The sequence below is a fragment of the Dendropsophus ebraccatus genome, chromosome 14 (assembly GCF_027789765.1).
Source record: "Dendropsophus ebraccatus isolate aDenEbr1 chromosome 14, aDenEbr1.pat, whole genome shotgun sequence".
Classification (NCBI taxonomy): domain Eukaryota; kingdom Metazoa; phylum Chordata; class Amphibia; order Anura; family Hylidae; genus Dendropsophus; species Dendropsophus ebraccatus.
The window spans coordinates 35,862,643-35,923,590 of NC_091467.1; the positions used below are offsets into that span (position 1 = coordinate 35,862,643).

General features: G+C 44.1%; 1 protein-coding gene across 1 annotated transcript; it reads left to right on the plus strand.

The window, feature by feature from the left end:
* Positions 1–32,146: 32,146 nt before the first annotated feature.
* On the plus strand, positions 32,147–60,447 carry APCDD1L (APC down-regulated 1 like). Its single transcript, XM_069952249.1, has 4 exons — positions 32,147–32,369; positions 55,967–56,141; positions 56,299–56,830; positions 58,266–60,447. Exons 1-4 carry the CDS (start codon positions 32,333–32,335, stop codon positions 59,025–59,027), a joined length of 1,506 nt encoding a protein of 501 aa, XP_069808350.1. The 5' UTR covers positions 32,147–32,332; the 3' UTR covers positions 59,028–60,447.
* Positions 60,448–60,948: the final 501 nt, after the last annotated feature.

Here is a 60,948-nt window from a genome sequence, read left to right on the forward strand (position 1 = left end):
CCATATACTTGTGAAAATCTGAAGCTATTACACTATGTGAGCATGCTGCTAGGGTGTGGGCATGCTGCTCTTTGGTACTGCATTGTGGTTTCTTTACCACCCTTAGACCCTGGAGTCCAGAATGATAGTTATCAGATGGACATATGACCATTTTATTATCTCTATCAGGTATCTTACAGGCCATGCAATGCTTACTTGGAAAAGTATGCAAATTAGAAGAAAAACAGCCACCTATCTAGTGCCATTTATGGGACTCCGAAAGAGGAGATTCTCAGTTTAGAGTAGAGCACAGTGGTGGTTGGCTGGACAAACGGCCTTTGCAGTGGGTAATGTAACCTCAAAGCAGGTGTAAGGAGAGGTGTAGTGCAGGCAATGTCTTATGTTGACAAGGGTCAAAAACACGAAAACAGCTGTCTAGTGAATTTTTATTTGGAGATGATACAAATTTGAATACCACCTTCTCATCCTGTTCTCTGTACCACCTTCCCATCCAGTTCTCTGTAAGGAGCTAAGAGTGGACCTGTCAAAATGTTTTAGTTCACCGTTACCTGAACGCTCAGCGTTTGATTCTCCATGGCTGCAGTAGTTGGATACAGCCCTAGGCTATGTTTACAAAACTTATAATTTCATTAAACATCGGCCGTAGTTGCAACCACGGCCATTATTTATTGAAATTGAAGATTACATTGATTGTAATGGAATCCCGGCCAGAGTGTATACACTAACTGACACTAACAGTTCAGACAATGTAAAGAGTGGCTCTGGACGGACTTTACATTGTCAGTTATGGTGATTTGAAATGCAGGCACACCAGAACGTGCCCGCATTCCAAATCTAAAGAAATTAGGTTCATCCAGCCAGTACTGCAGTATCGGCCGGGATGAACTGCACTGACACCGGCCGTTCTGTGACACGCCCGGGTCACAGAACGGACAGTGTTTTACATAGTGTGAACCCGGCCTTAGGCTGCATTCAGCTTCTGCAGCCACCGGAAATCAAACACTAAGCGTTTGGGTTTGGATCCAAACAATTTGAAAAGTCCGCTCAACACTTGAGCCGAGCACTGACTTACAGCGAAGCATCCTCCAATAGGTGGAACTAAAGGGCTGGTTCTAGTCTTTTTGAAGGGCAGCTACTTTCAATACTTGAATCCCTGAGTCATGTTTCTCATTCACAAGCCCTGTACTTAGCATAATGCTGTCCATCAGTTTCACCCAGCATGTTCCTTCAAACTTCTGACAATCCTAAATATCTCAATAAAACCTGAGATTCGACATTGCATCACGCCGTATGAACAAAAGCTGAGTGACAGAGAGAAATGAGCGAGCGGCTGTTCTGCATTTAGAGAGTCAGCTGAAGGTTCGCTATAGGTCACATTCTTTTCACCACCATCTTGGGTCAGCTAATATGTTCCTGCTGTACGTATCATTGTGCTTTAAAAACTGAAAACTGATTGTAGTGATGTCAAGGGGGAGAAATTCAGTCAGCGCAGTTAGGCACCTCAAGGAGGATGGATGTGTCTCCTTTTTATTCCAAGACTGTTAGGTTAACTAGTCCTATGAATGATGGTTTATGAATGACTGTACGTTGGAAGGATTGCACCTGAAAAGCCCAGAACTCCAGACAGTTAGTATAATAAATATTGCCGCCCACCGGTGCACCCCATGATACTGATATCTCCTGTAACCTTCTCATGTCCTATACTTGATACTACTGATAACATACACCAGATGCCTTCTAGTAATTCCCTGAACCCCTATGCTGACTGCCAGTATTTCACGCGAGGTTGAGAATATGAAGGAGCAGGATTTGGATGCCATTCTCCCTAACGTACAACCTGCTGGTGATCACATTACTGGCTTCATTGTGGTGCTAAATGAACCCAAATGTGACGGGAGCATGCAGAAGATAAACTTTGTGAGGGAGACAATTATACAGGGTCAGGGATCCATTTATTACATTCGGGAAGCAAGTGAGAGAGAATCACAGCTGTTTATATGGCAAGCGTTCAGATGGCCTGCACAATCATTCAGTCATGACTTTCCCTTTGTAGGACCTGCAGACATGTGTCATAGCTGTGCTCATATTATCCCCATGTCTACAGGAATCATATATGGTATTCAAAGCTAAATAAAAAAGCTTATAATTCACATGGGACTATGATATAATAGCCCCATAAATTTCTATAACTGTAAATGGTTCCTGATGCAGACAACCACCACTGATCTCATTGCTCATGACGGTGTATGTTACTGTCGGGACATGATTGTTATGACCCGGCGGAAGGACATCCAAGCCAAAGTCCTACACGGCTTCCTATATTTTCTCTCCTGGGGTAACATGTTCACATTTCAGTCCCTCAAGCAGACAGATGTCTAAATTATTTTTGGGTGGAATTGGAAATATTTTAAAAAGTATGGGAACTGGAATCAAGTTTAAAGGGGTACTCGGACAGTAGGTAAAAATAAAAATTCAGAAGCATACATCATTGCTTACCTGTCTGCCCCAGTTCTGAAATGACCACAATTTTATTTGCGTTGGCGTCTTAGTTCAGTACTGGTTGAGCAGTTGCTCAGGACTACAATTCCCACGGTGCATTGCTTTCCCTCAGCTCTCCATCACAGCCCTCCTGCCCTGCTCACTCCCCTCCCCCAACACACTTGCCGTTCCCTACTCTCATTAGATTGCAGACTGTCAGTTAGGTTGCAGCACCTGCTGCAATAATTCCATCTGCTCTTTCTGTGGCATCATTCATTACAAGGCAGCCTGCTGTAATCACACCCAATTCTCCCCTAAATGTCCCAATAAATATATATGTATACATTTTAGAGATGGTGATGTTGGCTGGAGGGGCTGTTCAGAGATGGTAATATTACTCAGGGGAAGGAGATAAGACAGAGAGACAAAGTCCAACCAAGCCTCCTAGGACAGCAGAGGATAATGCATAATTTCATGAGTCTCCCTGTGCATCTGTTTAGCTGTATTTACAGGCTTTACTATGTTTATTTGATAGGGAGTAAGGCTAAGGGCCCGTTCACACTACAGAATTGGAGAGTGGAGGCGTGTGAGGCCTCCCATTCAATGAGATAGCAGGCGGGATTTGGCACAGAATTCTCGGGTTCCGAGCGGAATTTCGGCATCAATTACTTAGTGTGAATGGGCCCTAAGGCTACACATGTGGTGAGACAGAAAATTGTACCTAAGCATGAAACCAGGGCTGTGGAGTCGGTAAGCTGCAGCTCTGACTCTGACTCTTGGATTTTATTAGGACCGACTCCGACTCCCAACTCCTGCTCCTTCATAAATGGCCAGTCATATACCAGGGAAGTTATTTATCACACTGGCTCAGCAGCTTATCCCTAATGATCCTGAGGTGATTTCTGAGGGAATGAGGAAAGATATAAAGCAGCTTCTCCTGTGTGTGCAGTGGATGCAGCCAGTCTCCAGCCTCCATGTCCTGAACTACTCACAACTAGACTAGAAGAAGCAGGTGGTCTTATACTGCTGACAGTCTTCTATGTTTCTAACTAAATATTCACCATACACACAGAAACACTGCTAACAATGTCAGCCATAGTGATATAGAGGGGGTCACACATAGTGATATAGAGAAGTCACACATAGTGATATAGAGGGGTCACTGTGGGTGTGGGGGCACGCTATAGCGCGCGCACACACACACAGCCTGCTGCAGTCATAGCATACCCACACACACAGCTGCAGCCATAGCATACACACACACACAGCTGCAGCCATAGCACACACACACACACACACACATAGCCTGCTGCAGCCATAGCACACACACGCACACACAGCTGCAGCCATAGCGCACACACACACACAGCATGCTGCAGCCATAGCATACACACACAGCTGCAGCCATTGTGCGCACACACACACACACACACACACACAGCTGCAGCCATAGAACACTGAAGAAAAACACCACATTGAGGACAGAGGTTAATGCTACAGTACTTATGTCTTCTCCTCCTCTATATTACACAGGATATCTTCATATTACATGCTGCTCATATACAGTGATCCAGCATCCAGGAAGAGAACAGCATAGATCTCCCCTTACACAATGGACTCTTCCAGCTCAGAAACAAACTGCCAAATAGTGACCGACAACTTTTCCTCGACCACCCTTATCTAATAGGGCTAGTGTCCTATAAGAATGTTGCTCATAATATATATTGATGAGCAAAGCTTATAAAATTCATATCAAAACTCAATTTTAAATTGTTGTAAGATTTTTTTTTAAAGCTGGAGTCGGAGTGGGTACATTTTTTCCGACTCCAACTCCGACTCCAGACAAAACTAGTTCCGACTCCACTACTCCAACTCCGACTCCAACCAAAACTAGTTCCGACTCCACTACTCCAACTCCGACTCCACAGCCCTGCATGAAACCGAAATATTTGTGTGACTTGCTGTTATATAAGTTTATATTTGGCTGTTAGTTGTAGGCATATGTAACTTAAATTTAGGTCAGTGGTAGCAGTTCAGTCGGAACCTGTGATAGACTTTTTGCAACTGTCCTAAATTGCATGCCGCAATACAACACCATTCACTAACGTTTTTATTTTATTCACTAACCAAATTCGCCATGTAGCCCTAGGCTTAGTTATTATGGGTCCTTGAATGCCTTTTATGCAAACATATAATCCCTAATAACTGCATTCTACGCATAGTGGTCACAAGTTACACAAGTTAAAAGCGAATAAAAAGATGATCTTAAGCTGGCCATACACGTCCTACCTATACACAGGGATGTTTGGTTTGGCCAAGAGCTCCTGTGTTCTCTATGAGGAGGGGTAAGCTGCAGCCAAAGCACTCTCCTTGCAACTTCTCCAGAAATAAGGGTGTTGGGCATTGATTTTTCATCACCATCCAACCCCTATCTCCACCAACATCATCCGTCGATGGATGGTCGGGAAAGCCCTATACGCCTTAGATTTACGGATTAATCCGCTGCGAGTGGCGGGTTTAGCTGCCTAAAGTCTAACGTGAATAGGAACCTTTAAAGACTAAAAATCTTCACATTCCTCCAGTCACTCCCACTTCATTTTACTATTGGTCACCAGGATATGTTGCCTCTTGACTTTTTTTTTGCATATTTTTGCACATTAATGAGGGAAAGAAGACTAAGGCCTGTCTACAAAACCATGGCCAGTTCTCGGAATGTTATCTGTGAACTGTTTGCAACCATAGACGATGAATCCAATAAGTCTATGCAGCCTGGACTTCAAATATGGTCCGTATAAGTGCAGGTCCTATATATTTTTTTTTACAGTCTTAAAATCCCCGGTCATGAGTATTGGCCCAGAGATTATAAAGCATCCTATTCTGTTCATAATTGTTGACGGTATGTGGACTGCAAACAACAGATGTGTCCAATGGGCTACATATCTCTTTCAATTTACTGAGGCTAATATGGCTCCATGTCCATGACCATATTACGGATGCAAGTCCTGACCTGACGGTGTATCTAATACCTGAACTGAAAGCATCATAGATCCCTATGATGCTTTCATTTTGTATCATAAGTCCGCACTTAGTCCAGAACTAATTCAGATGCAGAAATGCAGTCATATTATAGTCAAAAGGACAATCTATGCTCTGAGGCAACTTTGATGTCAGCCACCCCCACCCAGCCAAAGTACCCCATACTCAAGTTCAGCCCAACCTGTTGGCTAACCTTTCCTACCTGATTGCCAGAACAATTGGTACTATCTTGCCCTAGAGGCAAATCTGCTTGGGAATTCATCTGCTTCCCGTACACACCTCACAAGGGCGTGCGATGTCACTACAACCTGTTGTTGCCAGAATGTATTTAGTTAAATAAATCAACTTAAGTGGAACAAGGTTGAAGGAAAGCAAATCAGTTCTGAATTTATGTTTCTGACATGTTGGGATATGTAAGCTTGGGTTACTTAGGAAGCATCCACAACATACATGTAACCTGGGCATCACAGCAAAGACCTGCACATTGCAGCGTCCTCAGTATAAGCGTTAGCTGGCAGAATGTCATCATTTACTGGATCTGCTCCAACCCAGCCAGGTTAATTTATTGGGGGATAATACAGGTCATAATTTCCCAACAATTATGTTGCCAGGTCCCGGCACAAGCTCTGAACATGTATGTCCCATCATTTTTCTTATATTGATTTAACACTATATTTCGACTATTGCGTGGTGCCAACACCAGCAAAGGTATAATAAAGTAAAATGCCTTCATTCATGGGTGTCAATTACAACTTATTTATTATACTTTTTCTCCGTGAACTATTCAGAACATAGCTGACCTATATCCAAGGTGCACCGGATCCTCAGCAACTGGTATTCTAGATCCAAATATTCAGGCTGGAGCAGATTATTACTAGGTTGATACAGATGTCACTTACCTCTGAATTTACATTGAAGCACTGGGGTAACTTTGAAAATAGTCTTGATTAAAAAGTCTATACCACTTTGTATACAGCTCCTATGAAAACCAATGTGTTTCCATGATTCCAGACTTCCACAGTTCCATGCTGCACTCACTGCGGATTGAGCCCTTGAAACTTGTACCTTTCTTGTCTTTCCAATTTTCGCCTGTCTTAGGTAAAGGTCACAACTTAAACAAGATCTTGGGTAACTTGCTAGTAGCAGGTTTAACTTGAAACTGTCTAGGTCTAAGGTTTGGAGTGAGTTCTAGCCAATAGAAGTAGACAGAGATAGATGAGATTGAATTCATGCAAGGGGACAGGGCCGTCTTAACAAAACTATGGGCCCCTGGGCACAGCTGTGGACTGGGCCCCCCACCCAAGATCAAGTCCCCGCATTCCCCCTTCCCCCCTAACCTTGTGCCATGCGGCCCCATGTGGGGAAAAAGAAATAGAATACCCCCCTGCATCCCCCCATATAGAATAGCCCCCATGCATCCCCCATATAGAATAGCCCCCATGCATCCCCATATAGAATAGCCCCCCCCTGCATCCCTTCATATAGAATAGGCCCCCTGCGCATCCCCCCATATAGAATAGCCCCCCTGTGCATCCCCCCCTTATAGAATAGCCCCCCTGTGCACACACCCCTTATAACCCCTGCATCCCCCCCATATAGAATAGCCCCCCTGTGCATCCCCCATATAGAATAGCCCCCCTGTGCATCCCCCCATATAGAATAGCCCCCCTGTGCATCCCCCCATATAGAATAGCCCCCCTGTGCATCCCCCCATATAGAATAGCCCCCCCTGTGCATCCCCCCCTATAGAATAGCCCCCCTGTGCATCCCCCCCTATAAAATAGCCCCCCTGTGCATCCCCCCTATAAAATAGCCCCCCTGTGCATCCTCCCCCTATAAAATAGCCCCCCTGTGCATCCCCCCCTATAAAATAGCCCCCCTGTGCACACACCCCTTATAAAATAGCCCCCCCCCCTGTGCATCTTCCCACAAAGAATAGCTCCCCCCTGCATCCTCCCATCTAAAATAGCCCCCCTGTGCATCTCCCCCCCCCCCCCCCCCCCCGTGTGGCCACATGTGAAGGGGTTTTAAAAAAAAAATACAACTCGCCTCTCCTCGGGCCGGATCTTCAGTCTGCAGCTCCTCCCTGCTGCTGCAGCACGGCGGCTCCTCTCTTCACTCTCAGGTCCTCAGCGGCGTGTCAGGGAAGTGACGTCACCGCTGGGGACCTAATGTAGGTGCCTGCAGACGTGCCTGCTGCGGCACGTCTGCGGCTCCTGGGGGGGGAACAGGCGGCCCGGAAGAGACTGAGGGAATAGCACGGCGGCCGGCCGCGCTATTCTCTCAGTCACAACTACTGCAGAGGGTCGGCCGCGGGTCACGGCCCACTCAATGGTGAGGAAGACCGGCCGGGGGGCACATGCCCCCCGGCCTAGCCCGTCCCTGGTCTTTTCCTTTCTGCAGGGTAGGTGACTGCCACTGGGGCCCCCCATGAGTCATAGGCCCCCGGGCAGCCGCCTACCCTGCCCAATGGGAAAGACGGCCCTGCAAGGGGAGGACCACAGCTGCCAGAAGTACATACACAAACAATTCCTTTCCTTAAGTTGTCTGGCAATCATTGCAGAGCAACTCCTTACTGCTTCCATTGCATAGTAGTAGCATAAGCACACTGGACTGAACAGGCTGACTGTAGGCTGGGGAATGTGTTTTACAATACACTAATATAGAATGTAGGAAAGATGGGGTTACTGATGCACTGAGTTAGCAAATTTCTGCTCCATATCTATAGCACCTTTCTCTAGCGTGAGACCCTAAGCCTTAGAATTGTATTACAATAGGTCTCGTGCTGGAGAGAGGTGCTATGGAGATGGAGCACAGTCTCCTAATGTACAGTTATGGGAGAAGAGACCATGGCACCTCTGTTAGGTGCCTCATTCAAAATGTAAGTATTTTAGTATTTGTGCACAATGCTGCTGAATGTCATGTCTTATAAAACTAGCTGATAATGCAGCTACTGGACTATTTCAACATGCAGCAAAAAATATTTTTTTTAACTATATTCGGCATCTAAAAACTTCCCCCTTACCTCAGACTGGTCCCTCTGCCACTCCTTAATCCCAAGCCAGTCACCCTGCCACCCCTGAATGCTAACACTGCTGGCCCCCTCACCCCAGACAGTCTCTATGCCTCCTCCTTGACCCTGATTGGACACCCTTCTGCCCTTACCCCAGACTGGTAAGTATGCCTTCCCCTTGACCCTGATTGGTCACGATGCTTCCCCTTACAGTAAACTGGTCACGCTTCCTTATCCCCTTACCCCGTACTGTTGCCCTGCCCCCTATTACCCCAGACTGTTATACCCTGCCTCCCTGCCCTCACCCCTTTCCAACATAGCTACAGCTTATCTCCTCTTGCTCTATAGTGCCCTGCAGACTTGGTAGGATTAGCTTTACATTATAGTCACGTTTAAGGTCCTAATGAGTCTGTACAAACACTGCTGTATAAGTTAGTTTTAGTCTGCCCAAAATAGACATATTATAATTCTCTAATGAAGGGTTTATACTAAGCCCCGAACCACTCCTGATGCTAATGATGATGACAAAAAAGAGGAAAGTGAATAGAGATTATATTCTAGAGGCAACACTCTGTACATAGAACAGTAGGAACATAAAACACCAGGGACATTTGCAAATAACTTAATGGGTGGTAGGAGATTAAAGGGAAGCCTTGATTTACCTTTCAGGGACAATAAAGACCTGTAGATGAGATAAATTGTAGTTATACAGCCCAGGCTGTCTCTCTCCTGCACATAGCACTAACTAAGCTCTACTCCACTTCCTGTGTTCCTTCCTAGTGTATCAGTTACTAGAGAGGGACTAAACCTAACAACAGGCAGTGAATAGCAGACTGCATGGAAGTGGCCAAGACTTAGCGCTTTTTTTGCATGATGGTGGCATTCATAGCGATAAGACATAACTTCCTGGTAATGTCTGGTCCTGGTAATGTCCTGGTAATGTCACTGGTCCTTGTAATGTCTCATACACAAAGAAGTTGGAAAAAGTTCACAGCCATAGTCTCTACCAGACCAAGATTCCCTGAAAATAACCTTACTGCCTAACATTAGCTTACATGGGTGATACGGATAAAGAATGAGCCACTAATAGAGCTGGCAGGAGACACAATGGGTTATTTCCCTCAATGGCCCAATTACTCTGAAAGTGCTAAAATGAATATTGTTTCCCTGTATTGTCTCAAAAAAGTTAATTGTCCACTTGTTCCTGATATGGAGATGACATTACTACCAATTTTGATGTAAGGGGGGGGGGGGTGATAGGGGACAGAATGTGTATAGAAGTAAATTACTATCACATGGTGTTTTTAGTTTTATACTACAAACGCCACGTTCTGACGCTTTCTGCTCTTGCATGTTCAGTCTTGGGCGAAACAGATGGTTTTAATAAGTTCTTCCATATTGTTAATGAACTGTTTGGTTTATTTACATCCAAACACATAGGGGGCTCATTTACAATGCTACATAAATAAAAACCTACACTCGCCATTTCTTGTCTAACATGTGAATGACGGGAACATATTATGAGCTGTGTACTGCAGCAATGTTGTAGCATTTGGAAGAAAAATTTTAATTTGGGCCAATTTACCTCATCAAAAATGAAATACAGTTTGTTTGGTTTCCTTATTTTAATGCTTGTTTTTAAGCCCGATAAACCACTAACTTAACATGTCCCTGAACTGCTACTATAATTTCTGCTTTGATATATGACCTTTTCCCAGACTGTTCCTAAAGCTGCCAACTAAAATACTCCCCAATTGCTCATAAAACCTATCCATCTAACTGCTCCTATTATCTCCTACCAACAACTTATATGACTCTGCGTTCTTCCAACGCCGCAATATATACTTATTATATCTGTTTTCTAGAAGTTTTGGTAACTACTGACAGCTGACCCCTTACTAAAGAAGCTGCATAGCTAGGCTGTCTGCCACCTGGAGGTAACATGCCTGAGGGTCCCCATACATATTAAGGCAACGTTAACACAACGTATATATTGAAATAAGCACGGCTGTTGTTGCGATTTGCATTAATTCAAAATCTGTATTGTACTGAAATCAATGGAATCACGACCACATAGTGTACACTCTGGCCGGGATACCTAGCGGCCGCAAGAAAAACTGACATGTCAGTTTTGTGCGGCCACTATTCACTGAATAGCGGCCACACAGAACTGTCATGGGTGCACCGCTTCCCAATTTAACATAAATGAAGTTCATCCGGCCAGTACTGCAGTACCGACCGGGATGATCTTTACTGACACCGGCCATTCTGTGACACGGCAGGCTCACAGAACGGCCAGTGTCTTACGCTGTGTGAACCCGCCCTAAAGAAATAAAATTCTTCCAAACCCATAGATTCCGAGACGACTGGACAACTGTCTAATGTGTATAGGGGTCTTCTGAGACTCCCCTGACACATGATGTCAATGGAGAGAAGGATCGGGCGTGTTGGATTTCAATTTTCTTCTCTTCTCAGAGGATTAAGCCACTGAAGTAGACCTTCCCTACATTCAGAATACATGAACTTGGCTGAGCGAAACATTCAAGTCTTTGGGGGTTCAGCAGGAGAGATGGCTGTTTGGTCAAGATATATTGCATGAGTATGGGTTCCTACAGGTCAGTATCTACTGTAAAGTAAGTTATGAAGAAGAATGCATTTGTAGGCTCCCCTTCTTACATGGAAGGCACTTACACAACTGGAAACCTGAGGAAACCCACTTGGACAAGGATGGACTACAAAGAGTTAGGAGTAGATAAAGCCATTAATTCATTTGTATAGACGGATCGGGAGGGATGGCTGTTTGTTAAACCAAGTGCTATCTAAAACTCTATATTAACTTTAAAGGAAGAAATGAGGAAGAACGTGTGTTGCCCCCTTCCCAACCATGGTAGCCACTTTCACAACTAGGGCCCTGACTAAACCCCCTTGGAGAAGGATTGACTACAAAGAGAGGCTACGAAGTAGGTTAAGTCATTCCAAAATAGGCAAGTACTCCGCTTGTATCCATAAAAACTCAAACTTTATTTCAGCTCATCTTAGTAAAAATGTGACAGACCATACAGACCATTGATGCTTCACTAGGAATTCTGGGAAGAAAGCATATGCAAAGCAGCTGTCACACACCGATTTCTCAAGATAGCTTTTTCTTCAAGTCATTGTTCACGCCAACTAGGAGTCTTAGAACATGACTAGAGACTGATGTGAAGCCAGAAATTTCTCCAGAATGAAAGATTATCGATCTGCGACAGCTGTTTTGGGGTTATTGACCATTTGCAGGCAGCTACTTTACATATTCATCTTCTCAGAATTCCGGCATGATTGATGTATGAATTTTAACCCGGACTTTTACACAAATTGATTGGCAGGCAGGAATGCTCACTGGTAATAATCAGTAAAAAGGCCAGCTAACAAGAAATCGCTAGTTATGGGCTGATCGCATCTTTGTCATGAAAGTCGGGCCATGTAAAACGTCCATATGTCTTGAGGAAAATGATTGCCCTTTTGGTCCTATGATGATAGGCCTCTTGACAGCCAGCCAATACCCTGTTCTATACTACAGAGGGGCAATAACCTTGAAACAGCTGTCTGCAGATAGATCTATATATCAATATATTCTTGGTTGTAATTAGAAGAAACCTCTAGGCCCCTATCATCAACAGGAGTTCTGTCAACTTTACTTATCTACTCGAACCATAAAATCTCCCAGACTCCGGTATCTTTTCAGAAGATTCTCTTTTGGGAGTTTCTATAATGTCACCCTATCTATCCTTTTCTAAAACACCTAGATATTTGCAAATTCTCCAACATCTCCTGTAACTTCAATGTAATTCATCGAATTCCTAAAACCTCTGCACAATATAAGAAATTTACAAAACTTTCTGCAAAGATTTTTTTTCTGGTAAAGTTTTGTTCAGATTCAGAATCTGCTCTATGTCACCCGTACTTTAAAGGACTGAACAATCTTTCTGTTATGGAAATGTACACATCTTTTTTTTTTTAAATAAATTAAAGCAGGAGAATATGGTTGGCCCACCATTGAACTGTACTTCTTTGCAGGTATACTAGTAGGGAAACTGCATTGTAGGGTAGGTGGTAAAGTCTTCCACCAGGGAATATCCTGTATGGTATCTGACCTAATGGTATGTGGGGTGCACTTAATGATGAGATGCAAGTGTAAGGCTGGGTTAACACTGCGTTTTTGCAATCCATTCATTGCATATTTAATTGGTTACTTTTAACGGATAGAAAAACGTAGTCAACACTACTTTTGTGTCCGTTAAAAAAACAAATTCGTTTCAATCCTTTTTTTTTTATAATGGAAGTCAATGGAAAAATGGATCCAAATGGATGACACACAATTGCATCCGTTTTTGCATCCGTCTGTTCCATAAAATGTATACGTTAAACAGATTGCAAAAACGCAGTGTGAACCTAGCCTAAGATAAACACTGGGGAGTGGCGTAACAGTCCTTTACTAGCAGAGTTAGTATAACAGAGTTCCAGAGTAGGTAGAGAGGCCACTAATGGTGTGGTAACCCTCTGAGGTGTTATGTCTGAGGATCGGCCGATCACTTGCTAGGTGGTGAGGTGTGACGCCAGTTCTATGGTGGTTGGCAGAGATACAGCTGGGCCCAGTGATGTTATGTTGTGACACCAGTGCCGGTTGGGCACACAGGTATGGTGGCACACCTGCTTTTATTTTAAAGGGCCAGTTGTACCTTGTTCCACTGTGGACAGTGTCCAGCCGGGTCCCTTGGGATGATATCACGGTGGGCCAGAGTGGTGTAGTAACCCTCGCGGAATATCGGAACTGCCACCCACAGAAAGGGGAAATGTCCCAAGGCTGTAGTGTACACTTTGTCGGTGGGAGGCGAAGAATCACAGAGTCTCTTTATCATAAATAATCTTGTTTTTACTTAAGTACTTATGTACAGCAAGTTATACAGCTTTCCCTTGACAAGGTACGATACACTTGATAGTTCCCTTGATAAAGCACTTGATAATACAGCAACCAGATCTGTGATAGGAATACAGTTACAGTTGTGCTGACTAAGTAGCATGTTGAGAGATTCAAAGAATCAGAGTAGCAGAGAGGAGGATGTCATGAGAGTCCTAACCCAAGTAGTACTGAGCTCTGCCGGGATGTTGGAGGATGAGGTAGAAGAATACTTAGAAGAAAAAGAGAATACTTGTGCCCGTGTATTGACCTTTCAGTCTTCACACCACCTAATGTCCACCGGTGTCGGGTGACCCGTCCTATAAGGATGACAAGTCCCCAGACCTTGTTACCTGGGATGAGCGGAATGCTGAGGGTTCCCTGCTGACAAGGCTCTTAGCAACTTTTCTCTATCCGGATCAGTTCCTAGCTTACTGTTGTCTGTGGACACTGTCCTACACTGTAGACACTGTCCTACACTGTAACTCTTCTAGTCAATGGCGTGGGTTTAGGTTATCTCTGACATGTCCTCTCCTGTAGCATTAACTGAGAAGAAACTGTGAACCTTGTCTTGTCTTGCTTCCTAACTAACCTGACTAAGACTGAACTCTGTCTAGCTTGCGTCCTCTCTCTACAATGTCCAACACAAAAGACTCATGCACTTCCACTACCCATGTGACTTCCTTCCTCGGCGTACCTAAGGTGCGCTGTGAGTGGGTGAAGAGTGCAATAGAAGAAGTAAAGAGAGAGACGATAGGATAGAAGAAGGATAGATAGATAGATAGATAGATAGATAGAAGAAGATTCCTATAGGTTTACAGATCCATATGACATACAAACAAACAATAACCCTTTACATACTTCAGCCGTGCAGCATCTGAGTACAGACATCTAGAACAGCAACATCTAGTGGTGAAACTTTATCACTACCTTTATCACCACTTACAATAAATACAGGCTTTTACACTGAGTGCCCTTTCCACAGATGACTAGTTGCCGCCTATCCCCTGGCCTCACGCAGCGTAATAAAACATCTTTTTCCCCCTCTATAAAGCTGCTGCTGCGGCCGGTGTGCTGTGCGAGCTGCACAGTAGATCTATACAGTGCTGCTGGGAACCATATCAACACAATCGTGCTGATTAGTTTCCTTTAAGCTTTTCTAGGTCTAGTTTCCTCAGAAGGTGAAAGCTGTCAGGGAGCCCTGGGGTCCGAAAAGATGGAAATCCCTTCTCTCACCCCGCAATCCCTGTACCTACCTGCTTGCCCCCCTAGGCTAAACCCTAGGGCAGCAACTGGGCAACAGTCCCTAACCTAACTAGGGATACGGGGAAGTAAACAGAACACACAGACAGGTATATACAAACAGGTCAGGCAGTCCGAGTCAGCAACAGGAGGTAATGTCAAAATCCAAATCAGCAAGCAATGGGTTAACAGAGTCCAGTCCAAGGTCGAGCACCGGAGGTATAGCAGTACAAAAGGATAAGGCAGAGGCAAAGTCTAAGTCCAAATCACAAATACAGGCAACACAATAGCCCACTGTTGTAGCTGGAGACCAAACATACACTGGCAACTACAGGGTGTAAATCACCAGTTAAATGCTACCAGAGCTCCCGCCCCAGCCCCTGATAGGAGCAAGGAGTCTGACAGCAGCATGAGACACCAATAGCAGCCAGGGAGCCCTCCCCTGTACTCAGACAGGAGCAAGCCTCAGGAGAATGCAACACCTGAAGGCTTAACCCCACGAGCACCAGAGAGGAGTCAGGAGAAGCATGAAGCCGGGTGTCGGCTCCCTGTCAGCACAGTATGAAGTGTGTGAATTAGGTCAAAGGGATAGGGCGTCGGCTGGTTCTTCCAGCCGAATTCACACACAGGGAACAAACTCTAACAAAAGCAGCACAGGACTGTTAGGCCTCATTCACACAATCCGTGCCGCAATGACTGGAAGAGGAACGCGGCACAGATCCTCCATTAAAAGTGTAGCCCCCCGCCGGCCGGTTCACATGTTCACCAGCACAAAGGGAGTAGTTGTCTTCTGCTCTCCTGTCTTCCGCGCTCCTGTCATCTCTGCTGCCGGGCAGTGGTGGGTATCCATGCCGCAATCTGCACTAAGACATGTCCTATTTTTTCGCGGTGCGGATTGCTGCGAGGGTCGCGGCACGGATCATGTGATCATGTGAATGACTGCATTCATTAGAATGGTTCCCAAACTACGGAATGTGTGAATGCAGCCTTAGCACATCCTACCCTCAGGAGAGGCCACTCTGGATTCAATTAACTTTAGTGTTCACTACATAAAAGCAAGGACCTAAGGGTATGTTCATACACATTGGTGTTTCATTGTAGGATAGCTGGAGGGCAATTAAATTATTAATTAATTACTGCAATAAAATCACAAATTCACATTGTGTTACTGCATGTGTGAACACAGCCTTGAGCTATACGTCTCCCTGGAACTTTTTCATCAAGAGCCCTTAAAGAGGTTGTCCAGGAAAAATTCACTTTTCCCCTATCCACAGGATAGGGGAAAAGTAAGCGATAGTGGGGGGGTCTGACCTCCGATCTTCGTATAGGCCCTGTCGGCTCTTTTATGAATAGCACACAACCCGTGGCTCTATTCATTCCTATGGAGCGACGGAAAGAGATGAGAATGCCAGAAGAGCGAGGTACGTCTCTTTTTCTCGGCTCCATGGGAATAAACAGAACCACGGATCACATGGCAGGGCCCGATATGGAGATCGGCGGGGGGTACAGAGGTTGTACCCACAACCTCCTACTTTTCCCCTATCCTGTGGATAGGAGAAAAATGAATTTTTCCTGGACAACCTCTTTAACCTTACATAGAGCAGGTGCTTTGTTTATTAGCTGGCTGCAAACTGGAGGTTGTCTCATGAAATGACGTATCACCTCAACAAATGCAACATTACTCAGCAGCCATTATATGCATATCTGTATAATAGACATGCTCAGAAGTCTTAAACACTATTACCCCATCTGTAAATATAACATAGAGTTAGCCCCCAGGGCAAATCTCCCTAGCAGCACCTCTAACTACAACTTCTGGCTGTGATGTCTTCCATAGGGGCAATGGAGCTGTGTGTGGCCATTTGATCCGGTTTGAGTATCATACTTGGTGTGTGGTTGGCTTTTATAGACCTTTTTCATTTCAAGGTTACAGTCTGCATTACATCAATAGTAAAACTAGAACCGGACTCTGTGTCAGTGAAATAAGCTATTAGCATAATTTGTATGTCTCCGAACACAGGCCCGACTCAGAAGAAAAAGAGCATAGTCCTCTCCCAGAGGCATATCATGGGAAGTCTAGAATATTACTTTGTGGTATAAACATAAATCTAGACTAGCCTTCTCTCTGGTGAAAACTCAGACACTAACTTGTGTTTTAATAACAGTAATGTTTATACTATAAAAAGAGTTGTAAAGGCAATATAGAGGAATTTTCTACATTTTCCCTTTTTATATGAAATTAAAGTGCTCAGGCTCAGACAATTCCTAGATAATCAGTGTCCTACTGCTGAAATCTTCCAAGTTTACTTTTCTTCTGCAGTGCCCCCACAGGGAAAATAAAGTATTACATCATTCCTGAAATCTATGGTTTGTGTAAATAACATACATAAATGTACTGGGTCCTCCAGAGGATGAGAAGCTCTTTGTAACCACTATTGTACCTGGGTTTATGTGGCCATGGGGTCCAGGTTTTTCCAGTTACGCCTCTGGGACTTTCTATGCTACACTATAGCTATACAGTCCCATTATTATGACCAGAAGTTAATATGCACAGTAACTGTCATCTGCTGAACAGCCAGCAGCTAGGCCAGAGATGGGGGACCTTTGGCCCTGCAGCTGTTGGAAAACTACAATTCCTATCATGCCTGGACAGCCAAAGCTTTTTAGATATTATGGAAATTATAGTTTTGCAACAGCTTAAGGTCCAAAGGTTACCCATCCCTGAGCTATATGTATTGGGAGTGACTCAATAAGATCCTGGTAGGTTGTCACAGGTATCTGGTGAAATGCTGACTGCAGTGCATCCTACAGCTGCTGGAGGGTCCATAGGGGGCACATGACCATCAAGCTTAACTGGGTTCAAGTCAGGGGGCTAGAGTAGTTCCTGAAAGTTTTGGCCATGCTCTTCAAACCAGCTAGACATGAGTGGAGTCCCAATTCTGATACTGTAGTGTGAAAAGCCTTTTCTGCCGAGGTGCAGTGACCATCCATCAGCTTTGTGGGCCCAAACACAGTAGGATTGGCTGAACTGTTATGTTAGACACGCCTGGTAGCCCCCTGGTTCATTTTGGCGGTGAGCTGAACGTAGGAGGTGGTCATAGTGATGTAACTTCACAGTGTAGTATGGTCCTCACAAGAGGCGCTAATGAAAAGTGGCAGTCAGTAGCCGTCCAGTTAGACAGTTCTCTTGCAAGTTATAATGGCTGCTCTTATTAACTGGACACAATGAATACAAAATCTGCAAAAACTGATTATTCCTTCAAATACCACTGTATTTTTCTAATTCACTTCCTATGTACTTCAGAGACAAGTTTGAAGACACATGAATTCCCTTTGTGGTATGGGCTGGTCCTAATATATAGATCTTTAATGAAAACCACTCCGACCCTAACGGCGCAGTCTACAGCACACTGTCTCAGTGGGTGACGGCGTCCTCGGCACCACGGTTTGTCCATGGCTTGGCAAATGTGGCTCCTTGAACTTTGTTTCAAATGAGAATAAAGTCCCGTCACTGTTCTCAGGCAGCAGAGCCCGAAGCATTCCCAGAGTGATTGAGTCAATGTGGTGAAAGCATCACTTTGTATAGAAGTTATGTTCTGATCTGAAATGCTGAGCACATAATTTAATATTAATGATAGTCATTTTGTCTGTATGTCGGTGCTCTAATACCATTATTGGCCCGATCCTAGGAAACTGTAAACACTGAAGCTCTGGAACAGGGGTGGTCGTTCCAACACAAACTTAATTAGAGGATGAAAGGAACTATGTTCAGCATGTTGTCTCCTTGTAGAGATTCTCAGCTCTGGTACTGCTACCCAGACCCTGGCCAGCAACGAGGCAGATGTCTCTGGCAGGTTTTAAAGGGTTTTTATTACCCCAGCTCTCCCAAAATCTCCAATCCTGCATTTCTGCTACTTACTCAAACTGGGGTTGTATAATTAAGACCAGTAGGTGGTGATACTGGACCTATAGGCGTAACCAGGGTAATAGGCATGGCAGCTGCTATGAGGCTCATCTCAAGTTATGCCGGGCAAAAAAAAAACTAAGGGGGCTCCTCTCAGCTCAAAAACATGCACTCTATTGTGTCTAAGGCCCCCTTCACACGTCCGGAAAAACCATCCGGATTTCCTATCAGGAAATCCGGACGGATTTCCGGACCCATAGACTTTAATTGGTCACGGACACCCTTCCGGCCCGGACGCCCCCATAGAAGTCTATGGGAGCGCCGGAAGTCTATGGGAGCGCCGGAATCACGGATGATTGACAGCCCGTGATTCCGGATGATTGACAGCCCGCCGGCACCCCCGCTGCCCGAACGCCGCGCCGCCACCACCCCAAGGGATCGGACAGGACATCAGCTGCCCGCCGCGCCGCATCGCATCACCCCGCTGCCGCCGCCTAATGGCCCCGCCACGCCGCATCGCATCACCCCGCCGCCGCCTGATGACCACGCCGCATCGCATCACCCCGCCGCCGTCGCCCGATGACCCCGCCGCGCCGCATCACCCCGCCGCGCCGCATCGCATCACCCCGCCGCCGCCCCCCGATGACCCCGCCGCGACGCATTGCATCACCCCGCCGCCAATCCCGACCTCTGTTGCCCCCCCTCGAGACCGCAGCAGGTTGCACCCGCCCGCGACTCCCACCAGCTGCCGCTGCTGTTCTTCCTCCGACAGGTGAGATACACAGCCCCCTCCCCCCCCAATACTAAAACTCCCACCATGTCCCTCTAACAGGCCATGATGGGAGTTGTACTTCTGCAGCCTGTGGCCATCCAGGTTGCAGAAGTACAACTCTCATCATGCCCCTGTTGGCAGGCCATGATGGGAGTTGTACTTCTGCAGCCTGTGGCCATCCAGGTTGCAGAAGTACAACTCTCATCATGCCCCTGTTGGCAGGCCATGATGGGAGTTGTACTTCTGCAGCCTGTGGCTATCCAGGTTGCAGAAGTACAACTCTCATCATGCCCCTGTTGGCAGGCCATGATGGGAGTTGTACTTCTGCAGCCTGTGGCCATCCAGGTACACTCGAGGCAATGTGGGAACACTTTTTACTCATCAGGAAATCCTGAAGGTTTTTCCTGATGGTTTCCTGATGGTAAAAACGGATTACTGTCAGGAAATCCTGATACTTTCCTGATGACTTTTGAGATCTCCTGATCAGGATTTCCTGACAGTAAAAACTGACACGGACGTGTGAATGGGGCCTAACTGTGTTATTTCTGTGTTGTAACATAAATGCATTAACCTCTACTGTGATATCATATGTTCATTTTATATACTTGGTGACATCATTATTTTTTTTTCTTTTCTGTGCTGTGACGTTACATTGTACATGATGGCCTTTAACTATGTGTGTTATACATGTACTATCATATGACATCACTATGTGCATTATCCCTGTACTGTGACATCACTGTGCTCATAATATCTGTACTGTGACATCACTGAGCTCATTATCCCTGTACTGTGACATCACTGTGCTCATTATATCTGTACAGTGACATCAATGTGCTTATTATATCTGTACAGTGACATCACTGAGCTCATTATCCCTGTACTGTGACATCACTGTGCTCATTATATCTGTACAGTGGCATCACTGAGCTCATTATCCCTGTACTGTGACATCAATGTGCTCATTATATCTGTACAGGGATATCACTGAGCTCATTATCCCTGTACTGTGACATCACTGGGCTCAATATATCTGTAATGTGACATCATTGTGTTCACTGTCCCTGTACTGTGACATCACTACTTCAGTTATCACAGTATTGTAATATCATTGTGCTCATTATATCTGTAGTGTGACATCACGTACTCAATATATCTGTAGTGTGACATCACTGTGCTCATTATATCTGTACTTACGCCCGGATCGCACGCGGCGGCGTAAAAAATGAACCAGACCATTGTTTGCGGAACGAAAATGCCGTAACTTACGCCCGTAGCGTTACATGCGGTCCCGTACGTAGTGGTGATTTCTTCATTTTTGCAGCTTTTTGTGCCGATCCAAAAGGTTCTGTGGGGTGTCCGGGGCTAGGCGAAGATTTCCAAGTAAAAGACCGCTGTCAGATCGCTACGTAGGGCGCTCGGGAAGCGTAAGTAGACTTCGGGCGTAAATTTGCGGTCCGTACGTAGCCGGCCACAAGTAGCGTAAATCTCCGGCCGGAGTTTACCGCATATATGTCCGGCCGCGAAAATATGCGGCCGGACATATACGCAGTGTGAACATAGCCTTAATCTGTACTGTAACATCACTGTGCTTATTATATTTGGACTGTGACATCACTGGGCTCATTATATCTGTACTGTGTCATCACTGTGCTTATTATATTTGTACTGTGACATCACTGGGCTCATTATATCTGTACTATGACATCACTGTGCTTATTATATTTGTACTGTGACATCACTGGGCTCATTATATCTGTACTGTGACATCATTGTGCTTATTATATCTGTACTATGACATCACTTTGTAGATTATCCCCATGCATTATGAAAACCAAAATATTTATAAGCTTTCATGTTCTACACTTGCCTTATAAGGTGGAGTTTTTCTATAGGGCACCAGGATTACATGGCACAAACAGGACAGTGCCACACATTCCCTTTTTTGCTATGTAACTACCTTTTCATGAGAACCCCATTATCTTATATTTTCAGAATTGCAATGCTATAACCTTCACAATACCATAAAAGTTTGTAAATCCCCTATGGCCTATAGCTTGTTACAGCATGAGCATGTTTATACAAATCTCATCAACACACATATATATTAAAGCTCAGCGGTATTGTGCTTTTATATCTGGGGGTGAGTTACTGCAGCCTGAATTTCTGAATTTGCTGTTTGGATTATAGAATAAGCTGCGGTGCAGTGGCTGAGGTCGCGTGGACTGCCAATAACATCTTTGTCTTGGAAGCTATAAGACCCAGCCAGACACTAACAAGGTCCACTGTGAAATCCAATCTACTAATTCACAAAATAATACAAACTGGGATTATACATTGCCAGGATTTCACAATGCCCACTGTACCGCATACAATGACCTCTCCTAATCCTTAATAAATTTCAGCATATCATGCCAGTCTGAGTGCCTAAAGGGGTGGTCTTTTGATGCCAACACACCCATATGCCCTACTTCATAGATCGGGATCAGAAATCCATGTACTATTTGGTTAGAAGAATGTCTCTACAGGGGTATGAGTTGTCCATTGACTTTGATGGATGGAAACCAAGAGCTATTCCTTCTTGCAACTCTGATTGCCCTTCTAAACTATAAGCAATGCAGCAATTACCACTCGCCACCAGAAACGTCAGTCAGTCAAACATATGTGACAAATGTGGTATATCATTGTGTCCATGGTGTTATGGGCCTACATACACCTGAAGACAGCCCTGAAGAATACTTTAGGTCCTTTCTGGATTGGGAGTGTATAAGGGCTTGCATGGCATATATGACTTTATAAGTCTGAATTTACACTTTATAATGTGAGATAAATAGATGCTTAATATGATTTATAAATGCAATCTGACTGGAGAAAAATGTGTGTCTTGTTAGTAAATGAAGTGTATTATAACCTCATGGATGTCCCAAAATTATGGAAATTAACACTTTTTCCTATGGAATTGAATGACTCCAAGCAATTGTCACAATGTAAATTGCTTAAATGACCCAACGTATGCTAATGAACTGTAGGAAAAACAAAACCTGAAAAATGCAGTGCATTGTGGGTATCCATCTTCCGGGTGTCTACTCCTATCAGTGGTAAGCGCTCGCAGGACACATTGTATATTATTGCAGAGCCCATTGATATTCACTTTAGGAACAGGCCTCTTTTGTATACACATATAAACATGTTGTTTAAATTAGGCAGATCCCACAAATGGCTCTCCAGTGTGCAGCAAGGCCTCCTGGGAGATGAGCTATTTGCATATGTGATGGTAACGCTCTTGAAGTGCTATCTGATACGGCATTTCAAACACAAATACCTGGCCGGGGAAAGAAAGCAGAGAGTGATGCACAATGGGTGCTGAGGCTGCTTTCTGTCCTCTAGATCAGTTCAGACATTATTTAGCCTTAATGCTGATGTCAGGGTAGGGTGAATTTGCATGCTAGACAGTATTTCTTCTAAGTCTTTTCACCTCTGACCTCTGGCTACACATAAGATATAAGTAAGCTATCAGCTATCACTCTACAAGGATTCATTTTTAGCTTTACTCCTCCATCACGTATAGGCAATAAGATCCAAATGGCCGGCTATGGGTAAGACACATATACGATGAAATCATAGATGAATATAGGGCAAAACAATAGCAGTCGTCAAATGTCATTAAAAAAAATAAAAAAAAAAATACATATGCCGGTCTTTATAAATGTCGTCTTGTATATTTGTTTGTTGGGCATCATTCATGAGATAGGACAGTGTACATATGACACAATGTTATAGGAGGTACCACATCATTTGGGGGTTTGGGTGCTGAGATCCTTGCCAATTGCTAAAACTTAGTAACAGAAGTGCCTGGCTGAAAGTGGCCCTATTTCCTATCATTTAGCTTCTGCAGTGTTTCAGTCTCAGTTCTTTACCTGGTTATATGTGCTCCTGTAAGGGCACGTCACTGTACCAATTATAATCGTCTTTGTTCCAAAGAAGAGGTATTACAGAAGAAAAAAAATGTAAAACCCTGTGAAAAATACTTGACATGACCAATGGGTAAGACTCAAAGAGATAAGAAATGACCATTAAATCATCTCTACACAAATATATGCAATAACTGTATATCACCAGATAATGGGCACTATGCCAGAGGTGGCTGTGTATAGGGTCAGACAGTGTTTCTGGGGAGGGGATATGCGGGTAGGTATAACAGGGGGGGGGGGGCAGCCTACTATAACCCTGTTATAATTAATGTCCTACCAACAGCCTTAGCATAGGTGAGTTGGTCGTTCTGATAAGCTCCAAAGACTACCCCTACAATGTCCAGTGTCACTTTATACTGCTAGGGAGGCTATGTTACAGATTTTTACCGATCAGTCAGAAAAGGGACAGGGTGGACACAAACAGTGAACCCTGGACTACTTCCCAGCCACTGTCCCTGTCTAATTGCCTAAAACAGCCCTAGGCAACTGCCCGACAGTGGCAATATGTGCAACACAAAACATAGACAAGATGTACACAATCAGAGTCCGGGGGGGTAGTCAGGTAACAATAGCCAGGGTCAGGAAATCCAGAAAACAGAGTAGAGAAGCACAGGAAATGCCTAGCATTCTAGAGAACTAGTCTAATAGCCAGCCAGCTATAGTTGGTCAGGGGTCTAGTCCAGAATGTTATTGGACCAGCCCCCTGATCTCCAACTAAAGACACCTCGATGGACACACATTGACTTTCAGGGAAACCTGCCAGTCACACAAGGTACATAAGAGATTCAAATCTCCCCCAGGTTACTATGGACGCAGTTGGGTATTCGTTACGTCACCCGGCCGGGAGTGAGACACGGAGCACACACTGGGTGATCGAGGGCGGCTGCCCAGCATCAGAGAAGTATGTGTCTGGAGAGCTGGAAAGTAAGTATATGACAGGCTAACTGGGTGGGTTCACACTGAGGAATTCTCGCGGATAAATTCCGCGGAATTCCGTCGCCAGTACACGCACACGGCCGCACGCCTTTCCGCCGGCTCCATAGACACCATTCAATGTAATTTCCTGTTGATTCTTTCGGCGGAATGCGGAATCAGCCGGCCCATAGTATGGTGTCTATGGAGCCAGCGAAAAGGCGTGCGGCCGTGCGTGCGTACAGGCGACGGAATTCCGTGGAATTAATCTGCGAGAATTCCTTAGTGTGAACCCACCCTAAGGCTGGGTCCACACTACATTTTTGCAATCCAGTTTTTTTCATCCATTTTTTTGCAAAAAAAAACCAAAACAATAAAAACAGATAAAAAAAAGTGATGCATTTGTGAGCATCCGTTTTGAGCTAATGAAAGCAATGTATTCTGGGAATTGTAGTATTGACCAACTGTTTAACCAGAAACAACAGAACCCTCATACAAACATTTTAGTGGTTTGTAGGTCAGACAGGTAAGCAATGCAATTTATTTTTACCTTTTTTTTGGTCTTTAAAAAATGTCTATTGATGCATAATATTTTACTGCTTTATCCTGTACTATATACAGTATACTATATAGAAATATAGGAAGAGAAACATTTTTGTTTGTTTGTTTTTTATTTAATTTTTATAAAATTAGTTTTCACCTTTGGAGACACCCAGAGTGGAAGCCATATTGAAAAAAAGCAAACTTTTACTTGCCTTTGAAATCCTGCTCCGGCCCAGTACCACCATCCCCTATTCGCCCCATACTTAAGGTGTTTTATTTATTATAACATCACGTCATAAGACTACAGCAGCCAATACTTCCCAGTAGCTTTAATTCATTACCAAGTTCTCTCTAAATGATTTTGGCTGCAATGCCCTCTAAGTGCATTTCTCTAAGCAACCTGTACCTACAACATGATGTATATATGATTTATATAGTCCCCAGAGGCTATGACAGTGTTTTTCAAGGTGTGGTGGTTGCGCGGTGACGGTGCAGGGCTTTATTATACGGGGCTGTGGGTTCATTTCCCACCTCGGCATCTTGCGCTCCTTGTGAGATCCTGGCACGCCAGTCCCATCCTTGTCCATGCCAGCAAAGGGATTGAATAATCCTTGACACAAACAGCTGCCAGAACACGAACAAAATAGTTTAACCTCTTATGTGCCCTGTTTTTTCTCCTGTTTGTCTTGGGAGGTTCACTTTCTGCTGGGACATAGCATGGACAGCTATAAATTCCTATACAAATCAATAGACGCCAAGTTCAACAGGTAGTGGCCCAGACTTATGGAAAATAGGACAGACCCCAAACTTTAGCCCTGGAAATAATACTCTACTGCACTTTATCATAGGAACACACAGTGCAAGCCAAGGACGTGAAAGGCCCATTCACTGTGTACGGGATTATCTACCCAGGGCGGGTACCAGGTGACCCTGCCGAATTGCTGGAGGAGAAGGAGGGGAGGACATGGGGACCATGGCCCATAATCGCACATGTGGACACAATTACAACTCACACAATATAAATTGTTCTTTTTGCCGTATGCCGGTTCCGTTGTGATAAATGATAACTCGATGTAACATACGCCTTGGTGAAACAACCATTTCCTAGTACAATTACCCAAAATGAAGTGGTTGTTACATGCCAGCTTGCTTCAAACAATCATCGCCCATGTTATTCACAGAGGGATGTTTGGATAACTTGGCAAATTCTTACACTGCTGTGATGTACTTAACACTTCACTATTAATCCGTATGTAAGGGGCAGGGATGTGTCATTGAAGCAGGGGGCACTGCTGGGTCTTGGCATCAGATGTCTTGAAACTTAAAAAGCATTTCCCTCTAAAACAAACTTATCCCTGTTATGTATATCCACACCTGATTATATTCTATCCAGCTATATTTGCTTCTGGGAAGGTTTCCATCGCATTTCAATTCTCGCCCAGCTTTCTCACAATCCAGATGGGCAAAGTAACCTAGCCACACCTAGGTCAATGAGCAGGGAATATATATGAATAGTCGAAAAGCTGAGACAACCTCTTTAGGAAGTGTATCCACAACGTAAAGCATGAATACTCTTGGCACTACTGAATAAAAGCAGTCACCATGTAGTAGTGTGAATTGCTACTGGGTCCCCCGAGCTTCAGGTTGTGCTCAGCTTTAAAGGGCATATGCTCATAACATACAATCCAACAAAGGAGAATAAATGTGGCACTCAACAAAAAAGGTCCAAAAATGCACTTTTATTCAAGTAAAACACTGGGGGGAGATTTATCAAACTGGTGTAAAGTAGAACTGGCTCAGTTGCCCCTAGCAACCAATCAGATTCCACTTTTCATTCCTCACAGGTTCTTTGAAAAATGAAAGGTGAAATCTGATTGGTTGCTAGGGGCAACTAAGACAATTGTACTTTACACCAGTTTGATAAATCTCCCCCATGGTCTTGGGATACAGACCATGGGGGAGATTTCTCAAACATGGTGTAAAGTGAAACTGGCTCAGTTGCCCCTAGCAACCAATCAGATTCAACCTTTCATTCCTCACAGACTTTGGAAAATGAAAGGTGGAATCTGATTGGTTGCTAGGGGCGACTGAGCCAGTTTCACTTTACACCATGTTTGATAAATCTCCCCCATGTGTTTTAACTGAAATGTTTTGAGCTTTGTAGGGTTAGTGGGACATTTATTCTCCTTAGTTGGATTGTTCTTCAGGAAGTGTAGTGACACCACCACCACCATTGGTCCAGTAAGGCCCCTATACATAGAAAAGATTTGTCAGCATCTGCCAACTGTCTAATGTTTATGGCGGCCTCCAGACTGTTCACCAACAGATGAAGAAGGATTGGGCATGTTGATTTAAACTGCCCGATCCTTGGAGATAAGTTGCTGCTTACCCCTTCCCTCTCCAGTCAGAAAACATAAAGCCAAACATTAAAGGGGTTGTCCGGCATAAGCAAATATTTTCTATATAGCTGCGGTCATATAGAAAATAATAAAACATCTTATGCTTGCCTTTCTGCGCTCGCCCCAGTGTCCTGCTGGTGGTGTCTGGGATGACACTGCTGGCTGGAGATACTTCACTTCTAAAACGTGAAGCCATGGTGTTGCCAAGTGATTGGCTGAGTAGGCTGCCACTACTGAGACGAGTCTGTGTCAGAAGTGAAGTGTCTGCAGTCAGCGGGAGGCACTGCTAGAAAGAAACCAAGGGAGCGCCGACAGGCAAGAGGTCATTCCATACAGGTGAAACCCCCACCCACATAGCCAATTTTGCCTATAATAACAGCAGGAACGGATTACGGATCAAAATTACAACGGACTGTGTAAATAGCAGAATAGAAATCAATGTGCTCTAAGTTGAACCGTGATTACAGATCCGCAACTTTACGAGACGTGTGAATAAGGCCTTACAGGTCCTACAGGAGACTCAGGATCCCTGTTTTTGAGACTGCCTGTACAGTGAAGGCCCCTGACCACCCGTATGTGCTTGGAAGCACAGCATTAGTACGGCCTGAGGTTCTGCATTATCAAATGTCATAAAAAGCTATATGTACGGGGAAGAATGTAAAGTATCTAGGAAGAATGCTAAGGATAAAGTACTAAGATAAAATATCTGCCCCATATGGGGTCTCATAGATGGTTCTCTCTGCTCAGAATTATTAGGTCATTATGTGGCTATTTTATTTTTAAGGTAATGAGAGCAGACACGTCTAACCTGAGCCACATGTGTCGGGTGGTCTACATGGCAATCCTCACCCAGAATGCGGCTGCTCTGCGGCTCCTGTCACGGAACCTTCAGGAGATGTGACTGAGGCTGATGACAGCTGGCAGGTGCCATTTTCTAACCAAGCCTTGATCTGCGTGACCAAAACCTGTCAGGAAAGAAGATTAGAGGCTGACAGGACTTGTAATCTATCTGGGGGCTGGCTGCGGGGCTATTAGACAATGGGACCCTGGGAGATAAGTGCTTGCAGGTTAAAAGAGGTCCTGCAGGAGCCCAAAATAAGACTCTTATCACTTAGGGGTCTCGTCTGTGTGATTGATACATGTCAAAGCGCCCGTGACACCTCCATTCAGCTCTCTCCAGGAGGTCTCTTCAGGAACTTGCCATTTGCAATTCGACAATTGACCTATTGTCACTGAGCATCTAATAAGATGAAACAAGGGTCTCCGAGTATGTGCATGACATTAGAGAAGAAGAAGAAGACTGAGGCGCGGAAGATGGATCACATAACCCTGACAGGATTCTGCACTCATCTCCTGGCTGGCACTATAACCACTTACATATCAATGTGTGCAATGTGTGCTACAGAACTAAATGTCCCAGCATGCCCATATATAGATACAGTAACTACAAATACTGAGGGGAACTGGGGAAGAGCCTGACTGGATCACCATGTTGTTATCATCATAGATGTAACTGACTAAACATTGTATTAGTCCGCACTTAGAAAATATGGCTACCCCGTGGTGTGGACAAAGAAGAGGAGGGAGGCTTATGAAAAGTGCCTAAAAGATTATGCTTCTGGGCTGTTTAAGAGTGTTCAGTTCTCTATTGTACACTAACTCCATTGCCTATCATACACACTGTAATTATTGCAGATCTATGCAACATTGACCACATACCTCAGGGTCCATTTACATGGTAGGATTATCTGACAGATTATCTGCCAAAGATTTGAAGCCAAAGTCAGGAATGGATTTGAAAAGAGGAGAAATCTCTGGCTTTCCTTTAGACCTGATCTCTGTTTATAGTTCGTTTCTGGCTTTGGCTTCAAATCTTTAGCAGATAGTCTGTCAGATAATCTTTCTGTGTAAATGGACCCTTAGATGTCTTTGGTTGGTTCCACCAATTTCAGTAGTAGACAAGGATAAGGTGTGCTGGATTTCAACTGCCAATCCTGGCAATGGCTTAGCCCCCACTTCTATTCAAATATATGGGAGGGTCAGGAGGCATAGCTGTTGTTCGGCCCTCATTCTGCATGACATACAGCAGCTAATAAGTACTGGAAGACTTTTAATTTAACTTACATTTACACTTTCTGGCACCAGTTGATTTGAAATTTTTTTTTTTTTTGCTGGAGTAACCCTTTAAGGACCACCCTGTATCGAAAAGGGATATTAGCAAGATTCACTTGAATAAAGATGTGCTGTAATACTAGATGTAACCTATGAACAAGAGTGTCTCACTTCTTGGAAGTAAATCAATTCCAATCCCTCAGGCCCAAAAGTGCCAAAAAAATGTAACTTTTATTTAGGAATCTTTAAAAGTTATGTAGACACAAATAGTACTTTAAAAAACACAGTCTTCTTGCATTCATATAGTGTCCCTGTAAAGTCCTAGCAGAATGACCATTTATCTTCTCTGGTCTATCATTGGACACTACAGCGACTAAGATGACTAGGCAGTTCCTTATGATTCTATGCAGATGACGTTCCTGGTGATGTGTGCTGTGTGTGCCTTTGCAGGCCATGGCCCATACATGTGATATGCTGAGGACTGATAGATGGACTATAAACAGCACGGACCATCATGGTAATTAGGAACAGTTACAGCACTGCCCGAGACCCTCAAAGGAAAAACAAAATGCAGAAATTCCTGGATGTACGAGCTGACTCTTTTATTCACAGTTATGACAGATAACTGGCTTGTAATTCATCATGACATTATGGGAGGTCATCTCAGGCTGTTTCCTGACAATCCTGCCCTACCTCTTATGCACCACTAGAGGGAGCAGTAGTGCACATAAACAATAGACTGTCCTGTAATGCAATGTATCCAGTAATGCTTCTGTCAGTATATCTGTACTGAATTGATCAGCTTTTAGTGCAAAACATAGAAATCAAAGCTTTGGCTGTCCAGGCATGATGGGAATTGTAGTTATGGTTGGACACCCCAGGCTTAGGGTACTATTACACCAACAGATCTGATGAAAGATTATCTGCCAAAGATTTGAAGCCAAACCCAGGAGTGGATTTGAAAAGTGGAGGAATCCAGTCTTTCCTTTATGACCTGCTCTCTGATTATAGTCTGTTCCTGGGTTTGGCTTCAAATCTTTGGCAGATAATCTTTCGTCAGATCTGTTGGTGTAATAGTACCCTTAGACTTTCCTGACCTCATACCTTACACTGCTGTAAGGTTAAATGTAAGGTTAAATGTTAGGTTAAATAACCTTGTCATGTCAATTCTTTGGGAAGTTGGCAGAGTGAGCGTGAGATATCCTATTGAATCAATGAGACCGACGGAACTTCAAGCGGAGTCCACAGTGTGAACTACACTTGAAATTCTACACTAATTTCGTAGTGTGAACGCACCCTAAGAAGTATTAGATCTGCAGTGTTTTTCATTGTGTTTTTAGAAGCCTTTTTGGTGGCATCTTTTTTAGTCTTGTTACAGTTGTAAACATGTCCCTAAAGTCCTATAGAGAAGCCTATGGGAAGAATGGCAGAAAATATATCATACCTTAAGCATGCTAGATATAAAAAACTGAAAAGAAAAAAACCCTGAAAGACAGCATAAATTTAAAAATGTTCAAAACTTTGCTCTCTCTCTCTCTCTCTCTCTCTCTCTCTCTCTCTCTATATATATATATATATATATGATATAAAATCTGTCCGCAGCAAACAAAGTGCATTGCGTAAAAGTACCCTTTAAGTGCTTTAAGTTCAATTTAATTTTTTTTTTAACATTGGTAACTTTTTTTTTCTTGTTCTTACATTCTTCAAGGCCTAATAAAGAAATGTTATTCTATAGCTAAAGACCAAAATGCTGTGTATGAACATTGTGCAATAATTTGGTTTATCCAGTATTACAAAACATAGTTGTTTTCTTTCAGAAACAGCGCCACTCTTGTCTTCAGTTAGTGTGGGGTTTCACTGAAGTGAACTGAGATGAATTGTAATACCACACACAACCTGAGGACAGGGGTGGCGCTGTTTTTGGAATAAGGCAGCTGTGTTTTGTAATCCTGGATAACCCCTTTTAAAGTATCATCTAGGTGCCTAATTTTTGACAAACCCTTCCCTTCAAAAAATGCAATTTTTGTTGTAAATTTCTCAAACATGTGACAACCTCTCCATGATGAACTGCCTGTTAGTCATTTAAAAAAAAAAAAAAAACTTTTAACATGCTATAGAGACACATTGACTGCTTAGGGCCGATTTACACAGAAAGATTATCTAACAGATTATCTGCCAAAGATTTGAAGCCAAAGCCAGGAACAGACTATAAACAGAGATCAGGTCACAAATAAAAGCCTGAGACTTCTCCTCCTAGCTTTGCCAGATAATCTGTCAGATAATCTTTCTGTGTAAATGGACCCCAAGTGTGTGTGACACCAGACAATCCCATACACTTACATTAGGAGCTTAGAAGAGAATGCACTTATATCAATCAAAACTTTGGTCATGTCTCTGCCACAAAAGGTTGTTAATGAAAAGTTGTTCCTTCACACACGCCGGATCCGCAGCAGATCTGCAGCAGATTTGATGGTGCAGATTTGATGCTGTGTTCAGTTATTTAGATCTAATCTACTGCGGATCAGCTGTGGATCCGCAGCAGAAAATCCGCTGCGATACAGTGTGTGTGAAGCTATCCTTAAAGTGACAGTGCCCCTTTACCATCCTGTCCTGTGTTCAGGTGGCAGAGATGCTTTTTTATTTGAATGGCATGTGTAACCATGCTGTGCATTCATATCTGTGAGCGTGCACATATGTGTGAGTCTATGAATGAACAGCCGGGATGCATGGTAATAATAGTCTGCAGGACCCTGCGAGTCTCCACCTCTTCTTACTTTAACCTATAACTGCCAAGCTCCATTAAATCTAACAACTCACTGTGGAGTGACTGGCTTCATGAGCACATTACTATGTGACCAGAGGGAACGCAGCCTTCCTCCCCACCATAAGCCCCTGTGTTACACACAGGGGAGCAGAGCAGCTCACCATCACCATAAGTGTGCACTTCTCTCCGCTCCAGGACTCCTTGTGCTTCCAAGACTCCAACCTCCTAAAGGGAAAATCCCATCGGAGTGATGGCACAGCGATACTGCACCCTGGGATTCCTTCTAGGTAAGCTGTCAGCAATGTTATAGGACTACAGTACCCAGCCACCTTGTTTACTGGGAATGTGGAGACTTGTAGTTCTCTCATGTTGTCTAACCAATCTGGATGTCGCTTCTGTCTACATATCATGACGAATCAGGGTCTGATGGTTGTACTTGGCGATAAAATTTATGTTTGTACACGAACAGCCGGGATGGACGGTTGTCACCCACATGTGTATAGGTAACTAGAAGTGGCAGCTGACTTTCATGTCCTGTATAGTCCAAGACGTACAAAAAGTTTTGAGAAACTTTTCCTTAATAACTTAGTTTCCTTAGCGTATAGTTAACGTGTATCAGGACAGATAGAGCAGAGCTGAACTTGTTGGCGGGGTTAACAAAATGATAATTTGGGATTAAGCTGCAAAATGACAACCTCAGCTCTGCTATTCCAGAATGTAAGGCGCATCTATGTGCATAGTACCTACTGCCACAAGCTGGGATGACAATTGACGTCTAGTAAATTTGTTATGTCTTAGCGCCTTTTAACTAAAAAGTTACCATATGTATCTGGAAGAAAAAGCGTAGCCACAAATGTGTTATCAAAGTGCGTGTAATATCACAGTACACCGATAGTGATAAAGCCATTAGTTATCATCTCTTTCTAGCATAAGCTGGAGATAGACATAACAATGAGAAGGTAACAGATCTGGTTATATAGGGGTTTGTCTGCAAGTCGCCGTTATGTCATGATTTTCTGAAACCGATTCACGCAATTGCTGAAAAAACTGCATTATGTGTGAATAAGTGCTTGGCTGTAACCAGGATCATGTATACTGTATACACAACAATAGCAATGATTTTCCACTCGAGGATCAACTCTATGGACCTGTTCCCGTGTGTTAGTTATTATATGGATGTCGGTGCACCAGAGCCAACGTCAGATCTGACAACAATCCACATCCCATGCGTGTTTTTGGAAGCCTGTTCACGTGCGGTGGAAAAGTAGAGGCTTATAAATGACAATGGAAATAATCTTTCAGAAATTTTTAATCTATGGCAAAGGTCTGAACATCCATGTCTTTGGATTTCTACCATAGAATACACGCCAGATTTAAGTCCAACGTGTAAAAATCTTAAAGTGTATGTCACTTTAATGTCCAGTACCTTGAAAAATATAGGAACTTGCCAAATTGGGGAGAACCATAGCCAGATTAGAGCTGTCCTCTGGACTATTCTTCAGAACTATTCTTCAGCTCAGTGTTGTTTCTTAAATACTGGAGCCTTAAAGGGGTAGTTTACCAAAAATGCTTTTCTTTCAAATCAACTGGTGGTAGAAAGTGTCAAAGATTTGTAATTTACTTCCATGAAAAAATATTAAGTCTTCCAGTACTTATCAGCTGCTGTATGTCCTGCAGGCAGTTGTATTCTTTCCAGTCTGAAGAGCAGGAAAGGTTTTCTATGGGGATTTGCTCCTTCTATGGACAGGTTCTGACATGGACAGAGGTGGCAGCAGAGAGCAATGTGTCAGACTGGAGAGTAAACACCACATTCTGCAGGACATACAGCAGCTGATAAGTACTAGAAGACTGGAGATTTTTTTAAATAGAAGTACATTTCAAATCTCTGGTACTTTCTGGCACCAATTGATTTAAAAGAAAAAAAATGTTGGTGAACAAACTCTTTAATATTGCTCTGCTTTACCCTATGACACCTGTCCATCTGCTATTCACTATTCACAACAATGTTCTTTACCCTGTGACTCTCCAGCTGTTGCAAAACTACAATTCCCAGAATGCCCTGACAACCTTCGGCTGTTGGGGCATGCTGGGAGTTGTAGTTTTGCCACAACTGAAGTCGTTAGTTAATTAACCTTGATGTAGATCAATGCTGTCTGGGCATGCTGGGAGTTGTAGTTTTGCCACAACTGAAGTCGTCAGGTAAATAACCTTGATGTAGATCAATGCTGTCTGGGCATGCTGGGAGTTGTAGTTATGCATCAGCTGCCAAGCCACTGGTTGAGGAAAATTGATCTAGACCTATGGTTCCCCACTCAGACTCTAATAAGTTATGTTCACATTGTTATTCGGAGCTTATTTTTAGGAGTAAATCTTCCATTGCGTTGGCTGCAATGGGAAAACAAATTATGGCGCTTCTCAAGCGGTTTAATGTTACAACTGTAATTATATAAGCCGTACTTGTTTTGGCTCATTTTACATCCGAAAAGCTGCAGTTTTTCCAAGTATTTCGCCCATAAACACTTGGAAACACTCATAAATTGTAAAGATTTGATGTGCGTAAAAAGTCTGTAAAACTCTCTGTGAAACAAAAAAGCAAATAAAAACGCAACAAATTTTTTAGCATCAAAATACGCTGTGTGTCCTTTGATGTAAAGTCCCTTTTATTTAACAAATCTTTGGACATAGAGTTATGTCAATCAGTTGGGGTCTCGGTGGTTCAGATCCCAACTGATCGCTAGAATGAGCAGGGAGAAGCTTTTGGCTGAGCGCTTCTTCCCCCAGCTTACTGATCTCCATAAACTATTAGGCCTATTAGCCTGATGCTCTTATCGAATCTCATAATTCTTGTCATCGCCTTCACTTGTAGGCTGCTCATCACAATATACACAGAGAGAAAGATGTGTAGCTAATGGTTAATGATTTTTGGACGGGTTAAAACAACTTGAACTATTGCTCATATATCGCTGATTGCCAGCCCTAGTACACAAGGAGATATACTGTAGATATATGAGGAGATATGTAATAGGACCCAAACAACAGGATGCATCTCCTGCAATGAGACTGGGAGAGAAGGGCTGGTTCTAGCGATTGGTGAGGGTCTGATGTTTTTATTGGTGGGTGTTCTGAAAATGAATGTGTCGGCCCATTCATTTCCGCAAAAACAATAGCAGTGTACTCATTTATAAAGGATGGCAGCGGCGGACATATCACTTGTGTAGCCAGTTCAGCTGCACAGGGGCCCAGGCCAACAGAGGGGTCCTCCAGGTTGGGACTTTGAGCCTCAGCCTAGCTTTCTCCTCTACTGCCCCGGGCCTCACCGCATAGGCGATATGTATTGTCCACCCACCCATGTACCAGGCGCCTGATGAGATGTCCTGCCACCCAAGGCCCGCGAGATGCCAGCAGCCGCAGCCTGCATACCACACTCATCTATTGGATATGTGAGCCACGGCCGCCCGCAGCGGCAACACGCTCCTGCCCTGTCTCGGGACACACGCACCAGTGACGTCACCTGGCGGTTGTACATTGGCAATCACGGCATCGGGCATCCTGATGACCAGGAGGACCACTGGGGAGTCAGGTGCGGTATTGTGTGTAGGGATGGGGGTAAGCCAGGATGGGTAGTGTGTGGGGATGGGGGGCAGCCTGGATGGGTAGTGTGTGGGAATGGGGGGCAGCCAGGATGCGTAGTGTGTATGGGGTGGGGGGCAGTCAGGAATGTGATGGCATGGTATGCTTATGGGGGGGCCCAGGCAAAATTGTTGCACAGAGGCCCTTTGCAGCCTGTGTCCCCGATGGATGGATGTAAACCCATAGCCAACTTCATTCTCCAAGGAGAGCAGAACAGAAATGAATAGACACAATGCTCAGCTGGGTGAAGGCCTCTATGACGGGAACCCTTACTGATCAAAACTTTTGATATGTCAGAACTTTCTTAAAAATAATAGGTATCCTATAAGAGGGTACACTGACAGATACTTAGGTTCTGTGCACATATTGTCAGACCCTTCCATTGGAGGTTTGCCTTGGGGATCGTAGTACTTCCTAGTAGTTCCAGGCACAGTCACATTGTAATCAATTTGGCAAATCCTATCCAAAGACTGGAATGGATCCCATAAGAGGATATCTAAACGCTATTAATAATTGTTGGTACTTCCCTTCTGTACATGTGCTGTCTACACTGCACTAAAGACTTAAAGTGTCCTCGCCGTTTAACATTTTTTTGCAGAAATCAATAGTACAGGCAATTTTAAGAAACTTTGTAATTGGATTATTAGCCGAAAAATGCATTTTTATCATGAAAAAGCAGTTTGATGCTTTTCCCCCGGTCTTCATGGTTCTCTTATGGAGAGGGGAGGGGTTGAGGGAGATGAGGCACCAAAACAGGACAACAAAGAGTTCATTTACAGCTACATCACCGAGCTATCTCCTCTGAAGTCGGCACTGACCTCTCTGACCTCTGAATACCGCTTTCACACAGGTCCCGCTGTGTAATCCTTTAGTCGTCAGCAGAGAGCAGAGAACAAAGGATTACACAGCGGGACCTGTGTAATCCATTGTTCTCTGCTCTCTGCTGCCGACTAATCTACCTCCTCCCCCCTCCCCTCTCCATAGGTTACACAGGGCTCCACTTATGTAAAAGAGATTTCCTGATAATGAGCAGTGATTTCTGCAAAAAAAAAAAAACCACAGTGACACCTTAAAGGTTCTCACCCAGCTTGGGTCTTGGGTCAAAGACTACCGACAATCCAATGGTTGGGGGCTACAATGAGGACCTACTGCCTAATTGATTCACAACACATGCTGGCAGTAGGGAAACTGTTTGAATCTCTGCGGCACTGTAATGACAGAGCCCCACGACTTTGGCCCTCCAGCTGTTGCAAAACTACAGTTCCCATCATGCCTAAACAGCAAGAGCCAAAGTTTTGGCTGTCCAGGCATAATGGTGATTGTTGTTTTGCAACAGCTGGAAGGCCTAAGGTTCCCAATCATTGGCTTAAAGCAGGGGTGGGGAACCTTTTCCATGTCGAGGGCCGGTCGGGCATTTATAAAATCATTCGAGGGCCGCATACCGTGCGCGGCAGTTAGTAGCGGGGGTTTGCAGCACCCAGGGCAAGGCAAAGTATTGTTCGCCTAGTGCCCCTGCTATTGTAGTTAACCCCCAGCCATGTCCCTGGTAGCCTAGTTAACCCCCCCCCAGCCATGTCCCTGGTAGCCTAGTTAACCCCCATCAGGCATGTCCCTGGTGGCCTAGTTAACCCCCATCAGGCATGTCCCTGGTAGCCTAGTTAACCCCCATCAGTCATGTCCCTGGTGGACTAGTTAACCCCCATCAGTCATGTCCCTGGTAGCCTAGTTAACCCGCATCAGTCTTGTCCCTGGTGGACTAGTTAACCCCCATCAGGCATGTCCCTGGTAGCCTAGTTACCCCCCATCAGGCATGTCCCTGGTAGCCTAGTTAAACCCCATCAGGCATGTCCCTGGTGGCCTAGTTAACCCCCATCAGGCATGTCCCTGGTAGCCTAATTAACCCCCATTAGTCATGTCCCTGGTGGCCTAGTTAACCCCCAACAGTCATGTCCCTGGTGGCCTAGCTAACCCCCATCAGGCCTGTCCCTGGTGGACCAGTTAACCCCCATCAGGCATGTCCCTGGTAGCCTAGTTAACCCCCCATCAGGCATGTCCCTGGTAGCCTAGTTAACCCCCCATCAGGCATGTCCCTGGTAGCCTAGTTAACCCCCCATCAGGCATGTCCCTGGTGGCCTAGTTAACCCCCAACAGTCATGTCCCTGGTAGCCTAGTTAACCCCCATTAGTCATGTCCCTGGTGGCCTAGTTAACCCCCAACAGTCATGTCCCTGGTGGCCTAGTTAACCCCCAACAGTCATGTCCCTGGTAGCCTAGTTAACCCCCAACAGTCATGTCCCTGGTGGACCAGTTAACCCCCAACAGTCATATGCCTGGTGGACCAGTTAACCCCCAACAGTCATGTCCCTGGTGGACCAGTTAACCCCCAACAGTCTTGTCCCTGGCAGCCTAGTTATCCCCCCCCCCCCCATCAGTCATGTCCCTGGTGGCCTAGTTATCCCCCCCCATCAGTCATGTCCCTGGTAGCCTATTTAACCCCCAAATAAAAAAAAATAAACATCCCTCTCACCTTTCCTCCGTTCCCACGCTGTCCAGGTCCTCTTCTCTCCCAGGTCCTCTGTGCCGGTCTTCTCCTGCAGGCGGCGCGCGATGAAATGACGTCATCGCGCGCGGCCCGCAGGAGACTGAAGACACGCGCCGCTTTGGAGGAGGAAGGAGCCGACACAGACAGCACGGCAGCTGTCACAGAGGATGCTGTGTGCGCCGGCTCCTTCCTCCTCCAAAGCAGCGCGTGTCACAGGGGAGCCGCGGGCCGCGGGCCGCATCGGGAGGTCTCAGGGGCCGGATGCGGCCCGCGGGCCGGAGGTTCCCCACCCCTGGCTTAAAGGGACACACTCTAGCGCCGCAGGACAGGTGTGCCACTACTTCTTGTATACCACCTATTTAAAGGTCAAGTGTCAAATTTGGGATGATGGGTGCCTTTCTGCACCATCACCACTTGGTGTCTCAGGCTCCTCTGTCTCTTGATGATGGAAGGGTTAACTTTGCTCTGTTGTATGTTCACTGTTTTCCAATCACAGGTGCAGGTACCACACACACACGCACAGCCTATTAAACTTCTAAATTCTACTAAAACGCCAGGACAATCTACAAAGCCAGAGATTGATCCGCAGTGGAACAAAAAGCCTAAGCTAAAGTATTCCGCTGATACTCGGCCTTTTCAGGTAATCTTGAGAGGTTAGCTTCACCCAGAAGTCCAAGCCTGGGACTCGTGCTACCAAACCTGACACTCACTGGACTTGTTTGGCAAAAGGCGGTCTTATTCTCTACTTATTCTAACGGTGAGTACAAGGTGCTCTTGTTCTTCTACACCAAGTCACTATTTACACTATCCTGGCAGAGTACTGTACTACTTAGTCAGGGTCCTCAAGACAATCCCTGAACCTATCCTAAATCAAGGAACACTTCTTCTACTTCCTACTACCTCTATTAGCCACTAGCTCAAGCACTACCAACACCTGTACCTGTACCCAGTAACAATATTCACCTGTATTGCTCTGAAGTTCCCAAATAAAGGTTATTTTCTGGTGAAGTGCTGGACTCTGTGTTCATTACTCCATGGCACCTCAATCTACACGCACCTGGTTCTACCCTTTTCAAAGCCCAGTGCTTGTGTACCCGGGGGGTGGGCATCACCACTCCTGGCCACCGTGACAAGCAGGGCCGGACTGGGACTTAAAATCAGCCCTGGCACTCAAACTCCAGCAGCCCACACACCCAGGGCCGATTCTGGGGTTTCTGCCGCCTGAGGCAAACCTCAGGCGGCCGCCCCCTGACACCCCCAACCCCCCCCCCCCCCCCCCGCCACCGTAACCGAATCACCCGCGCCTGCACCCCCCGCACCACCCCCCCCGCCGTAACCGAATCACCCGCGCCTGGATAATACCACTATACTATATACTATATATATCACTGAATAATAGTCACTATATAAAGAGCAATACTCTCCCAGGGCAGTGACTGTATAGAGGTATATGCTGCTGTATGCAGGTTCAACAGACTTATAACTGACTATAGTGCAGGAACTCACAGGAGACGGCTTCTCTGTGATGTTTATCATAGTCAAAGTTGTTCTCTGTTTCTTTTCTTCTCGGTCTGGCTCTGCCCATCATGAAGATTTCTCCGGCGATGACTTGTCTCCACAGGATCTGTCAGACAAACATTTTAGGCTCCACGCTGAAGGATCATCATCTATATACAAAGTCTCCATGTATTGCACCACACAGTAACAATGCCCCCTCTGCGCCCCCATATAAGCAGTTATGCCCAGTATGTGCCCCCATATAGTACAGACCCCTCTGTGCCTCTAAATGGTATAGCCAGGGCCGACCTTAGGGTAGATGGCGCCCCCCCTCCCCACTAAAACCTACCGCCCAACCCCACTCTCAGCTGCAGTGTTGCATGAGCACAACCCCATCATACCCTATCAGGGGATGATGAGGGTTGTGGTCATGTAACACTGCAGCTTTCAGAGGATAATGGGGGTTGTAGTCATATAACACTGCAGCTTTTAGGGGATGATGGGGGTTGTAGTCACATAACACTGCAGCTATCAGGTTATGATGGGGGTTGTGGTCATGTAACACTGCAGCTATAAAGGTATGATGGGGGTTGTGGTCATGTTACACACATCAGCTATCGGGGGGGAGGTGATGGGGGTTGTAGTCATGTAACACTTCAGCTACCAGGGAATGATGGGGGTTGGGGTCATGTAACAATTCAGCTACCAGGGGATGATGAGGGTTGGGGTCATGTAACACTTCAGCTACCAGGGGATGATGGGGGTTGGGGTCATTTAACACTTCAGCTACCAGGGTATGATGAGTGTTGTAAACATGTTACACTGCAGCTATCAGGGGATAATGGGGGTTGTGGTCATGTAACACTTCAGCTATCAGGGGATGATGGGGGTTGTGGTCATTTAACACTTCAGCTACTGAGGTATGATGGGTGTTGTAAACATGTAACACTGCAGCTATCAGGGGATGATGGGGGTTGTGGTCATGTAACACTGCAGCTATCAGGGGATGATGGGGGTTGTAGTCATGTAACACACACACCAGCTACCAGGGTATGATTCCCATACGCTTCCCATTATCACATTTAGGGAACTGATAGGCCACATCCTCATGAATACTGGATCACATTGTAACATGGCGGCACTGTAGATATATTCTGCATGCCTCCTGTACAGCCCAGAGCTGTTTGTTTCTTGTGTATTGTGGATAATACATCACATGGACGACATGGGGGATTCATTAGGAATGATTAGGGGTCTCTCAGTAAAAAGTAGCAGCTGCCTGGATAATTTGTTCCTCTTGGCTGGATGTTGTGTTTTTGCGGTTTCCACCAGAAGTAAACGGAATGGTTTGTGGATAGGCCTGAACAGGCATAGTTCATTTGCATTGTATTCTTATGATTCCAGAAAAAGTTGAAGAATAAACACCAATAGGGACATTTATAAAGGCTGCGCCACCGACGCAGATTTGCCTGTTCTTCCTCATGTACGCCAGCTGTATCCCCCACTCGCCCAATGGGGGGGGGGGCAAGGCGGGAGGAGGTGTGGCCTCCTCATACGCCTGAATTACACCTGCTCAAAGGCGTAAATCATGGCAGAGATCTACACATGCTCAAATGTCCCCACAAAAGGTCTGTCTGCAGGCTGTTGTGTCACATTAACCCTTCAGTGTGGTGACAAGGTGCTTTCACTGCTGTTATTGAGCCGCCTCCATAGTACATAGATATTTCTCATTCTCTACATTTCAGGAGGCAGTGCCAGGGCTGGGCTGTATATCAGCAGTACTCACATAGGGTCTTCCTTTCTCATACTTGACTGGTCAATCACTGAAGGGCATCCACCTGTCCTGTATGGCAATAGAGATCCAGCTATAAAACAGTGCAGAAAGCAACCACAAAGAGTGTCTCCTACTCTTCAGGCCCAAACATGTTTGTGTTCTACAAGGACAGTCTGCGGATTTGACTGGGCTCCATGTAACACTAGGGAATTCTCATCTTATGAAAGGATAATTTCATCAGCTGATTCTTTTCCAGAATCATCAGTTGGGTACTGCAGCTTAGTCCCATTCAACTGAAATAGGTTGAACTGCAGTACCAGGCATGGCCTTGGATAAGTGTGGCGCTGTTTCTGGGGGTAAAATTGTCAATGCTGACCACTTTTATATCACTATATTTACTTCTGTCCAGCTACACGTATCAATGCCAAGGGGCGCAGGAATGAGAAGTATGTGAGTCCTGCAGAATGTGTCCGTCATACATGTGCACATTTACATGGCTGACCTGGTATCCTTACACTGAGCCCCTCACTGACTCTTTGAAGTGTTATCTCGGACATAGCAGCTCTGACAGGACATTTAGATTGATCTCTTTCACTAACTCCTCGCACTTGTGAATGAAATCTTCGGAATTCCTCACTTAGATCAGCCTGGGAAAAAGCCATTTCTGCATGACGGGTTTTATCTACAAGGTGAGCTGTGGCCGCCACTCCCTCCAAGTAACATTACTAATGGACATTTATTGATCGCCTTCTATCTAGAAGCAGATAAATGCGGAAAAAAAACATGGGCATAAAGCTACCAGGGATCTCCTACCAGCATAGTCGCCACTTCTCAGGGGGATGATCACATGGGTGCCATGAGGACAAACAGATGGTCCCTCAGGGACAAGTGGGTTCCTAGCTTTATGAACTAATGTACATGACCGATTCTGCCATTATTCCTTGTTTTATAACATTATGCTTCAATAACTTAAACAAGAGGATGGTATGAAGACATACGTGCCGAGAACACCATTAACTCTATTACCACTTCAGGGGTGTAGTAGTTTTTTCGCACGATTTGGATATACTATGGAAAATCCACAGTGTACTACAGTACTAGTGATGTGATCGAGATTTTAACCCCTTCAAGACATGTTTGCTCTGTAACAATGGTGCAAACTCAGGAGCTGACCTCACTTCATATACAGTAGATAGGTGGTAGGTAGGTAGGTGCTGGCTGCTATCAATAGTTGACACTCACTGTCAATGACCGACTTCAGTCATCACCCTAATGTCGGTCAATTTACTTTTTAAATGTTGTGATCGATAGCAGTCATGGCATATTAAGGTCCAAATGACATGTACTGATTATTCCTCATAGCCACAGGGTGCTGATCACTTCATGCTACAATTACCCTCGACAAAAGGTAAAATTGCACATTACATAATAACCATATACTATATACCATATACTGTTCATTATCTCACCTCTGGAGCACGAAGAGGCCACTACACTTGTCCAAGCCAAAAGTACTGAGTGCTTGTAACCCACCTGAGGATAAGTTGCGTTTCTTGCTGTAACAATAGTTTATGTCAGTCTTCTCCATACCTTGGTATATCCCCACATTTACAGTGCATCATTTTTATGGACTTTTGCCCGTATGATGTACAAGATATGGGCAACAAACCTACTAGAACAAATGGATCTTACATGTCCCAGGAACCACATCAGGTGAATAGTTGTCCCAATGTAGAATAAGCTGCAATAACAGACAATGCCATACATACAATAAATCATAAGTGTCCTTTTTTTGCTGCACAAAAAAGATGGGAAAACCTATATTGTGGGTCTATGGGCTGCCATTTGTAAATTGTATATTTTTTGTACATGTTCTGAATACAAAACATGTGAATATAACCTGAAAAACTGGCAGAGAACGCATTAAATGACTCCCGGGTAACAGCCCCATACACTAGATCCTGTAGAAGGGAACACCATGTCCCATTTTACATCTTCTCCTCTTTTTACTTTGTACCTTTACAGACCTCATCAGTTGTGTATTATAGATTGTGTTCATTTCTCTTTTCTATTCGAGGTTTACATTACTGTGAATGATAAGGAAAAGCCTCAAAGTAGTTCCAGAAGTTTCCATTAATCATCTTACCTTATCCTCCCTAAACGTCTGGCTAAAAAAATGTAAAGTATTGCAAATCCTATTAGTATTCAGTATAATTTCCAGATGTAATTATAATGTTATTATTTATTCCTGTCTTTTTGAAAGAAATCGTTATTCAACATAAGAGAACTTTCTTTTTCCTGTGTGCGGTGCTATTTTAAGCATTGTTGACAGCATGATTAATTATACGATTTCATGTAGTCTTTAGGTTGGGTGTGGTATTGCAGCTCAGTTCCATAGAAGAGAATGGAACTGAATTGTGATACAACACACAACCTGAGAACATGAGTGGTGCTGTTTTTTACAAGAAAGAAGCTGTGCCTTTTCTAGTTTTCAATTAGTAGAGTAACTAGAGCATGTTTGTTCGACTCTATTGATAACCCCTTTAAGGCATTTATATATTGATATAAGGGATGTTCCGAACCGAGTTCGGTTTGGGTTCGTACGAACCCAAACGCTTGGCAAGGATTCCCGCTGTCTGCCCTCTCCGTGGAGAGGGTGGATACAGCGGGAGGACCGCCTTGAAAACTGGGATACAGCCATAGCCATAGGCTGTATCCCAGTTTTCCAGGCGGTCCTCCCGCTGTATCCACCCGCTGCACGGAGCGGGCAGACAGCGGGAATCTGATGCCGAGCGTACGGCAGTTTCGGACCATCCCTAATTGATATGGTAAAAAAGTGATGTATATGGTCCAACTGATCCCAGCCAATCTCCAGGCCTGTCCCTTTATTGGTGAACAAGTGGCCATGTATCCTTGTGTTACTATCTCTCTTCTGGAATGCCACCACCAATCAGACTTTTATAGACATATTATAGTTGATAATTGGAAAACCTCTATTAGTGGCTGTGGGGCAGAGCTTTATTCACGACATGGGGTATGCTATAAACAGAGGGGGAACTTAAAGTTGCTGGGCCTCTGTAATAGGACTCCAACCACCTTTTAGTCCCTTAAAGTCTCACTACAAGAAACCTACTAATCACTAAAATAAAAGGGAGTGTACATAAATAAACTTAAAAGAAATAACATGCTCTTACCTCCCCCCAGCACCAGTGCTGGTGGGCGCATACCACCTCTCTGGTCCCGGGCCGCTTCCTGGTCTAAGCGGGGACCCGAGTTGTAATGTGTGAGGTCTGCTCAGCGGCTGTAGAGAGATCCTGCCTCGGCCGCTGACTGGCTGAGCAGACCTCACACGTCACCACCCGGGTCCCCGCTCAGACCAGGAAGCGAGCAGGGACCTGGGGACGATGAGTGGCGGTATGAGTCCACCAGTGCTGGAGCAGGGGTGGTAAGAGCGTGTTATTTCTTTTATCCTCCCCCCTCCCCAGCGCTTGATAAAAAAAAAATTAGTCTGGCCAGACTTTTCCTTTAACCATTATCTCCTTTAACCACCCCTCTCCTTTAAAAAAATAAAAAAATAAATAAATAAATTAATAAATATATATATATATATATATATATATATATATATATATATCTTCACCTGCCACTGATTAGCTGAATTACTAGAGGATAGTAATAGTAATGGATATTGACCCTTCGTTCTGATTGGCAAAGTTTGACTTTGGACCCCCTCCAACCAAATATTGATGACCTATCTTGGGTCTCTGAAAACCCTTCTGTCATGTAAACTTTGACTTGTAACATGTTCTCCTTTAAAACAGTCCAATTTCTCTTCCATATCTGGTCCAGAAAAAACTGTGACCTGTTTTTGTACCCGGAGCGATGCCAATGTGGTCTGAACCACAAAGTCTTTAAAACTGCTAGGACATGAAATAAAATAGCTTCTTGTGAAAATCCATCATCAACATTTGGGATAATCATATTTATGTTTAAGCGAAGATGAAATGGTCAAGTCCTATACATTTGACTGTATCATCATCTTTGACATAATCTTCTCCACATGGCAGCATTTTGCCGTTCCTGACCAAGCCTTCTTCTTCTTCAGCTGAGGATCTCGTAGCTGAGCTATTATGGGTGTTAATGGAGCCTGTGACTGCTCGTGTTGTGGGCTTTTTTCCCAGGAAAGCGTTTTAATAAACCACTGGAAATGTTAACCGTGCTTATTTAGTTACTGCTTCCTTACTTACAGAATTACAGAATTAATACCAGCTCATCACTTCATAGACTCTGTTTCACAAGGAACAGCTTAGCAGACTAAAGAAATTACAAATTACTCATAAATATGTAGGGCTGCTGCTCAATTACTATATTAAATGAGTAAAACTGCAGTGTAATGCACCATAATACCAATATGATATATAATATAAGAATCATTGAAAGCCTATGTGTCATATGAGGCTGTTATGTGGCCTGGGAGAGAGAGGGCCCAGCTCTAGTTGGTTGGGTCTCTATTACTAATAAATTGCATGGGAACGAACAAGAACAAGATTCTTCTATGCTAAGTGGTAAAACCCACCACCATGGAGGGCAGCAAGTTTGATCCTTGCAGTGGGGCCGTTTCTCTTCTGGCTTTACCACAGAACAGTGTTCCACAACATGTGGTTCTTCAATGGGCAAAAGAGTCCAACAGCATTATGGAACACGATCCACTTAGACCAAAGTGATGTAGGGATGGACACTGGTAATTAACCCACATAGCCTCAGTGTAGGTAAAGTTGAACTCGAGAAGAAGGAGATCCAACAACATCCGTGATGAAATTCAAATCCAAACGTTTATTCTATTAGTATGATCCGGCACAGAGGTGCAATGTTTCGTCCCAGTGGGTCATTGTCAGTGCTTGAATTTCATCATGGATGCTGTTGGATCTTCTTCTTCTCAATGTTACAAAGACATGACAAAAGTTTTGATCAGTCAGGATCCCACCAATCTGGAGAACAAGCTGGGTGATGGGTAGAGATGAGCAGACCGTCGGACTTTTGGTCCGACGTCATCGGCGCACTCTCATCATGCCATTGATCCCGGCCGCATAGTTGCGCTCCAGCGAATATACGGCCAGGATGTTCCAGGGAATTCAACAGGGATTCCCTGGAATATCCTGGCAGCTTATTCCCGTGAGCGCAACTATGCGGCCGGGATCAAAGGCATGATAAGAGAGCAAACTGCTTTCGGACCAAAAGCCCGAGCAGTTCGCTCATCTCTAGTGATGGGCATTGTAGTGCATTTCGCTCTATGGCTTGCAGTGGTCTTCACCCAGGAATCACCATTAGAAGTCTATGGGGCCGTAGGGGAGTGAGGGGCACTAGAGTGTGTGTGTTTCCCTGCTCTATCATCTGATTGGAAGTAGTAATACCCTGACTAATCAAAGCTAAGAAGCCATTTTTTTAATGACAAGTATACTTACAGCTGTTGCAAAGCTACGACTCCCACTATGGTCGTAATATTACAGGAATTAGACAGCCTAGGAAACACTACCATAAGAAAGCCGGATAAAGAAGTAGGAGTAGTATTCTTTGGTACTGAAGTAGCAGGAGAAAAAGTTTCTTTCAATGTAGCATTTCCATTATGGGCAAGATCGCAGTCTTGCCCATTAAGACTTGTACGCCGGTCTTAAATAAGGCCCCGTCCCCGGCATTCCAACCGGATTTACTAAGAGGCGCACGCCTTTTAGTAAATCTGGCAATTTGTGCCTGTCACATGGCAGGTGCGTAAATCTATACCTGTCCCGGGGCTGGTGGAGATTGCATTCATGATTTATGCCTGTTTGCAGGTGTAATCATGATAAATCTGCTGCTTTGGGGAAAAGGTGCAGATTTTTGCTCAATCCAGGTGACTATGGGTTTAGGTAATTTTCCAAGTATATACAAATTTTGTCTCCAATAGCGTGGTCACTAGTCAACAGCTGACTATGTTTAGCCACTTAAATTAATGGCGCCTGTGCCTATCCTTGTTCAGATACGTTGGCATTTTAAAATTTTTTATCATGTATTCATGACAAGGAGGGCACAAAGTAATATGAACAAGTCCTAATGCCTCTGACCTATTTATCCCTATTATTGTCTTCTCTATTGCTTTACCTCTAATATACTTCTCATTTTTGTACTTTCTTTGGATTTATTCCAGGTTCTGTACGTTATCATGACTATGGTCTTATGGTCCAAAATCTATCAAAGTTATGGGTTCATACTGGGTTAACTAAAAGACAGTGTGTCCCACTGAGAGGAGTTTTAGCTGTAATCTGTGGGGAAAATTACACAAGTGGTCTGTTCCCCTGCAGCGCCTCCGCAGGGGAAATAGCACATTACATGGTGGATATTGAAATCAATAAGTTGTCCATGTGATGCTTGTGTTCAATAAAAACTGATTAGTACAATAGATCTGGATGATCATAAATATGTACCATAGTCCATACCATTTATGATGGGCCTTATGTGTGTATATTTATATAGGGAACCCTGTGTGTATATACAGAACAAAGACAATCCTGCATTTTGGACCCTGATAAACAGTGCGGTGCCCAGAACATAGTTCTCATTCTTTTCAAGAGACTGAATCCAGCTGCCGATCTGTATCTCGGGACCAAGGCTCAAAACTTCCATCTTAAAATAAATATATGGTCATTGGGGATTGTTCTTCACACATTTACTCCAAGCAAAATACTCTACATGTAAAACATGCTGAAGAACCAAATGTTGCTCCTTCTCATCCATAAATCCTAGGGATGGGCCTAATAATTCCACACTCCAAGGCATCAATTGAAATTGCACCCTTTCCTACACAGGCTTATATATATGTCAGTACAGTGTACACATCTATGACAACTAGTAGGATTATTGCACCTATAGGGCAGATGGACATCACAGAGGGAAGTTGTCGGATAACACAGCCCCTTTAAGCATGAAATAGTAGAGTCATTTTGTTGTATATTTTACAGCAAGAATGCTTGTTTCTTTCAATTCATTTCCGTTTTCAGCCTTCAAAATCTAGCTGAGGCTCCAGGAGTACATAGAAGAGAGTATGCCCCAATTCTGCCTATTTCTGGGGGTTTGCATTCACAAGCACACTACTCTATCATGGGTGTGTTATGGTCCTAACTACTATTCCCATCTGCTGTATGATAGAATAGGGCGTAATGTCTTGACTAGTTCCAGACACCACTTCAGGCACAAGGAATACTCCTATTACACCTCCTGGCATTAATCCTGTGACCACTCACAAGCAGGGAAGCTTTTTCAAATACATAGCAGGGCTTGCCAAGTCAGACAATGTAGCAATATAGTCAGATATGTAACAATACATATCAAAATTAGGTTTCCTTATTAGACTTTTGTCTGTCTAATCAACTACATGAACTTGTATGTCCACCAAAGGATCCTCTGTAATGCTACGTTTACACGGAACGATAATTCGCCCGATCGTACGATTAACGATGTCGGAGTAAGGTTTTTTTCTTCATAACGATCAACGTTTAGACTGTACGATATATTGTACGGAAATTCGTTTTGCGATCGCTTAAGCCTATCTCACACATTGGTTAAATCAGCGAACGACTGTTCACATGGAACGATCTGTGAAGTTTTTGCGAACGATCAACGACGGTTTGAGAACCTGTTGAAAGATCAATCGTTGATCGTTCGCTGCGTTTACATGTACGATTATCGTTCAAATTCGACCATTATCGTGCGAATTTGCACGATAATCGTTCTGTGTAAACGTAGCATTAGTCTTTTCTACCAGTCTGGCTGTGATATTCCCCATTTTTATAAGTATCTTGCAAGAATATGTCTTGTCAAAAATTGTCTCAGGAGTCCATCTAAGGATCCTCTGCTATTATGATGAACCACTCCAGCCACAATCTTACCCACTGTTATGTGTTTTGTTTTTTTTATATAAAAATGACCTGTCAACGATCTCTAAACGGAATCCACTAGTGAGCTCACCTAAGGATCCTTTTGTATTCTGGAGGGCCAAGCTGACCACAACCTTGGCCAATTGTTATTATAATTATCTTGTAATAATGTACACTATCAGTGGGCACCAAATGGAAGATCCTCGGCTATTTTGATGGGCTCTGGTCACCATCTTGCACATTGTTAGAAATATCTTTCAGTAAGATGCAGAGTCAACGAACTCTCAATGGAATCATTTTGAGAGCAAAGTAGAACATGCGCTGCTATTCTGGTGGACAGCTCTAGACTCAATCTTGCCCATTGTTTGGGTATGTTAAAGTAATAGGCCCTGTCAATGACAGGACAAATGGAATTGTCTTTGGAACCAAATGGAACATCCTCTGCTATTCTTGTGGACCAGTCCACTACATGATAAGCCCACTGTTGCAGTTATATACCATTTCAATACCCATTGTCCCCTTTGCCCAGCTATTAATAACTTGTTCATCCAATTGTATCACACATTGCCCCATACTATCTTCTTTTGGCCCCCCATTTATACAGCTGACATCCCCCAGATTCTAATACTTTTCATGCCGTTCAATAACTTTACACAAAGTTCAATCTACGGAACTTGTTCAAATTAAGGGGAAAATAAAAACAGGCCGAGCTCCTATGGGGCCAGGCTGAGCTGTTTTTGTAAGCTCAACGCTGTTATGTTTTCGATTAATTCCCTGGGAAGGAAGACATTAAGCTTGGTCTGGCGATGATCTTATAACCCCGTTCTGTGGATGATAGTGTTTAGAGTCGGGATATGATCTCATGTTCTGCCAGTTCACTGCGAGTGAGATTTATATTTGTGTTCATAAGCTAGAACTGCGCTCCGCCATTTGGGACTTTATATCCCTATTAGCAACGTGACCCAAAAAGGTCTCATGGCTACAAATAACTCAGCACCCCTGCGCTTTCTAAGATGATAGATGCAAATTAATAAGTATCATGTGCTATCTGTCATGTAAATTGTTCCCCTTATCTATACAGCAGACAGATTTAAAGGGGTTGCCTGGAATGAGATAAACATGGCTGCATCTTCCAGAAACGGTGCCACATCAGAACATGGATTGAGTCTGGTATTGCAGCTTGGCTCTATTAATGTCAATGGGAATGAGTTGAAAAAACACACACAACCCGTGGCACTATTGCTGAAAAAAAGTTTTTCTAGATATGGTTTAGGAGAGCCTGGAGTGTTAAGTATGATGTTCTGCAGCAGCTGAAGTGTGTTTTGTGTTCATGTACAGTAGCAGGAACACATGACTATGTACGATACACTGCAGCTGCTGGAGAACCTCTTCTTATTACATGCCAGATAATCCGTTGTTAACAAAGTAGATGAAAATTCTTACAAAAGTCATCTGTAACAGACTGCTCCTACAGGAAGAGATAGGCAGCCTCTATAAAGCACTGCATATCTCTGTATAATCATCTAGTTCTGATATCAGAATGTGGTGATTATATGAATATTACATACAGTCATGGCTAAAGACAATTGCCATTGATGTGTATTATAGACTGGTAGTAAGGATGAGAGAATCAGGCAGGATTTATACACTATAATATCTGTAGGTATGAAGCCAATGGTGAAATATCTCCAACGTCAAAAAATGTCATGTCTTGATCTCTGATGTAAGGCCCCATTGTTCATGTTACATGGTCCAGCTGGGCCACAGGTGGTGAGGCGGCCTCATACGTTCTGTATCAAACAATGATCCCAATATCGTGAAGAATGGAAAATCTACAGCCGCCATGACTTCATAGTCCAACACCCTACAGGAAATGCTGCCGGGATTAAATACAATAAAGTGGATTTACTAAAGGGCAAAACATACGGGTGACATAACAATCCTGTCTGCACATGTCCCACTGAGATCAACATATCTGTTGGTCGGTCATGTTGGGGGTTGTAGTGTTCTATGTATACAGTATAAAAGAACTGTATTATGGTGATGTCCAGTGGTTAGGTCTTATTGGGGGTTGTGGTGTTTTATGTATAGAGTATAATTGAACTGTATTATTATCATGTTGTAGTTGTAGAGTGCTATGTATAGAAAAGTATAAAATTCTATCATGATCATGTCTTGTGACCAGGGCCATGTTAGAGGTTGTAGTGTTTATATATATATAAAGTGTAATAGGACTCTATTGCGGTCATGTCCTGTGGTTGGGTCACGTTGAGGGTTATAGTCTTCTATGTAGTGATTGTTCCTGTAGGGGGATCTATCAGTGAGTAGCAAGGTATACAGTATCAGCCTTTTTATGTCTGTTTCACTCCTTGCTTCTTCATGGCAGCATTGGAAATATCTGCACATGTGAAACCAATGAAGTACGTGCCAGGGCCCAGGTCAGTAGTGACAGTGACTGTAAAGTGTAAGATCCCGCGTCCCCCTCACTGACCCCACTCCTTCCCGCCTGCTGCAGAAACAAAACACATGTACAATCTGCTTTCTATCCAACCAAGACAAGGAAACTGCATGTGTGGATTATCAGCATAGCCGTGAATTGACTCCGATGATAAGTCCAGAAATAAAGTGATATGAAGGGCAACTCCAGATAAAGCTGAGACTCCAACCCCTTAACTGGAGGCCGGCTCCATGTGGTTCCTTTATTAAAGATACAATGCACCTATTTATAACTGATGTCGATTTCTCATTGATGTTGTGTACACGTCAATATTTTATTTGAAAAGTCCATACATCTTAGATAGGTTAGAAGTGTTCTTCTCCAGCCCATATACAAATGCACTGGGCATCATATATAGGGAAGGGGAACAAAAGGTGGCCATTTACAAAACATATCTATAGGCCAAATGCTCAATGAGCTGACTATCTCTGCTCATCCATACACATTGACAAGCTGGCAGATTCTGGTCAAATTTTGGTTAAATTCACTGTCTGGGCTTTGTCATGTCATCAACATTACCAGGCTTGATAATGTGAGAAGCCTTACCAGGCTTCACTGCATGTGTTGGTCTTACAAAAAGTGTTGTTTACCATCAAACCACAACTTTATTCTACAAACCTCTTCTTAAAAAAACAGAATATAGTACAGAATTATAAAGTTGGTGGAACAGCGATGGGAACCACATTTACCCCAACATACAACTAAGGAGTGAAGTTGTAAAACTGATTAAACCAGATCAGAACATTAATACATATACTCATGGCAGACATCAAAGCAAAGAACAGAGTCCAACACTGGGAATGCTACAAGTAATAAAAAACTAAGCTCCATTTGATTTTCTTTGGACGGTTATTAAAGGGGAGTGATATCATGTTATTACATAGCACAGGAGATAGCACAGGAGATCTCTATCGCTTTAAACACTGGAGAACATTTACAGCCAAGTTATAAGCTAAAGAAATAATGTTATAGACGAGAAAAGATTATAGAACAAGTACGGGAGATTTATTCTTATTTTCATTTAACTGAATAGGGAGTTGGTTGAGTCTTTAAAACTTTTTTGTTACTCGAAAATTGTTATCGCTATCTGGTATTGAAGACGGAATTGCACTGATGAGTACCAGTATTGCTAAAAAAAATAAGCACTGACTGGTTTTCTGGGATTTTAATATTGATTTCATACAGTAAAAAGACCAGCATGCCCAGTGATCAGATGATTGGAGGGGTCACGGGGCCACTCAGGTGCACTACAAAATTTACAAACCTGGGCACGGTGTCGAAATTGCAGTCCAATCTGTAGGTAGCATGAGCTGAGCAGATTGTGCAGATTGTGTGTGGAAATAGATTAAAGCAAATGCCCCGCTGCCCAATTCCCGCGCACGGCGCCAGTCTATTCCAGAGGACTGCCCCGGCCTGAAGCACTGGAGGTGGGCCCGCCAGCCCCCAGTGTGATGAAACCCCTCTGTGACTCAGCTCCATTGATTCTAATGGAGCCGCGTCACAGAGGGGAGGGGGTTTCGTCACACTGGGGGCCCGCCTCCAGTGCTTCAGGCCGGGGTGATGCCTGGTAATAGTCCCAGCGCCATGCGCAGGAATCGGGCCTCGGTTCAGAATAAGGTTCAATCATCTAAACATTTGCTTAGAAGTCCAGTGGGTAGTCCTAATCAGTAATCAGCCTAAATCAGGAGTCCTAAACCTAGAATGGAAAGAGGTGTACATTTTATATTACTAGTTTTATTGAATATTTTCCCATATATATATATATATATATATATATATATAAAATTCAGCAACGTTCTATCTGCTGTTGGTGAATAAACAGTACCTTCATGGTTGTTGAGATGTGACATCCCTTATGGCCCTATTCCACGGGCCGTCTAGAGGAGCAAACGAGCGTTCTCAGCGCATGTTTGCTCCTCGTTCCCCGCTTGCTGCCGCCGCTATTCCACGCAGCAGCGAGCGGGTGAGTGCGGGAGGGGCGGCGGGGAGCTGCCCGGGTGATCGCTCATCGTTCGGGCAGCCCATAAGATATAGCAGCGTCTGCTGCCCCTATTCAACAGAGCGACGGCAGCAGATCGTTGCTGTATCAGTCACTTGTTTTTCAACATGTTGAAAAACAAGCGACTGCAACGATCAGTGGACATAAACGATGTCAGCTGATCGTTGCACTCTATTCCAAGGGACGATTATCGTCCGTAGCGGCCGCTATTCGTTCCGTGGAATAGGGCCTTTATTCTCACCTCTAGGTTTGAAGCTAAGTTCTGTGTGCAGTTATAAGGAGGAGTCTGCTGTAAAGTGATCTGTACAGCATTACAGTGAAAGGTGGCATCAATAGATAGAGATTTCAATACATGAAGCTCACGGCCTTCCCCTCTCTGTGACTTCTGAAAAGGTCACAGAGCACGATGTTTCTCGTTCAGATCACTGGGACAGGCCCTGTATATTGTCATCTGGGTCAATGGGTCAATGGGCTCTTTAAACAAGCTGATGCAAGATGTCTGCCCCCCCATAATGTACCAAAAATGAAATTAAAAATTTAGAAAATGAAAACAGATTAGAAGAAAGAACATGTTTCAGTATCTGGCTCTATACATTTGGTAATACATTAATTTTAGTAGGTGCTAGATTTTCAAGGCTGACAACACCCCTATTTCTTCATCACAATACTACACAATATTTTTTACCCAGAATTTTTTTTTGCCATATAAAGCAATATATAGCAATGCCAGTGCTGGGGCCAATTCATACTGTACCTTTATGAGTGAGGTCAGGAGAGGGGCCTGTGATGTTCTGTAATGTTCCTGTTATGGTGTCATGCTCAGAGATTCAGAGGGGATTAGGGTGTCTCTGTGTGGTTTAGCTGGGTGCCATCCTGTCTCACTCCCATATGTAAAGTCTACAGCATAGTGCGGACTGTCAGAGGGGAGAGCTTTGTGATTCACTATCCCTGATGATGAGTGGGAATAATGGACATTACTGTAGAAGCACAGATTTTGTTATCAATGATGTCTGACCGCAAATGATTCCCTCTTCTTTATTCTCACTCTTATAAAGACGCTCCCTAATATGTTATTATGTTATTCTCGAGGGTGACATATGCCATGGAGCCCATAAGGCTTAATACACACCTGTGACTATGTCTGGTCTGCTATACACAGTATACACTATATTTGCAGGATACTAAAAAATAATAGACTACCCTATTGTTTACTGAAAATATAGCTTATGCTAAAAAAATAGTACCAAAAATATTCAAACCATTAAGCCTTATGGGCAGGTCGCGGTATAGGTTGGAATACAATCTACATATATCAATGATTTACAGCCAAAGCGCAATCTGAACAGCCCCTTGAAGACTTCTTAGCAATCCTGGTACATTAGTGGTTTAGTAGTATATACTTGAAAATACCCCCATAAAATACCAATTCTGCAGCATCATTCATTGCATTGTGCTGTTCCTCTGTTATTCCTCCTGAAAATGCCGATAGGGTGTCTCAACACTCTCTGACATTATCAGTACTTATAAGACAGTGTCAGTGTTTGGGGATACCTGCTTTTGGAAAGGGAGGTGGTAATACCTAGTTGTAAGATAATACATATGCATTTCCAGGAGGAGTAGCAGAGGGACGGCACAAAAGAGAGATTTAAGAAATGCTACAGAATTATTGTCTTATAAGAAATTCAAGTATTTCCTAAGAATTACTTGTAGCAGGAAAGCTGAGAGGTCCTCTTAAGTGCACATAGCCACATTAACTGCTATAATATAATGTTTCATCTGTGTTGTATCCATAAAATACATTGGGTGCTGCAAACACCTACACAGGACTGCAGGATGTTCATCTACCCGATCTTATATCAAAACGTGACCCTGGTGCACAAACGTCATACCCCTAAGTGGTAATTCCTCCCTGCTACATCTGTATAGGAAGTAGTCATGTGACTAATAACATGTTCATGTCACGATACATGGTATATTTACACCTTGTTTTATCATCTGATTTATATTAGTTGATGTGTTATTCTATGTGTTGCTTTCAGCCCTGGTCTATGGGGATAAGCTGTGGGATGTGCCAGAGCCTTCTGATCAGTTCCCTGGTCCTGGAAAACAGTCTTGGGAGCCGGAATGCCAGTACCAACTGCGCCACCTACAGGATGGGGCACGGATTTCTTCTGTATTACCACCTAACATTGAAGGTCATTGGATTTCCACAGGGTAAGAGAATGACATGATCCTAGGATAATGCCTGTTGTTCAGGATCAGTACAGAATAAGTAGTGACTCCACCAGCAGAATAGTGAATACAGCTCTGGAGTATAATACAGGATGTAACTTTGAAAATCTTGGTTATACATTTTTCTCTCTCCTCTTAGGTGTGAAACTAGGCCTGGACCAGAGTTCCTTACAAGATCCTACACTTTCTACCCCAATCGGCTATTTAAAGCCTTTCAGTTCTACTACTCAGACCCTCTGTGCCAGCAGCCCTTGTACTCTCTTGTCCTCAAAGGAAAAATGCGCCTTCGCCAGGCCTCATGGATAACTAGGGGGGCTACAGAGGCAGATTACAGTTTGCACAAAGTTGGGATAGTGTTTTACACCCAGGAGGCCATGAGTAACATCAGAACTCAGATGAACAGGACCTGTGTGGGGTTTGTATCTACTGGCAGAACCTGGGCTCCTGGAAGACTTTACGAACTCCTCAGTGCTAAGGCCGACAGGGACTGTACGGCCGCACTCAACTTTACCATGCATGAGCTCAGCCTGGTGAGACTGGAGAAACAGTACATCTCCCAGGAGAGGGGAGGACTGGTGGAGAAGCTCTTTCTGGGAGATATCCATACAGAGATGTCAGAGAGGATCCATTATCGACCTAATGGATACCAGCAGCCCTTGCAGAGTGCCCTGGTGAGTATCATAAACCCAACACTAAAGTAACCTATGTTTCACCTGCTTATATACGTTACAGAGTCAGGTTTTATTGCCCTATAGTGCTTCCATCCTACTAACTGACTCTCTTTATATCTTAAGGCTATGTTCACACTACGTATATTTCAGTCAGTATATTTCAGTCAGTATTGCAACCAAAACCAGGAGTGGATTAAAAACACAGAAAGGATCTGTTCACACAATGTTGAAATTGAGTGGATGGCCGCCATTTAATGGCAAATATTTGCTGTTATTTTACAACAACGGCCGTTATATTGAAATAATGGCAGTTATTTACTGTTATATGGCAGCCATCCACTCAATTTCAACATTGTGTGAACAGATCCTTTCTGTGTTTTTAATACACTCCTGGTTTTGGTTGCAATACTGACTGAAATATACTGACTGAAATATATGTAGTGTGAACGCAGCCTAAATAGCGTATCCACTTTCAGTATTATGCTCCAGGGCTGCATTCATAGTTCTGCTGGTTAATATTGCCAACAACCAACCCTTCTTTCCCTCAACATCTGCCAACTGGGAAGTCAGAACTGCTCCATTACATTACATGGTAGGCGGGTCCTAATGAGATCAGAATTTGGCCAAATGTACTGGCAATGATTAGTTCTTTCTAATTCAGATTACTTTACGGTATCTACTGTAGATAGTTCCCATTATGCAACCTTTGTGTAGATTGAGTCAGCAAGGAATGCTGGGAGCTGAAGAATTATGAATGAAGCTCTGGAGTTTAATACATGTCAGCATCTCTACATTACACACTGGGTTAGATCAAAGGAAACCTTTTTCCAAGAGGTTCCCATCATCAATGATTATGTCAGGGGTTAAAGTTGCTCTTTTGACAGCCATGATGAGCATTGGTGGCAGTGTTGATGTGGCATCTGGACCCCCAATGCTTAAAACAATCCAATGACCCCTCATCTAAAGACGCTATGGTCATTGTGATGGTTGTACAGGGCCCAATAACAAGGTTCTTCATAACGCCAACCCTAGAACCTCATCAAAGTATGTTGACCCTAGCTGACCTATAACCCTCATCTGCCACCGCAGGTAGGAGTAACCGTTACAATGATCAATGCCAGCTGCATTATGCGTCTCACTATCTGTGTACAATGGGTAACCCCAACGCCCACTAAGTATTTTCTAACGCCATTCGTCATTGTGACAAGGACTCTCTTACAGAAGACTTTTACCTTCATTTATCTTCTGACATGTCATACCTTAAAGTAAAAAGGGCCACAATGTTTGGTTAATCATCTGCTGCCATTAGTGGTAAAATCCCTAGTCAGCACTATGTCTCCTGTGAAGTATACAGATACCATGTTCTATCAAAAAAGTTCCCCTTTAAGAAGTCTTTGGAATATACTATTCATTTTTATATCTCCTTCCATTGCAGCATCACGCCCACCCATGTCATGTGTGTGGCCTGATATACAACTCTGATGAACACCACCCACCGGTACTGCCCGATTTAACGGAGCCTCCGGCCCATCTGGGAGGTAAATGGGTGAGCAGCCAATGTGAGGTTCGGCCTGCTGTGCTCTTCCTCACCCGCTACCTGACATTCCATGGAGATAACCGTACCTGGGAAGGATTCTATTACCACTATGCCGACCCACTCTGCAAACAGCACACGTTTACAGTCCGAGCAGCAGGACGCTACACCAAAGGTGTGCCCTCCAAGCACGTGAAAGGTGGCACAGAGCTGGAGTTCACCGTAAGCCAAGTATGGGTTACACCACTGAACCATGCCATCTTACGGATGCTAAATTCTTCCCGAACTGGCAGTTGTGGCGTATTGGGATCATGGGCCATAGGGGAGGAACAAGACATTACAATGACGGGGGGCTGTGACGTGTTGGGTATCAGGCTCCCTCACACCGAATATGAGTTATTTAAGATAGCACAGGACAACCAAGGGAGATACCTCTTGTATATGGGTGAAAGGCCCACAGATGGCTCCAGCCCATCGACACCGAACAAGCGGCCAACCTCCTACCAGCCCCCACTCCTCCAGTGCTCCTCTGAGCCAACGTTGCCTTCTAAGCAACATCAACCTATGGATGTTTTTGCCCCAAATGTTGCACCCTTACCCCGTCCTCAGTTTTGGGCTCTGCTCATAATGTTTATTATATTACATATTTTAAGGCCAAACTGATTCACGACGGCTGTTTTCTCAGGTGCAGTTCTCAGAGCCGGGACAATCTTGTACTCCACGAGAAAGATAACAAAAAATATGTCTTGAGGTTCTGCTTTGTTTGTTATGTTAAGAGATATTGTACATAGTATTCTATCTAGCTAATGCACTTGCTGAAAAGATGATATACGTCCCGCTCTTCAGAGCTCTGGGTGCTGGAGGTTCCCCTCTGCGAAGGCTGCAGATGTCTCTGTCTTATGGAGATAATGTGCCGCATTGAGCCAAAAGGATAGGCCATGCCCTGTGCAGGAAGGGGGACGGACATTTGCAATTTATTTTTGTGTTTAACCCTAAAGACACTGCATTCGGTGGAAGGAACCTACAGGTGTTACACAATAAAAAAAAAATGGCATTTTTAAGGCCTACACCACTCTGTAGTGAAAAGGGCCTTATCTGAAACTCCTTCTTGATATACTTAGCAGTGTATAAGCTCGTGGACAACGCCATAATATGGATTCCTTACAATGTCAGAACACAGCTCCCATAAACCTCCATGAGAACCATATGCTTCCAATGTCATATATGTATATGTATGAATCCAGCAGCAACAAAATATAGTATTCTCTATCAGACGTCGCATCAAAGGGGTCATTTAAGATTAAAAAAAAAAAAAAATACAAGAGGCTAAGGGTTATTCCAATTTGGACATTTATGGCATATTATAGTTGTCTGATAAATTGGGGTCCAACCTCTAGAATTCCAATCTATAGAGTTCAATGACTTTTACCCCACTCTGGCCTGAAAGTGGCCCCCAGAGGCTGTCGGGATCCCTGCAACCATTGACAATAATGGTAAGTAGAGAAACAATGTAACACTGCAAGCAATGCAGTTTTTATGTATCTCCCAAGCTACGGAATAAATGTAGCTTGTGGTGCAACACCCATTAAGATCAATGGGATTTACATGAGCCAGTTTGTCTGTTTTAAGCTTCATGACTACCTCAGGAGGCAACTAACAGCTTGTAGTGGGCTCTTGATCTCGGTGCAGACATCAGTGACACAGCATGAGGATATTCCATAAATCCACAGATGGGAATACCCCTTTAAAGGGTATGTTCACATGTTGTGGAAACATTGCAGATTTGCTCAGTTAAGTTCAATAGGAAAGTCATAACCTGCACCATATCCGCAACGCATAAACGTATCCGAAGAGGAATTGTACAATGACTATAACTATTACCTGACATGATTGTATAAATTACATAGAAACCAAGTGTGTTCACATTACACATGTATGTATATAGTTCTGTTATTTTGACAATTCAGAAAACTGCACTTGTTCCTGGATATCACAACAGATGGGACTCTGCAAAGTGATAGTGGAACACTTTGTATTGGCTTTTTACTGTGGGCTAAAATAAATTTTTATCTACTTTTCTATGGCTGCGATCATCTAGAATGCTTTATAATTTGGCACACATCAGACCCCAATAGACTTTATAGCTAGTTACTGTTAATTTACTAACTGCACTGGCTGGAAATTTCTTCCATGGCTCTTTTAGTGGTCATTCACATGTTCTGTGCACGGTCTGTATATACGGATGATGTACTACAGAACAGGCTTTTTAAACTCCCGACATCAGCATTTATGATGATGCTGGGAGCTCTGAAACTGTTTAAATGTATGTGCCACTGTAAAGACACAGCCGCACAGTTTAAATCTACAGGCCACTGTACTGACACAGCTGGGAGCAGTGTCGGACTGGGCCACCGGGGGACCGGGGAATTCCCCGGTGGGCCCCGAGCAGGAGTAGGCCTCGCCCCCCAGTCAGGGAACACAGGGCTGGAGACCACAAGAATGTGGTCTCCACCCAGTAAGCCCAGCGGGGGCCCCCGTGCTCCTAGGGGGCCCACTGACCCGCCGATTGCCGCACCTTCCCTTT

Excerpts from the sequence above, each read along its gene's own strand:
- APCDD1L (XM_069952249.1), top strand. The coding sequence starts at position 32,333 with ATGGCACAGCGATACTGCACCCTGGGATTCCTTCTAG. Across the intron at positions 32,370-55,966 it reads CACCCTGGGATTCCTTCTAG|CCCTGGTCTATGGGGATAAG; the intron begins GTAAGCTGTCAG and ends TGTTGCTTTCAG. Across the intron at positions 56,831-58,265 it reads AGCCCTTGCAGAGTGCCCTG|CATCACGCCCACCCATGTCA; the intron begins GTGAGTATCATA and ends CTTCCATTGCAG.